This window comes from Heliconius melpomene, chromosome 17 (genome assembly GCF_056956725.1).
Source record: "Heliconius melpomene rosina isolate 202511_hmr_F chromosome 17, ASM5695672v1, whole genome shotgun sequence".
NCBI classification, from domain to species: Eukaryota; Metazoa; Arthropoda; class Insecta; order Lepidoptera; family Nymphalidae; genus Heliconius; species Heliconius melpomene.
This window is the reverse complement of record NC_140405.1, coordinates 10,137,766-10,209,854: the sequence shown is the minus strand read 5'-3', so window position 1 is coordinate 10,209,854 and position 72,089 is coordinate 10,137,766. Positions and strand designations below refer to the sequence as shown.

Below are 72,089 nucleotides of genomic sequence, written 5' to 3'. Positions count from 1 at the left end.
TCATTTCTTCATTCTGGCACCAAGGCAAAAGTTCGGTGTTTAGTTATACCGCACAACACGCAGTGCCTCAGAAAATTTGGCAGGAATTGGGGAATGGAGTGTCTTAGTAGTAGGTTCCTTCTGCCTATCCTGTTATGTGCAGGATACGACGTGAAGCTTGTATGTCTTAATGGTAACGGAATGTTTTGAGGTTTCCAGAGGTTCCCTCTGCCCCTACCATTTACAAGATATTCAATATTACAGTAAAATTTTGCTGAATTAAATAAATTAGCTGAAAGACTTTGATTACTTTTATACATAAATTAGGTAATACTTTTAAGAAAGGTAGGAAATTTGAAGTAACTTTTAAAGGCATTTCCAACTTCAATTATATTAACTTAACACTATTCAGCGCCACAAAAGCTGTCAGGACTTTAAAGTATTTATTGCTAAAATTTCAGCGGAAGTTTCAAACAGTAATTAGGAACTACTTAGTTACTTTTTTCTCATATTTGTAATATTTTCGATATATACCAATATATAAAAATACTTATTAATTTGACATGCAATTTCAGGTCGCTATGCGACCGTTGCTAAGCAACGATTTGCAAGGTTTGTTGTTAGAAAACCTCACCCAAAATGAGCTTGCTTAACGCATCTCTCTATTAAAAACTGAAATTTCATAAATATATTTAATAAATATTCGTATAGTTTAAGCGGGCGTAGCCGCGTTCGGGTCCACTAGTATAATATATATTGAACATAGCTAACACAGTCTATTTCACAAATTATCATAATTGATATAATTATTCCTATTAATGACAATCAAACGTATATCAATTATATAATTGAGAGTCATTAATAAGAATTAATATAGTGGCACACAGTGTAACTGTAAACACAAGTGGTGTCGAGGCAAAGCGCGGGGTTGAGTTCCGCCGATCAACGCGCAATGCCTCAAAATTTGGCGAAAAATGGGAAACGTAGTGTCTTAAAACTACATTCCCTCTGCCTACCCTGCCGTGTGCAAAATACACATACGCGTGACGCTAAAAAGTAAATATATTAACTTATGATTATTTGTCAAAAATTATGTAGTATTTATAGGAATAAACTAAACATAGTAGGAATATCTGTCTTTAGTATACCTATAAATTTAAAGGAATTATAAGCGTAAATATTATTTATATGTATGAAATGAGATTTTTTATTACCAAATGGAAATGAAATATTTATTTAATATTTTTATTTCCTCGCTCTGATAAAGAAATGACTAGAAGTCGTCCGGAAGTGGGGAACGGAAGTGTACACAGGGAACGGAGTATCTTAACACTAGTTATCCATGTTCCCCCTGACTGCCCAGCTACGTTCTCGCACTTGTACTCTAAAATAAACTAAAATAGAAAAACTGAGTGATTGGTCACTACATTTCAGTTCCATTAAAATAGATAAATAAATTCTAGTTCCGTTGTTAAATACTTACTTGTTCCGATTTTGTAACGTTTGGAGAGTTGAAAGCAAGTGCCATTTGACTTTCACTGTTTCATCACGTGTTTGAGTTTCACACTTTTATTTCCTGAATACAATTTTAGGCATTATGACGAATGTAATTAATACTAAAATTGCATGTAAAAATTCAATTCCACTTCGGTTAGCCTACGGCGATGTTTTTATGGTAAAATGTGATAATTTTATAAATTTTTAATATTGTTTGTATAGTTTTATGACTTTTATCGTAGAAATTATGATACCTATATTAATTTATTTTCGTCTAGAATGTCTATTAATAATAACAAAATGTACTGTGATCCAAGGTACTGTTATTTTTTTTAATCTAAGTGAATCTGTAAATCTGAAATCTGACTGTAGCAGGGTAAGTGGAGGGAACCTAGTGTTAAGTCATTCCATCATCCACATGCTGCCCAATTTTCGTGATACTATGTGTTGAGTGCGTTGACAAGAAGATAAATAATTAATTTCCCCGAGTGAGAATCGAAGCTACAACCATTACGTTTACATATAATATGTTCAACAACTTTTCTTTTAAAATTAATTGACCAAGAAATTTATATATATCTTTAAGAAGTATAATATACATTGTTTCCTAAAACAATCGTTGCTTAAATAACCATATATTTTATATAATGTAAATATAGGTAATACAAAGCTTGCTTTCCAGCAAATAGTTATGTTAGCTTAGAAAGAGACACTTCATGTGTACTCAACAACGACTAAATTGGTTAATATGTTTATTTATTCTCATACAAATTTCCTTTTCCTACTTTGAACCAGCAGTTCTACATAGTGCATACTGTAGCTATGTCTGCTTTTCTACTACTTATCTTTAGCCCCGGGTACTCCTGACTTAACTTAATGCACAGTTAGTCCATTGTCTTGCAGGCCAGCGCTTTAGCCAACAAGGTACTTCCTACCAACATACTTTCCTGGCTGGTGCGAAAGGTTGCCATACTACCTGAAGCTTTGGAGTTTATCCTTTAACTTACGGCTCCTAAATATTACGTATGATGTGTGATGATGATGTACGATGTCTTTCGATTTGGCTGAGACATAGCATATTTGGGCTTTAACATCGTGATTGATTTGTACATAATGGACACAAGGAGATTGAACTTTTCTGACTTAATGGGTAGTTCAAGGTTTATATGGATCTCAACGCCAATGTTTGCTGTTCCCAAAGTCATAAAATGAAAATGATTCCATCACCCTAGAGGGATTTGAACCCATCAACCCATCGCGTCTATAGTCAAATCAGTGTCAATGGGCCACGATAACCATTTAAAAGTACATAATATTTTCATATTGTACAACGTTCTGCAAAATAATCCAAACTATTATTTTATTCTAAGAAAAGCGGAAGTTTATCCCGGAAAACATGAAATGGCTCAGCTGGGAACATTGTCTTAATAGCACTTTGCCTTGAAACATATTGTTATATCAAAAACTTTTAAGTGTTTGTAATAAAATACGCTGTATTTCTCACATAGTAAGGCAGGCCAAACGAATATGGTAAGTTAGTGTTAAGACACTACTTTTCCCATTAAAACTCTATGTTCCTCACTTTCCGCGAATTCGTTTTGAATAATGTAATTTAACACCAAATCGATAATTCAACTGCTTCGTGATCAGTGCGAGGAAACGAAAATATTAAAAATTTCATTACCTTAAGAGGGTATCGAACCCACATCTGTGGTGTTTTCAGTCATACTCGTGAGCCCGGTGGCCTTAACTTAAAAGGGCTATAACATTTTTTGTTAAGTTTGTATTTAAGTGTAATCAAAAATTCCACCTGATCGAACTATAACAATTTTCAATATACAAATATATTTAAGGTGTCGAGTTTGGAACGGGGAACCCAGGAACCTTTAAATATTTAACAATGTTGGATTACTTTAAAAATAAAATGCGTAAATAGATTATACGTATATTATATTCTAATAGATTATTTAAAAAAAATCACAGCTATATATATTTTTTGAACATATTTTTTATAATTACAGTTGATGAAGGAGAAAACTTTAACGAAACGTTAACTTGCAAATTGCGGGGAAGTCTTAATGTCTTTAGTGGAATGCAAATTTCCTTTTATTATTTAAACAGTATGAATCACTTAGAGAACAACTGTGACTAAAATATATGGAAAAAATCAATACTCATAGTGTTTATAATTTTGATATTTTTTTAGGTTTCCGTGGCGGAACTCAACGCCGCATTTTGTCTCATTTAAACAGAACTAGAAAAAAAAATGTTTATTATTTCAAATGAAATCCATCTCACGAGCACACAGCCAGATTGCCATCCGCTGTGCCGCTGCGATACAAAGGCCTTCTTAATTTAGATTTACATATATAATATACGATTACTTTTCATTAATTATGACTGAAAAGATAAGGATCATGGGCTTGATGATTTCTAAATACAAAGAATATTTAAATACTAATTATTACCAGTATTTTTTAAATAGGTAGATATCTATTTAAAAAATACTGGTAATAATTTTTACTTAGATGGATGCAGATGTCCACCGTACCACAATAGCATCTATTATTAAACTTATTACTTTCTTTTATTATATACTAGCGGCCCGCCCGCGGCTTCGCCTGCGTGAACTACGTTATTATTAATTTCTATCTCCATGAGTACCTACGTCCTATAAGTGAGGGCCATGCAAAATTTGAGACTCCTAGCATTTGTAGTAACGAAGTTTCATACAAACTTTCAACCCAAAAAACAATCCCTTAAAAGTCGAATATTGAAAATTCCCGTCTTAGCGAGCACCTACGTTCTATAAGTAACTCGTATGCAAAATTTGAGATTCCTAGCACATGTAGTTTCTGAGATTTCGTGATGAGTGAGTGACCTTTCGATTTTATATATATAGATAACTAACTAAGTAACATATAGAAACATATATTCCTAAAATATTTTACTTCACTCTCTCACATTATAATAAACCTTATGTTAACAGTATAAAGTCTAAAATGTATAACACATATTTTATGACAAATGATGGCTATAATCATCATGGCACTGATTTATGTTTCCCAGTAAAACTTTCGGACAACTTTTGTTTTGGAGGATCCGAGGAGTAAAGGTCGGATGTCCAGATAATGATGTGTGATGACACTCTTTTTTTAGGTACACAATGCGGTTTAATGTTTCCTTTTATCTCTGTTAATTATCTAAATTATTTTATTTTATTACAGAGAGAATATAGAGGCTGGCGGATTAAGTGGAGAATTGAAGTGTTTTATTGGGAGTGTCTTAACCCTAGATTAACAGGTTTTCTCTACCTACTCTGCGGAATCTGCTGTCAAAACTGCCAAGTAGATTAAGGGTATATCGAACTGCACATGTCACTCTGATTAAAGACCCAGAGCTCTTATCTTATCTCCAACAAGGTGTGAGACAGAGAGATGTTACTTCTCCGAAACTGTTCTGTGGCGTTGGAATCGAACCCACTACTGTCGTGTCTCCAGTCACAGATGTGTTCCTGCACCATGACGGACTTATGACACATACTAAATTAATTAAGCGAAAGAGAATCATTTTGGTGGCTTGAGTCATAATGGGAAAGCGTTTAACTTGTTATTTATAAATGTGATATTCTTTGTTTTGATAAGGCAACGTACGGCGTTCAGTTCCGCCACGTAGATGTTATCCTAACACTATATTCTCTACCTACACTACGGGATAACGCGAAACTTGAAGCTATAAAGAAATAAACAAAACTTGTTACGCGCCTCTAAAAATAACACTAGACGTTTGTAAATAAACCAAACTCATCCAATATAATCATATTTTTTTATTAAATATTTTTTTAAAGCATGAACGTGACGAATGGGTCTTACATAATTTTGATCTACCTTCAAATAGCTTGGCATTCGCGATTAAAACCTTTCACTTATTGTAAGAGAGATTTTACATTGAATTGATAATTTACTAGTTTTTACTAATGGTTTTGCTCGCGTAGTCAAATGGTAGTAATTAAGAATAGAGTCACTATATTATTTATTAGCCTAACCTATTATATAACAAAAAATATATAAAAAATTGTATGAATATTTCCTGAGATTAGTGTGTTTAACTATACAATTTCTTTAGCATTTCAATATTAGAATAATGGTGGATTAAAAAACTAGTATTATTTTTGTGGCTTCACTCGCGTGGAATACACGATTATGGCTTTACGATTATTACGATTATTACTTTTTACGATTATTACTTTCTATTTTAGAGCATATACCTATATGTACGTTTTTATGGAAGTATCCGTTCCTTTGTTCCTTTGTAAATACAAAACCAGTGAACACCAGTAATGCTAAATGCATGGGAAGACGTTTCCGACATAGTGCTTCCAATTTCTCAGAGTCAGAGTCCCCTCTTCTCTATTTAGCTAACACCATTTGCCTCATTTTCGAAAAAAAACCCTTAAAAATATGCAGAGGAGCCAAAAGGCTAGATAAAACATTTAAAACATATTTGATTTTTAATAATATTTATATAGATACTTATTATGAACGCTCCCTTACAAATTGAATTTTAAACGACAGCTGGTGGCGTTAAAAGTGAAATTAATGGCTTAAACACATCTCAATCGCCCGTCGTTATACAGTAGTAAAGTCATAAAATATTTATTTTAGATTAAAGACATTCAGATTTTTTCAAAATGAAAGTGACTTAACTCAGAAGTCTTGAAGAAGTCAGAATATGGTGCAGGGCCACAAGCGTGACTATAAACGCGACAGATGGTGGGTTCGATTTCCATTCGGCAAAATGAAATATTTACTATTTTCCTTTCTTTGTTCTGCTTTCGGGGCTAAGCGCTACACTGAGATCCGCCATTCAACACGCAATGCTTCCAGAAGTTGGCGGAAAGTGTACTAGCGTGTATACTATATCTTATCGAGAACGGAGAAAGAGGGAGAAATGAACACCGTACAATTTCTTTGGCAGAATGCTTAAGTATATTTGCTATGCAATAGTTAATATATGCGATAGATGCGTGAAACTATGAAAAATTGTTTTATTTTGTTTCTTATATATAATAAAAAAATATTTACACAAAACTTTTATATTTTAATATTATCATTTGTATGGTTGTATTATTCAACTACGTTTATTTAGAGACTCCGCAGTAAATGTAAAAAAGAAACGCCTCTTTGAATATTTTAGTTGTACGTTTTAGTTAAGTTATTGCTAATAAAAATATTAAAGGCGTCGAATGTGTAGCGTCGAAAGAATAGTGCAGAATTTCGTAAGTTTTTAGTAATTCTTAAGGTACATAAAATAAGGTAATAAAAACCAAATTTAGGGTAATTTTTATGAAAACTAAATAGCATTCAAGGACTATGAGGGATGTGTGAAGAGTAGACTTTTACATTGCAGTACAGCAGCACAGCGTCTTCAACTCGAAAATGAATTATTTTTGTTTTCTCTCTCTGATAACAAGAAACTATTATGTATATTCACAAATAATGCTATTTAGATCCTTTTGAACATTGACATATTTATTTCTCTAATCAATTCAAATTATAAATACAAAATATAATAAAAAAAAACGTACAAATTAATTAATACAATTATATAATTAGATTGAAAAGTTAACTGCCACCAAAGAATAAATCAGAATTCTGGTAAGCTTATAAAGCTTTTTGACATATACCAGACAAAATAATACATTCACTAAATTATACAGATTCATTGTCACGTTGAATTTGCGAACTACTAATATAACATATGGATGCTGGATTATATTTAAAAAACCTGGTCAAGAATACAAAACACGATGACCACCTATACTTATCTTCAGATCGCGTGAGGGTATAAAACTGAAATTAATATTAAATATTCAGGCCTCTTGACCCTTCGCACACAGAAAAAAATCTATTCTCTAAGTAGTTTTTGCTACATTTTCTATAAAAATCGTTGCATAATCACAACCTACTTCCCATGGGCCTACAGTAATGAGACTTGGCAATATGTGAGAATTTACAAGGCAAATCAAGGAAAAGGTCCAAAAAGTAAAAATTTATAGGTATTTCATGGAAAAAAGGTTTGCAGTCAGAGGACTTCTGGCAGTAAATAAGTTCCTTACGTTTAATTTTCAACTCAGAATTTAATTCGAAATGAAATATAATAATATTTCAACTTTTAACTTATTCGTTTTTTTTTTCATTTTTCATACTCTCCTTGATTTGGAACACACGACTGTGAAGTCTCCTCGTATTGTCTCCTTATTTAAATAACAAAATAAAACGTAAGCACTCAAATCAAATATACCTACAATAATAGAATGTAAAGAGTAAAATAATGAGGCCAGTCTTGGCGTCAGAACACAAGTGCGTGATTGTACGCGACAGGTTGGGGGTTCGATGCTCACTCGAGAAAATACGTAACCAGAGCAAAGAATTTAAAATATTAAATATTTAATTTCCGTAAGTGAGGATCGAATTCACAACAGTCGTGTTTACAGTCGCACCCTTGTGCCAACGGCCTCAAATGTTATATTGCTTTCGGTATACGTATTCGAAAGAAAAATATAAATAAAATAAAAGTTACTCCATTCGGAATTTGAACTTCATTCTATCTTATAAATGATGTATTATAATAACGACAGTATGCAAGCAACTGGATTTTAAATGTTATTTATAGTTCAAAAATAACAATAAGCACAGTTAAGCAGTCTTCTTGATAGCGTAAAATAAACAATATACAATACTAATCCATACCTATAATATAAATTCGAAAGTAACTCTGTCTGTCTGTCTATCTGTCTGTCTGTCTGTCTGTCTTTTACGCAATCAGGGCGAAACCACTAATTTAATTGTGATAAAATACTCATACAGAGATACTTGAGGGTCTCGGGATGAACATAGGATACTTTTTTTTCTCATATTTGTAATATTTTCGATATCCTATATCTTATAAAACAAAGTCGCTTTTCGTGTCTGTCTGTTGTTTCTAACTCTTCTTCTTCTAAACCACCCAACGGATTTTGATGTGGTCTTCACCATTAAGTCAGGTGTTTTTCGTAGAAGGTTTATATATAGTTTATTATTTGTGCATTCTTATGTAAATTTACATAAATACGATAAATGTGTATAGAGTCCGACCCGTTGAGACACTTTCGCGCATGCGCTGCTTTAATGGTAAGTACTACATGAAAAAAATGTACTGGAGCATTGTTCCTCTTAATAAGATCTACAAAAAAGTCCGCGAGAGCATATTCATATCTTTTAAGAATAACGTGTAGTGATCATTTTTCTGTCTAAAAATAATAATTTCAATATATTTTTTATTGTGAGGGATATTTTTCCATAATGATATTAATCCTTATCCTTTAAAATACTTTATTAATTTTCTACGTTAAACGAAGATAAAATTTGATTTTTACAATATTTCGAAATTGCGAATAGTTTTACAGAAAAACGCATTTAATTGTTGACACATCCCGCCGTTGACACATCAGCTGTATGTTACTCAAGTTTCACTTATCCCTTACTCTCAGCATATAAATAAGTACATTAGTTACGTTGGCCATTTAATGTAGACCAAAACTGTCTTTTGCTGTTTTTCATTTTAATAAGTACTTTAGAAGTTGTTACAATATCAAAAAAATCCTTGCTGCGAAACGACTCGCCACTCGCCATGCGTCCGCCGTGCCCGCTTGCCTTACACGCATCGGTGGTTCAGTGGTAGAATGCTCGCCTGCCACGCGGGCGGCCCGGGTTCGATTCCCGGCGCATGCATTCTATTTAATTTTCCTCACAGGCAGCCACGTCGTGCTTGCTTTTCATCAGGGACAGAATACCCCTTTCAGCATTAACCACAAGCTCGAAAAAAAAAAAACCCCGCCTGTCTCTATAGCAACGAAGATTTAGTTAGATGCGTTTGCACGTATTGGATAATTGGAGTTGAATGTATTATTTAAGCGCGATATATTTGGTTTCACATTTTTTGTAGTAGTTATTAGTAGGTAGGTTTTTGTTTATAATTTCTTCCGTTTAAAAATAGTCATTTAACTATCTAAAAATAGTCATTTAAATATATTTTAATAAGTACTTAAAAAGATTAGTAGCACAGATTTAAAATTACGGTACCTACTAAAAAATCCTTGCTGTGTAAAACAATTGGAAAATCCTTATTGAAACTACAAAAATGCGGGTTGCATTAGGGTTTCATTAATTTTCACATTATCTTAAGTGCTTTGCAAACATATATTACATGAATAATCCAGTAGTTAAAGCGGGCGAAGCCGCAAGAGGGTCGCTAGTATATCAATATATTAAAATACTTATTAATTTCACATGCAATTTATTCCGCCATGTTAATAACAACCACATGCGACCGTTGCTAAGCAACGATTTGGAAAGTTTGTTGTTAAAAAACGTCACCCAAAATGAGTTTGCTTAACGCATCTGTAACTGAAAATAATTTCATAAATATATTTAATAAATATCCATATAGTTCAAGCGGGCGTAGCCGCGTTCGGGTCCACTAGTTAATAAATATAATAGTGAAGGTTCCATCAGGTTAATCAACGGCTTGTGCGTTCGTTTGTACCATAAAAATAAATGTATTCTTGTCAAATTTCATGTTTGTATGTCTACAGGAAATACCCTGTAGATTTTGGTTACGTAGCGAATAAAGATAACTTAAAGAAAACTATTTTTTTCAGATTTTCCCTGGTATTTTTCGATTGCATTGATTTAGAAGAAAGAAGGAAGGATGTTCCAAGGAATCGGGGCCGTATATTTTATGTTAAATTCAGCCTGATACCTTCATTCGATCTTGAGATAAATGGTCTTGTCAGATGAACAGACCGATATCTAAGTGAGCCTAAAAGGGTTCTGTTTTTCCCTATTAAGGTACGGAACCCAAAATTTCGCCACAAACATGTAAATGTAAGCGCGACAGGTTCTGGGTTCGATTCACTTGAGAAAATTAAATTATTTTTCAAATATAAACCTTTTCAATGCGAATTGAACCCACAACTACCATTTATACAGTCAGATTCTATGAACTGAAAGATATATTATTTTGTTGTCATATCTGTTAATACTGTAATCTATCTATCGCTTGTTGTTCCATCAAATATATATCGGACAGATCTTAAAGATAGCCAAATCTAGAAGTGATAAGCTTTAATCAAAATCGTCAAGTGTGTACTCAGAAAACGTAGAATCTGAGGATTTCTTAGAAACATACTTCATTTTTTGTATGTTTATAAATCTCTAGCATCATGCAGAGAAGGCAGTGAAAATTTGTTATAGTTGTGGCAACAAGGCAATACCCGGAGTTGACTTCCGCCACTCAACACGGAATGCCTCGAAAAATTCTGCGAAAAGTGGGAAACGGAGTGTTTTGCCACTAGGTTCCTTCTGCCTACTCTACTGCATGCGGGATACAGCGTGAAGCTAATAGTTGTAGAAAATATATTAAATATCCATAGAACAAATATAACTTTTAAAAAAAAATATTTCACAAAGAAAATAATTATAATGGTCAGCTTTAGTGGAAATATATAGAAGCCTCTTTATAAAGGTCATTACTTATCCGGACGAAATATGAGCTTAGGTACCATTCCACCGCAGGTTCCATTGTTAAAGATTGTACGAGGTGGGATAACGTGACAAATTGGGCGGTTGGCCTTAATCAGACTAGGTCATACGTAGGTAAACAATGTAGGTACAAGTACATATATGTTTGTATGCTTTTATATCTTTTTATAGCATATTTTTTTTATATAGTTTTATTGAAAATAGCTAGGTAGTTAGAGGGAACCTGGAATCCTAAAGTTAGGACATTCTGTTCCCATTAAGACTGCCATTCTCCACTTTTCGCCACATTTTCGTGGCATAGTGTGTTGACTGGTGGAATTCAACGCCGCAAGAAGCTTTTCAACTTTAAAACTTGTTGTTACTACTCTCCTTTTAGATAGAGAGTTCTTGTCAACTATTAAATAAATTAGATTTTTCTTAAAATATTGCTTAAATTAAATCGAATCACGTCCATCGTATGTGTAATATAAAAGACCAATTGCTAAATTTAATAGTTTAAGTATAGCTTATTTTAATATCAATCCTAACTTTATCATTTATAAAATTCACATGTCTTCCGTATTTCATATATTAATCAAAGACCCATATCAAGTAAACGAGATGTGGGGTGACAGATGTACCCACAAGGAGGCTAGTTAGGTTCCTATTTCACTATACTGATAAGTTACTTTTACTAATATTAATATAGAAATGTAATCATAAATAATTAATCAATTGAGTCATATAGAAGTAAAAACAGCAATATCCATTGTTTTTTTTGAAAATCCACGCCTATATTATAAATTCGAAAGTAACTCTGTCTGTCTTTTACGCAATCAGGGCCAAACTGTTTTTTGACAAAATAAATTTATTTGTGATAAAGTACTCATATAGAGATACTTGAGGGTCTCGGGATGAACATAGGATAGTTTTCTTCTCATATTTGTAATATTATCGATATATACCAATATATTAAAATACTTATTAATTTGACATGCAATTTATACTGCCATGGTAATAACAACCGTCGCTAAGCGATCGTTGCTAAGCAACGATTTGCAAAGTTTGTTGTTAGAAAACGTCACCCAAAATGAGCTTAACGCATCTCCCTATTGAAAACTGAAAATAATTTCATAAATATATTTAATAAATATTCGTACAGTTCAAGCGGGCGTAGTCGCGTTCGGGTCCACTAGTGTAACTATAAGTGTGATATGTAGTGTAGCTACACTACAGATTACATTTGCGAGTTATTTCCTTAACCAAATTTCAAAAATAAAAGAACCTTAAGAACTGTAATGAGGGTGAAATAGGAGACAAATTTAACAACAATGAAGATGTAAAACAAATTAAGATTTACAGTATTAAAACTTTTGATGTAAAACGTGGCACTGGGATGCTCCCCAGGATTATCTGATCGATGGAATATTTCGAAGGATCATTTAAAGACGCTTTACGTCTAATACTAAACCAGGATAAGTAAATTATGAAAGTTTGATATATTTACTTAAATATTTTGATTTAAAGACAAAAATAGAAATTAAGGCAAACATACACACACATTAACATATTACAAGTATATTTTATTTAACTCACAGTATTCCCATATAATTGAACTAGCGGACCAAGACGCGGCTACGCCTGCTTGAAATATAAGAATATTTATTAAATATATTTATGAAATTATTTTCACTTTTCAACAGAATTAGTATGAAAATATAAGCTTAAATAATCAAAAAGAATAATAAGTAGAGACATATTATTAGAAAAAATATCAGAGTTATTGAAATTAACCAACAAAAGAAGTAAAAGTAACTAAAGGATATTCTTAATATTAGAAAAAGTACCTAAAGTTTTCCGTCCGTGCGTACATAGATATAGACTCTATGAAATAACTAAACGTTTTTATATATTAAATAGGATAATTTTTGCGAGCAATATCAAATAAAATCCCAGGACCAAACTTTACACTACACCAATAAAAGAAAAGAAGAAAAGAATCAAAGTGTAATTTGAATATAATAAGTAGCAAACAATTTAAAAAACAGTAACAACTGCCATCATAAGGTCAATGCAAGCAATTCTTACAGTTCTGCTGAACGGTACGTATAAGATCTATATAAAAATTCGTATGAAAACTCGGAAAATTCGGAGGAAAGTGGCGAACGTAGCCTCTTAACTCTCCATCTACCCTGCTATATGCAGGATACGGCGTGAAATATATATTTTTTTAGCTTCACGCTGCATCCCGCCCACAACAAGGTATGCAGAGTGTTAAGACACCCCGTTCCCCAATTTCCGCAGAATTCTGAAGGCATTGCGTGTTGAGTGGCGGAACTCAACGCCGTGCTTTGCTCCGACACCAGAGCGAAGAAATGAAAATAAAAATTTGAATAAATATTTCCTTTCCTCGAGTGGGGATTGAACCTACAACCAGTCGATTTTGCAGCACTGGCCTCATATTAAATTATGTAAATTATTTAAAATCTATCAAAATATCCGCACTAATTCTTGATTTTGGGTCAAGGCGGTCCAGCTATCGGAACAGTATCCGAAAGTGTAAATAGGACCAATAAATATTATATTTGGACTGTCGGTGATTACGGCTATATTAGGATAATGACTTAATAGACATAGTCTAGACTGTAAATTGGAGATCTGTGGAGAAATTATAAAAAAAATTCTTGATTCCATTTAATTTTCATAAATAAAAGTACATCTTCAATGGACTTATTTAGTTATTGGGGGTTCTAGGTAAGAGTATAATCTAGTTTTTTTATATAGAAAAGACAAGAAAAAAGATAATTCGGGTCAGCTGTTGGTGATGGTGGTTACCGTCTTCCACACCCCTGTGTCACACCTGAGGTGACCTGTAGGTGCGTCACCAGCCTTTAAGTGAATTCTTACTTTTTTTGAAGGTAACCACGACGTATCAACTAGGATTGACCACCGCAGGCCATTCCACAGCAAGTTCTTTTTCATGTATGTATCTTAAAAACATAATGTATATATAGAATAAATATTTTTATTTTGCTAGAATTAAATACCTTATAACTATACCTATTTTTTCATTTATTGATGCCTATTATATTCAAATTATATCGTCATAAAGTCATCATAAAATCCTTGTTATTTACGCTGCTTTGATTATCTACCTCTTCATAATAGGAGCGGACGTATTTATAAAATACTAGCGGACCTGGGCGGCTTCGCCCGCTTGAACTATACGAATATTTCCTAACTATATTTATAAAATCATTTCATTTTCAATTTAGGGGGTGAATTCTAAAAAACCATGAAACAGGTGTTCTATTAAATATTTTTATGATTCTTAATTTAAATTTTTATAAAAATCGGTGACGTTGAGTTCCGAAACTTATCACGCAATGCTTTGAGAATTGGGCAGAAAGTGGGTAACTTAAATGTTTTTATGGGGACAGAGTTTGCTAACACTCGGTTTCGAGGTTCCCAGGTTCCTTCTGCGTGCTTTGATTTGGCCGGGATACAATGTGAATAATAAAGAAAATATGCTAGAAAAATTGTTTGAAATCTATAAATACTTCGCACTTTTGTAAGAAATTGGAAAGTTATTGCAAAAGCATTAGCGGAACTATGATAATAATGAAAACATTTCTATATACACAATAATATTTATCTTTAGTATTAATGTACAAGGCCGTCTTGGCGGTTGTGGCATCGATTTCAGAGAAATTATTTTTTAAATATTTTCATTTTCTCGCTCTGGTAACGAGATAAAAAGCGGCACAAAATTCCGCCACACTACAAATATCGTGTCGAAACTTGGAGAATAGAGTGTTTTAACACTAACTCCTCTCTCACTAGTCCCATGATAGGCACATCTATTGGATAATATATACTAGCTTTTTTCTACTCCCATATCTACAGGGTAAGCGTGAAAGTAAGAAAAATATTTTTATTATTATTTTTGACGCCGTCATTGCGCAGTGGTAAAGAATCCGACTGTAAATACGTAAGTATTGGGTTTGATATCTACTCGAAAAAATGAATAATGTTCAATTTCTGTTTTTAGTAATGTCTGAGCTTCTAAATCTTAAAGAAAGTCCTCGTTTTGATAATATTGTCTTATCAAAATAAAAAAAAAATCGTAGGCGTATTCCATTCATCTTAATTATGTATTATGCAAGGAGATTTACTTAAATTTTAGTGTCAAGGTGGGTAGCAATGAAGACGCCTTTGCCATCGTTTTATACAATTCTTTAGTTTTTATGGGTTCTTTAAAATACAGATATACAGATATTCGAAGAAAGGTTCTTGCTAGGAAAAAAGCATAAGCGTATTTTCTCTTCTTTGCCTTTTTTAAAATGTCCAATATTATATATATTCTTCACATTTTATATACTTATAATTATTTTGATATATACATACTCTAGAATAAGAGCTACAGAACCCTTAACAAGTGATTTGAGATCGCACTTGATCGATATATTCAGGCTTGCGAAATGTTATTTGAAATCTCTAGCGTATGGCCATTCAAGCCATTCATACAATTCTTTGCCTAAAGCGAATTCAATATTAGCCTAAAGTAAGTTTCAATCGTTATTGAGAGTGTTTGGACATATGTACATATATGGTAGTGGGTACAATTCTCACTTAGAAGAATGTCAAAATGATTAGAATCTCATAATGATCACGTTATATATTTAAAACAAACGAAAACGTCTTAACTAAACCAAATACCAAGCTCAGTAATATCACGAAAGACATTATCAATAGAATTTTTTTTACCTCTTCTTGTTGGGTCCCGCATGCAGCAGGGTAGGCAGAGGGAACCTAGTGCTGAGACATTCGGTTCCCCACTTTCAGCCGAATAGTTGAGTTTAACGTTCTGTCCTGTAAATAACAGTGTAGACAGACACTCCGCTCACCCAAACGCAATAAGCTCAATGCCATGCTTTGGCCTTTTGCCAGAGTGAGAAAAAGTGAATAACTCATTCCTCTAAGTGAGAATCGAACCCACAACCGTTGCGCTTACAAGCAGAAGAATGCCACTTCGCTATACCGGCCAACTTGTTTATTTTATAAATTAGAAGTTTTGACTAAAAAGGAAAATAGTCTTCTCGGACAAAATAAGATAACAAAAACTGCTCAATATTATTGTAGAAAAAAAAATAAAACAAAGAGTTTTCCGTTTCCATAAGTGTCTCAATTCACATTATTAGTGTAAAAATTGTAGTTAATGACAGCAGATAGTCCGCTTAGCCATTTGCATTATGTGCAATTACAACAGCGTGACAAGGTCACTCTGAAGAGTTAACATCTAGTTCAGGTTTTAATTTTTTTGGTAAATATTATCATTTTAGGCCTTCCCCAATTCTCACCACCACACTCGATCCTCAGCTTCCCGCCAACCTCTTTATGTCGTTGGCCCATCTGGCAGGGAGTAACCGGTCGTTTAGGGTCGTTTGGGGAAGGCCTATGTCCAGCAGTGTACAAAAGATGGCTGTTGATGATGATGATGATTTTCATTTTCTTATTTCCGTTTCACGCTTATCTCAGGTGGATAGATCGGAAAAACCTAGAACGGAGAAATGAACCCACCATCACGTTTACAAATGCTGCCACATTGTGCCACAAGGGGCAATCTACTCGCATTGCTCTGGTGTCGAGGCAAAGCGCGGCGTTGAGTTCTGCCACTCAACACGCAATGCTTCCAGAATTTAGCAGGAAGTGGGGAACGGAGTGTCTTAACACAAGGTTCCCTCTGCCTACCCTGCTGTGTGCGGCATACAGCGTTAGGCTGATTTTATTTTACTTGTAATCACGTTTCATCCTGCAATTAACATGGCAAGCATATAGAACCTAGTCAACTTTCAAACACTCGAGAGATTTCTTTTCCTACATTCCGTCCGAATTCAAGGCATTGCGTGTTGAGTGACGAAACTCAACGCAGCGGTTTTTTTTTGATGGACCAAAAATCATGGAACCCATAACCAACGAGTTTACAGCCTACACTTGATGAATGCGCCAGCATGGCCTGAATAATATAAAGAAAAATATAAAATATTATAATTATTTAATTAATTTTAAGTTGCTTCGTTAAAGCTCTTGAACTTTAAATATTATTTGTAAAATAAATTTTACCTGACCATTATTTTACACGAAACTTTATTTACAATCAACCGAGTAAAGGGAGTGCTAGTTAGCCTTCAAAATTCTTATATTAATAAAAAATAAATTGAACCCTATTTTATTGGAATAGAGTCGATATTGCAATACAAAAAATGTGTTGCAATAAATCAACGCGAGCGCATGGCTCTATTTCAATGAAACGGTTAGTTTAGTTACAAGTGTCGCGACATTCGCACAGTTAATATTAAAAATAACAATATAAACAAAAGTGTATTTTTGTATGAAAAGTACGTATTTTTTCTTTATTTTTGTTTTTATTTTTTTTTAATTTTATATAAGTCGTTATATTTAATTTTATCCTAGTGATGCAATTGGGGAACGTTTAAATTAATTAACTAAGTTTAGTTCTGGATTTAATATACATTGTAAGGAATGCTTAATATTTTTATTATTACAAAGTAAAATAAATATTGCCAAAATATCTTTATAAAAAATTTTAAAACCTTAATGCATTCAATATCAGACAAAATATATTTTTTTAAAAATCTTAAAAATCTTACAGAATTTTTCGAAAGATTTCTATTAACATACAGTCGAATTGATAACTTCCTTTTCTTAGAGAATCGATTAAAAAATGTATAAAAATTATGAATATTAAACATCTCACTGTGCTTAATATCTGTGGAAAGTAGAGGGAGGGATAATAAAAAATTAAATTATTCTGGAGAATTGTAAATAATATTTAATTAATTTTATTTAATTTAAAATACAATTAACAATATATATTTATTATAATTACAAACAGTCGTTTAATTTATTTTGTAATGACATTTTTTATGGTTTCAAAGATAATTAGTACAATGCACCAGTAAATTCTCACGGATTTCATATAAACGTCGATTGTCGTTAAGCAATAATGCTTAAGAGTAGAATTATTGGAAATAATGTAACATTTTTTTTTTCTTTTTGCTGCCTTCTCCATATATCATGGTAGGAAGAGAGAAGCTAGAGCTAAGACACTACGTTCTCCACGCACTGTATACAGGACTGAATATTTTTTATTAAGATAGTAGAGATTATATTTTTTTTTTGGATTCGAAACCACAACCATCACCTAAACTGTAAAATTATTTTAACTACGAAATTTTTGCAATACTTATTTAAACATACTTAAAATACAAATTTAATATAAACTAAACGTGAAGTACAAACGATTATATATAGGTTCGATTACCGGTAATTATAATTCGTATCGTATCGAAGGAATGCTTGGGTTACCCAGATCAAGAAAATAAAAACAATATTTTATCGAATGAAATTCGAACTCGCAACCACCGCAGACAGACATTGGCCTACTGTACTATAAGGACAAATTATTCAGTGGTTATTAACAATGTAGGCCTTGCGTTGGCTACATAATTTTATACGTAGGAAAACGATTGCGACGAGTTCAGCACTCTAGGTCACCGGGATGTCAGTTCGAAACCGAAGGTTCAGAAATGAAATGTTTTCCTGGTATTATATATTCTTGTGGCATAATAAAAAATTGCAAAATATGTATAGCCTATAGTAAAATAATATTTGATTATAAACGACGGTTGTGGGATCGATTCTGAGTCATAGGAACAATTGTTTTCGCTTCGCTCGTTACGGTAAGATTATGAGCTTCTTTAAAGTTTTGATAGATTCTTTTAAATCGTCTTTGATTTCTTAAATGTGTGAGAAAGAACCTAGAGGCCAAAATTATTTAGTGTTCAAAGTTACATTTTATTACAAACAAATTATATTTATAGTGCATTTGGTAGTTTGGTTGTTAGAAATATCATTTAAATTAAGTTTTTACAATTCACTTTTCATATAAAAATAGTCAAAAACACGCGAAGGAATGTATCTACTCTAGAATTATATAAATCCATACATTTATAATCTCCATTATCAAGGTAATACAATTTTTGTTTATTTTATAATATAAGTATTACTTTTTTGCAACTTTATATCTAAACCTTGAGAACACTAGTAACGAAGACAGCTTGTATTGAGAGCAAATTTATTTACATTCACTACACTTTAATTATACGCTTTGAAAATTTATAAAATGACATAACGCGGCGTTAGGTTCCGTCGATTAACGCAATAGGGCCTATTTGTACGGCAAACAGAGAATTGAATGTCTTAACTGCAACAAAATATATATTTCATAGCAACTTAAAATATTAAGTCAACATTAAAGTGAGTTGTTTAGTCTCATTAAAGAAAACACACGGCGTTAAGTTCCGCCACTTAACACGCAATATGCTAAAATTAGATGAAACGTAGACAATGGAATGTCTTAATATTACATTATCTTTAAAAAATATCGAAAAAATGCGTGAAATTAAAAACAAATTCAATTGAATTGATCAAATAATAAAATGCTCAAGGTCTTGTAATGCAACAAGAATATTGAAATGTTTTATATTGTATATTTATATTATACTAGTGGGCCCGGACGCGGCTACGTCCGCTTGAACTATACGATTATTTATTAAATATATTTAAAAAAATATTTTCGGTTTTCAATAGAATTTATAAGTAAATATAAGCCTAAATAAATAAAATAAGTTAAAAAAGAATAATAAGTGGAGATTTATTATAAGAAAAAATATCTGAGTAACCGAAATTAACAAAGAAAATAAGTAAAAGTAACTAAAGGAAATTCTTAATATTAGTAAAATTACCTAAAGTTTGCCGTGCGCGCGTACTAAACAATTTTCTATATTAAATAATTAATAATTTTTGCGAACAATATTAAATAAAATCCCAAATTATTAAAATTACGATATTTTAAATGTATAACATCGGTATAGATAACCGAACTGAGACAAATTAATTATAAGCAGCAAATAATTAAATAAAAATTAACAGTAATTCGAAAATATATAAAAATTTACAAAACCATCAAAGTCATCTGCCCGTTCGCATCGGTCGTACTATGCCGCCCGAAGCCTAGATCATTTCGAATCAGTGACATCTCCTTAATTATTTAATTATTTACTACAATGTTATCCAGTAAACTATTATATTTATTTTCATAAGAATGAATATCCAATTATAGAAATCATCTAATTTTTGTTAATGTATACAAATCTATATCTATAGTATATGTCAACGCGGACTTTTTTAAACAATATTTAAGGGACAATATTTTTGTAGAATATTGTTTTTGTGTCTCATAAGGTTGAGTCGGCGCGCCATGTACGCGTCAAGCAAACTCATTTTGGGTGTCGTTTTCTAAAAACAAAGTTTGCAAATCGTTGCTTAGCAACGGCGGTTGTTATAAACATGGCGGAATAAATTGCATGTCAAATTAATAAATATTTTAATATACTAATATAAATCGACAATATTACAAATATAAGAAAAAAAAGTATCCTATGTTCATCCCGGTACCCTCAAGTATCTCTATATGAATATTTTATCACAATTAAATTAGCGGTTTGGGCTTGATTGCGTAAAAGACAGACAGACAGACAGACAGACAGACAGACAGACAGACAGACAGACAGACATACAGACAGACAGACAGAGTTACTTTCGAATTTATAATATAGGTATGGAAGGTATGGATTAATTTTATTTCAGTAAAACACTTGTCGATCATTTATATAAAAAAAGGCTATATTAGTGCACTGGATAGCCTTTGTATCTCAATTTTTACGCTGTAGTAAGATAAAGCGTTAAAAGCGTTGAGTTCCGCTACTCAGACACGTGTCGAATTGGGTTAGTAAACGGAAAGCTTAGTGTTTTGACTCTTGCGTATATGTAAAAAAAATCCTGTAGCTGCTTTTTTCATATAAAAAATAACGATAACCATATTGCTTGCCGTATTTCATCCAAAAAGATAAGAAAGACATTTTATTATAAAAGCCTATATTTTTCATACGGATATTACTTACTCCAAAAGGGATTGAATTCTTTGACCTCTATCCTTTTTCCTCCTATGACCATCATTTATATCTATTGTATGTACGTAGTTCAAGAGGTCATTGTATTCAATGGGACAGTATTTCACTTAAAGTGTGATAAAAAAAAACAGCTTCACGCAGTATCCCGCACACAGCAGGGTAAGCAGAGGGAACATAGTGAACATACACTCCGGAACCCAACGCCGTGCTTTTGCCTCGATTCCAGAGCGAAGAAACGGAAATGTAAATTTAAGTAAATATTTCGTTTCCTCGATTGGGGATCGAACCCTAACATGTAGGATATAGCGTGAAGCTCAAAAAATATATAGACCTAACGTCTTCAATTTGAGCAGAAGACGGAGAGATGAATAAAACATAACATTTTAAGTCTTTATCTTTCTTCGATCTATCTTTTTCAATGGAATCCAATCCAAAATTATTATAAGAAAATTTAAAGTTAACGTGACCTCAGAAGCCCTTCCTAAAGAAAGAAAAACAAATAACTGTCTTCTCCAAATCATGCTAATTAAACCTTAATTACAAGTTTCTTCAAATAATTGGCAAAAAAATCTACGTTATAAAATCCTACCATTCATTCATTCATCTAACCTTGTATCCGTTTCGATTGCGTTTTGACTATTCAATACTAGTACTAGTATATTCTATTACCGACGACGTCTGTCCTCGATGTTGGTATTTTATTTATTGTAAGCGATTTTTATTTATGCTCCAACTTCTTTTTTTCTTTCTCCGCTTATTTTTTAAGATATACTAATACTTATAGAGGATAAATAAGGAGAGGTTGATGAAAGTGGACGAGGTGAAAGATGTATGCGGGAACGGTAGTGTCTGGCACCTTGTTTTCTCTGGATATCCCGCTAGAAATAGAGCAAGTGCTAAAAAAATGTGGTGGAGACAGAAGCAAAGATATATTTTGACAAACGATAAATATTCCGTCATGGCGCAGGCGCCCAAGAGATGAGATGAGAATGAGATGATTGTAGCTCGAGTTTCGCTTCGGAAAGAGGGAAACGGAAATGTCTTAATAGGAACGGACTTCTTAACACTAGGTCCTTAAGTTTCCCAGCATACGTTGCTAAGTGCGGGATACAGCGTGAAGTTAAAAATAAGACAAACGGACATACTCTCGTGTACAAAATATAATTTGGCCCTAATTTTATAACTTGTAGTATTAGATATTTAATAAAGAAATAATAAGAAAAAAGAATAAGGGGCGAATATCCGTAATGGCATATTATTATATTAATAAAAAAGGAAAATAAAAATGAAGTCATTAATTTCTCTATTTATTTTACAAACACAGAAAAATAATATCGAAATAAAATACTCCAAAGGTAAATATTATTTGATTTATTTTATTTTCTCTTCGTTGAAAGTTGAATGAATCCTACATTTTTTAGACGAACTTTGCGCTATGTGAACGTTCTAATACACTATTTTATATCTTCAATATTAGATTGTTTATTGAATAAATATCAAACTAAAATTAACAAGCAAAATATTTTATATTAATATTAATAAGTAAAAGTTAAATTAACTTAACACTGGTTTAACCTTCTCAGGGAGAGGTAATGCAATTGAACTTGAAAACGAAATTGCTACTAGTGCATAATAAACTATATACGAGTACGAGTTTTAAAGGCTTATATTAACTTGTATGAGTGATTATAAAAGCAGAGTCAGAAAAAAAGTTTAATTAAAATATATACCCACACTGATTTTACCAATGGCGACTCCTTGCACGTCTTACTTTATTTAACTTTTGCGTCGGTGGTAGCGGGTTCTTTTGTGACTCGCGGCCGAATATTTATTATAAAACATATGATTGTCAAATGTGTGGCTGTTAACAAGGAAAAGCGCGGCGTTAAATACCGCCACTCAACACACAATGCCCTCAGAAATTGACAAAAAGTGGAAATGAGGGAAAAGGGTCTTAAATAGAGCGTGAAGATAAAAAAATCTAACATGAAAAGATTACATCAATTCTTCTATGCGGGACATTGCTTATAATTTTGACTCTAGTCTGATGTGTTATGCTTGGTGACGTACATTTCTGCATATTGACAGTGTCAATTTTATCTTTCATTTTTATTATATCGATCACAAAATCTGTCTATACTAATATAATAAAGCGGAAGAGTTTGTTTGTTTGTTTGTTTGAACGCTAAGATCTCTGGATCTACTGGTCCGATTTACATTGTTTTTGTTTTGTATGAAAGCTGCATTCTTCAGAAGTGCTATAGGCTATATAACATTACATTACACATACAGTGGGTAAAAAAAGTATTTGCACATCTTAATTTTTTGAAGTTACATCTACAAAAAAACAGAATGATTTTAGTTAGTTATTGTATTTAATAGCTTATTCTATATATATTTCGAATTGGTTAATAAAATTTCTTAGAAAATAGAAATTAAAAAATGAGATGGTAAAAACACATATTTTAAAGTCAAATAAGTATTTGCACACCAACCAGCTTGTACGTATTTTGTAAAAAAATCAATAATAAATGAAAGAAAAGACACTTAATATTTAGTGTACATTCCATTAGCATCAATGATGGCTTGTAATCTCTCTGGCATCGATTCCAAAAATTTGGACGTTGTTTAAATCGAGTTTTTAGCCCATTTCTCCACCAAAGCATTCTTCACATAATTTTTATTTAAAAAAATCATGTTCCTCACATTTTAATCCGGCAGATGCCATAAATTTTCAATTGGGTTGATGTCTGGCCTTTATGGCGGAGTTTTCAGCATTCTACGGGCATTGTACAACGCCCATTCCTTACGATTTCATAGCTGTATGCTTAGGATCATTGTCCTGCTGAAAGTAGTATGTCTCACATACGCCTAATTTCGATGCGCTGCAACATAAAATATCGCGCAACACTTCAACGTCATCTACTGCTTTCATTATTCCTTCGATAAAAGCCAAGTCTCCGACACCATTTGCTGTCATGCAGCCCCAAACCATCACATGACCACCGTCGTGTTTGGCTGTACTATGCACATGTTTCGCCTGCAGTTCAGTATTTGACTTGCGCCACACAAATCTTTATCAGTCCGATCCAAAAAGATAAACTTTGCTTTTGTCAGAAAAACATAAAATTGTTCCAAAATTGTAAAGGCGTATTTACGTATTCTTTCGCGAAAGTTAGTCTTTTTGCTATATTGGCCTCACTTATGAAAGAATTTTTCCTCGCTGCTCTGCTGCGAAGACCACCATTACCCAGTACGTTTCTTACAGTTTGGGCACAGACAACCTTACATGAACTTGACGCGATATCATTTGCTAAGCTTTGAGCGCTTGTAAATGGTTTATTTTGCACCGATTTTAAAATTTGTCGCCTTTCTCTCGTACTGAGCCTCTTCGGAAGACCGGACCTTTCCTTATTTTCAACAATACCCATTTCTTCTCGGTTTTTTATAATTTACTACACAGTTTAGTAGTTTAACTTTAAATTTAACCCGATTTGGCGATAACTTCAACCTTCATTACGGAGTAAAATAACTTCTTCACGCGTCGATAACGACAGTTCAAATTCTTTCGGCATGTAGGCTTCAAGATTTTTTCTGAACACTAAACAAAACTCTCGATATTAGGATACGTTTCCCGATGTTCACGTGTATACAAGCGATGTTAAAATTTTACCTAAAGTGACAAAATGTCGCGAGAATAACATTGTATCAAGAGAATGGTTGGTGTGCAAATACTTATTTGACTTTAAGAAAAGGTGTTTTTATCATCTCATTTTTTTATTTGTATTTTCTAAAAATTTTTAATAATCGATTCCAAATATATATAGATTAAGCTATTAAATACAAAAATTAACTGAAATCATTCTGTGTTTTTATAGGTGTAAATTCAAAAAAATTAGGTGTGCAAATACTTTTTTTACCTACTGTATATACTAATATATTTTAAAGTACTTTCTAATTTGACATGCAATTTATTCTGCCATCTTAATAACAACCGTCGCGTCGCTACGCAACCGTTCCCGCGACATTTTGACATTCATCCTTATGAAAATAAATATAATAGTCACTCTTAACATTTTATCTAGATTGAAATTATAGTTTTCTGTATAACATTCTAATAAATAATTAAGGAGATGTCACTGATTCGAAATGACCTAGCCTTCGGGCGGCATAGTATGAATATGACCGACGCGAAAATATTCTTATAGTTCAAGCAGGCGAAGCCGCGTCCGAGTCCACTAGTAAAATATAAAGAGATATGTGTGACAAATTTCACTCTTAATATTTATTCATTGATAATAATATATTAGAAATTTTTTTGTGTGGTTCTATCAGTACTAAAGAACAGGTCTAAGGCTAAATATATAGGCGTGCTGTCAAAAAGCAGTATAAACTGGTCTAGGTAAAGCATATTATGTTACACTAACACTATATACGAACACTTACAAGTGCAAAGTTCATCTTAGACGTCATGATTATAGAAGTTGAAGCCGCTGACTTCAACTTCTTAACTTTACCTTAGCTTCCAGCTACTCCAGCTTCTAGTTTCTGAAACTTTAAGCAGTATTTTCATACAGAAAAGTAAACTTTATTTTTATATACTTTAATAACAATCTGGGGCCATAATCATAATGTACCTAGTAGTTTTCACCGAGTTTTAAGTAGAAATAATAACAAAAATTGTTGACCTATGAAATAATATGAAATATAGCTTACTCGGTCACTTACCAAGAACTATCTAATATATATATTTTTTCAATTTAAACTAGTAGTTTTCGAGATTAACTCATTCGACCAAACTCTTCTCTTTTATACTATTAGCATAGAAATATATTATACCTACTATACTATACCTTTTTTAGATAAAACTAATGTCAATGTTATAAACATGGCATAAAAAATATACACTGTAAATGCCAAGGTACTGGAGATATTTATGTTGTAAATACAAATATTATAAAAATATAATTGGTAGGGAGAAGGAAATAAGTGTTTGCAAACACTGTTCCCTGATTTCCACCCAATGTAAAATTTCTAGAGAGAGACGTTAATGAATATCAATTATTTGTTGAGTTGGAGAACTCAACCGCGGTTTGTCTTATTACCAGAGCGAGGAAATGAAAATAAATTATTACCCGAATGGAAATCGAACCCACAGCCGTTGCGTTTACAACCAATACGCTGCGCCATACTTGTCTCTTGTAGTAAAAACTAGAAATATAACATTATTATTATTATAACACTAACATTTGCATACATATATATGTATGAAGCTTGGTTTGATCTGCATACATATCATTAAAAAAAATCAAGTTATAATATAAACATAATATATGTACATATTTATAGACATTTATATCTTAGCTTGAGGCATAACGACATATCTAAGTACAAAATTGTAATTCTAAATTGATTTTATGTTTATTTACAGTCAATTATATTGGCTTGTTATTTGTTATGTTATTTGATATGTTGTAATAAAACAATTATTGTACAAGCGTGCGACTGTAAACTTGCACGACAGTTGACAGTTCGATTCCTCGCTCTGGCACGAGGCAAAGCGGTACATTGACTTCCGTGACTCAACATGTAATGTGCCAAGAATTCAGCTAAAATGTGGAATGGAATTTCTCAACAGGAAACGGTGTGTCTAGGTTCCCATGTTCCTTCCGAATACCCTGCTTTAGGCGGGATATGGCTTGAAGCTATAAAAATAAAGAAAATCATAAAGAATATCCGCCATCTAGACTTACCTTCCTGATTTGCAAGGATTGTGAGTCAAACTCCACTTTGGAACATTAATAATAAGGATATTTTTAAAGACAAAGTATAGAGTGCCCGAAAATTACTATGCTTAGCAAAGAAGAAATTTTGCATTTTGATACTCATATCAGGGTAGGCAGAGAAAGAGTCCAGATATTCTTTCTCCGCTTTCAACTCGTATTCAAGACTGCGTGTTGAGTAGCTAAATTTATCGCCACAATGAATAAAAAAAATCTACAGAATCATATAACATAATTTGGTAAATATTTGATTTTAGCTTCACGCTGAATCCCGCTCATAACAGGACAGGCAGAGGGAACTTAGTGTTAAGATACTCTGTTCCCATTAAGACACTTCCGTTCCCCATTTGTTAATAATAATTTTTCAAAATGTTGAATCTCCTATCTATAGAGGAGTTCTGTGGGCAGGTCTTGCTGCCTATTCGATATCTGACAATATATATAATAGGGACAGACAAAGAATAAAATAATTATCTAGCCACGTGAATAAGGCATGCTTATATTATGTTTAAATTTTGAATGAAAATTTGAGGTAGAGGCTTAAAGAGGTCGCTCTTTGGACCGTAAAAACATTAATTTGAAGTGAAAATCTGCTAACTTGGTGTGTTGCCTCGGAACAGTGAATTTGTAGTGTTAAATTGTGAATTTGTTGTAGTGTAAAAAACTTATAAAAAAGGAAATTATTTTCCATTTAGTAATTTATTATTTTATTTTTTAATAATTAGACAAACCGCGGTGTTGAATTCCGCCATTTCTTAAGGTCTTGAAAATCAGGCGCAGAATGGGAAACAAAGTCTCGAACGAATACACTAAAACTAAGAATAAATATTTTTTCGGCACTCGAGATAATGTCAATAATCTCTTTAAAAATATCAATACTGAAGTATTTCGTCATGAAAAACTGTTAAAAATATTTACATAACAAATTTTAATGTTTGTATGTTACATTTGGAAAATTGTTTAGCTACAATACGCCATATATTAATCGAAAATCGAAAAAACCGCATATTTTTTATCACGGCTATTTTCATTCCCTCGATCTGGTAACGAGACAAATAGCTGTGTTAAGTTTCGCTACTCAACACGTAATGTCTCGAGAACCAGTCCAGTCCAATTGTTAATTAAACATAGAATTTAAATTAAAGCACTTTGCACATTGCTAGTAGCTACTCAGAGAACAGTTTATTCCAATTTAAAGGGAAATTTTTGAGTGGACAATGTATGTATGTTATATTCCGCTGTTATCTCGATTTCATTCGTTAAATTTAAAAAGAATATTAACAAATAGCAAACTTATGGTATATTTAGATTTCTGCCTAATGACGCAAGTGTAGCTAAGTTACAAAATATGGTATTGTCTTCATAGTGATTGTGGGTTCGAATCCGATTTAGGAATATTTATAAAATATAAATATATTCGGTTCGTTGGATTTCGGTTATTAATAGACAATATTTCTTAAACACATATAATATAAAAAAAACCTGGTGGAATAATTTCGTTTTAAGTTAATAATTTTAAGTTTAGAAATAAATTAATATTTCTATAAACATTAATTCTACAAGGTAATTTTAAAAACGCGTCTCTTCCGCCATTCTTAAGTATATAAAGTATATTTACTTCATTCCGGGTACATTACAATAAATCCTTTTGTAGTCTTAGTTATAAGTTAGGTACCTACTTGAGTAGAATAAATTTACTCTAATTTATCAAACAAGTGCCGAATCAAGTTTAAAATTTTAGGTAAAAACATTAAAAATATGCACAAAAACTGTATAATATCTTAAGATTGCTCTTTAGGTCTCCGTAAGTGAAACTATTATATTAGATAGATTCAGCGAGCTACTTTAAAGAAGTTATGCCTCTTTATATAGAACATTATCAAAGAAGTGGATTGCTTATTTATAAAAAATCGGACAAGCGCAAGTCCGGCTCACCAACCGATGGTTCCGTACAAAAATTGTAGATATAGAGGATAGTATGTCACAAGGGGAACACAAATTCAAATTCAAAATATTCTTTATTCAAATAGGCAATTATTATAAGCACTTTTGAATCGTCGAATGAACATATGAGCAAAAAGCTACCACCGGTTCGGAAGGCAGTTCTGCTGAGAAGAGCCAGCAAGGAACTCAACAGTTGCTCTTTTCAAAGTCAATGGTATATTTTACTATTACATTAGCTGGCAGCTATCCTACATTACATTCAATAGACATTAATTCCATACATGCTTAAAATATTTCAACACATCTTAAAATATTTCACTAAATATTATTATAATGACGAGAAGCGAGGAAAATTGCGTTAAATCACTTGTATTTTTACCTGAGATTAATATTGGAAATTGTTCAAGATAAAAGAATTACACAATAAACCTACAGTTGTTGAAGTGTTTGCTACTGATCTCGATTTTATTTTTTATCTCAACTTCTATACAAGGTCGGATTGCATTAACTTTTTCTATAAACAAATAGAAGATCATTGAGAAATGTTATTGTCGATACCAATTTGCTGTTTTGTTTTATTTTTTGATTTACTCTATTCTCCTCAGATTACAAGGTTAACAGAGGGAACCTTATATTAAGACACTTAGTAGAGGTTCAATTTTGGAGACATTAGGTGTTCACTGGCAAACGCCGCGCTTTGTCTTGTTAGTAGAGCGAGGAAATGAAAATATTTATTAGTTCCCCTAAATGGGAATTCATATATATTTTCATTTCAAACCATAACCGTCACTTTTACAGTTCGATTTTGTGCCACTGCGCTACAATGTCGTCAAAGTCTAATAGTTTTTTATATATTCTAATATTTTTGTTCATTAGTATCCCAAACATGCTTTAAAAGATTTATATGTATGTAAATGAGAGCTGAGAACGCCAGGGAACCCAGTGTTAAAACACTCCGTCCCCCACTTTCAACCGAATTATCCGAGGAATTGCGAAGGGTGGCGGTACTATTCGCCTCGCTATGTCTTGGTGTCAGAGCGAAGAAATGAAAATATTAAATAAATACTAATTCATTCCCCGAATGGAGATTCAACCCACAACCCTCACGTTACAGTCACACTTTTGGGCACCTGCAAACCCTGCAAAAAACCCTGCACCACGACGGCCTCAAACGGCTTTATATTTATTACAAATAAATTGAAATTATTTTTTAAATACCTACCAGATCAGCTGTAAAGCTTCTGTAAAACATTCGTGTTCAGTCACGCAACTTTCCAATTTTATTTGTATTTTGGGGGATGATTGCATTTATAGTATTCTGTAGCTTATTTCGTTTTATATTTCCCCAGTAGTTTCAATAGGCTTCTCTGATCTAGTTAGATGAAAGCCTCGTTGAAAAAATAATAAAATTAATATGAGTGAGAAATAAATATTTAATTTGACCATAAACTGTATTTAGGTTACTTAAATCATTAATATTACAATTTAAACTACTAATCATATAATACATTTAAAGCTTAATTCTGGTTTCAGATAAATTATACAAAAGATGGCGAGCAAAGAAAAAACGGACAACTTCAATTCGACGTAAGTACACAAAGAGCACTATATTGGCAATTGGAAAAACAGGACGACAGTAAACGCGACAGGGTGTGGGTTCGGTTCTCACTCGGGGAAATGAAATAAATATACATTTTTTTATTTTCTCACTCTATTTACGAGTCAAAACCGCAAAAAAGTAGCAAGATTTCTTAAGTTAATAGTGTCTTACTGACAAGGTCTATAAAAGAAATATTGAGAAAACAATGAATTTAGTAAGCAAATAAAAACGTTAGTGCTTACCTTTAGTAGTTTAACGCTTTATCAGATAATAGATGAATAGAGTGAACCGTTAAATTAAAAAGTTAAGGTATTTTGTTCTTCACTTTCCGCCCAATTTGGAAATACTTCCTGCTGATTGGCGGAACTTAACTCCGTGATTTGTTGTGTTGTCTAGTTTGTACCAGAGATTAAATTGCCTCAGTGGCAATCGAACCCTACGCTATCGTTGTCCCGCCGCGCTATATATCTTATACTTCCTTATGTTCTCTTAAACATATTATATTGAACGCACAAATTTAAAAAATGAGGTAAATTAAAAAATAACCTTTACAGTACCTTAACCTATTAAAATGGAAAAAAATAATTTTTAGAGGACAAAAGCAGGAAAATGTTTCATTATAATTTTATTCCATTGCTGTCGTAGAGACCATTAGAGAGAGGTATCCAGAATTGAAATATTATTTAACTAAATAAAAGGTCTTCGAACGTATTCCGCACCTTTCGTAATTAACGAAAATATTTAAACCGAGTATTTTAATGTAATTTGTAGATTTGTTAAGAGTTACTTTTCGGAGTGTCCCTACAATAATTAATTTCTAACATTGTTAAGATTTTTGTAAATGGTCTGAAATTCTAAATAGATTAAAAATTTGTGGAGCAATCGAAGTTTTTATCGTATTAAAAATTAAAGTAAAACCTGATCGAGTTTCTATGTATTTCTTTTGTATTGTTGCATATCAAGAGGACCTATGATGATTTTAGAGAAATGATTAAGGTAATTAGTGAAGTTAGCGATACTCAACACCGTACGTATTCTAAACAAGCAAGCTCCTAAGAATAAATCTTTGTAAAAGTGCTAATTCCACAGATTACAAGTCAGTTAAAGTTATTAATAAATAATTTAAACTTCGTTTTAGATGAGTACAACATGAGTATTCAGAGAGCTAAGCAATGTAATATTATGAGGCAACGTTGTTTTTGATACACTTAGTTTAATTAGTTATCTTTTCAAGTTTAGTCGTTTTGAGGTCACTTCTAAATTTTGGTTAAAAAAACTAATGATTTAGTAGTTATTTAATAGTAGCTTGAAGCTAAAATTAAAAAATGTTATATGTGTTATAATTTTATATTAATATAAATATTTCTTATATTATATATTAAAAAAACTTTGATAATACAAAATAAATTATACACAGCTAGTAAATACCACGAACCTATAATTGTTTTAATAAAAAAATACATTAAGCAAGGTAATAATAATCAAGGATTGTGTTAATTATAAAAATAGATATATTATAACGAAATAAAATTGAAGTCTAAAATGAGTCTGTCTGTGTGTGTACAACTAAGTAAACATAAAGAACTTTAGAACTTCAAATTAATAAACGCATGAGTTTTTACTTGTTCAATGGCTATAATTGGAAAGAAATACACTACTGATTGACGTCATTACGATCTCGTTCACGACTATTTACTTACACTATTTACATTATTTATTAGTCGTATATATACACTTTTTAATGCTATTTCTAATAAGAAGATGAACACGAGAAAAGTATAAGATATCGCACGTGAAATGCATACGAAAATGAGTTTCTAAATAGTTAAAACTAGCAGAATCCAATGTTTTTGCAATATATAATTTTTAATGGCATTCTTCTCATATTGTTCGTACTTTGATGATAACTCTTTAAGATCAAAGGCACTTCACTTCTTCTTTCAATATTAACATCTTTTAATTTTAGAGGTCAATCTTGGCGCAGAGGCTGTGACTGTAAAAATTCTTTGATATCAATATAAATTGTATATAGTAAAAATCAATTTAAATTGAATCAAGCATTGATAAATAAAAGGAATCGATTTTCTCATTGACAAATCCAAGTAAAATCAAGTTCCGCTTCAGCGGAAACAATCGCATTTAAAGTCAAGGTTGACAGAGGGTCATTCACTATTGGTTGCAAGTAACAATCGATAGAAGGTTGTTAATTTTATTAAAATTGCTGTCCTAAAGATTACTGAAAAATAATCATATTTTTTTTTGTATAAATATATATAAAGGAAGGTGGTTTGGGCATCTTGAGGATCGATTTTATTAACTAAATCGTAACTTTTTCCTACATATATCAGGATATAAAATACACTATTCTCCATTTTCAACTCAATTCATGAAATTGTGCCTTAAGTGGTGAATCTCAACGTTCTTTTTACACCGGAAAGATCTTTGTCTTGGAAAAGTGGCAAAATGAATATATACATATATATATATATATATATATATATATATATATATATATATATGTATATTTCTCCGAGTAAAGGATTACCATAGTATTTACAGATAAAGGCTGTCAACACACAACACAACACAACAACAAACTGACCCACAGACAAAATCTAAGCTATTTAAACAAGTTTAATTTTGTTATTCAGAATAAACAATTTAGAAGGTTCAATAATCTTTTGTTTATTTTACAAAATATGAATCGTAAATGAGATAAAACTGAAATTCAATTGTCTCATTAATGTGATTGTATCTAATTTCCCAGAGGGTTTTATTATTTTTAAAATGAATGACAATTTATCTTATGGTTATATCTTATGGCGGTCGACTTTTTCTTCATTGTTTCGTTTCTCATAATTTTTATAACTTTTATTATTCCTGGATATATTTATGGCGGAAAGTAAAGAACGGAAGTTTCTTAATGGTAACGGAGTGTTTCTACACTAGGTTCCTAAGTTCACTCTGCTATGTGCGGGATACAGCGTGAAGCCTCCCCCGCCTTTAGTTTGACTTTATTGACGGGCAAAGTGAAGCTCGAGAGCTACATGCTCGAAAGGGTGGAAGTGCTCCATGTACGTAATAGCAGGAAAACTCATTATGTTGCTTTGTGGGAGGCAAATCACCATTCACCAACGATTCAATTTGAGATGTTGAAAAGGCGGACGTCCGTTAGTCTCATTCAACAGTCCAAATTCCAATCCTTCCAAACTCGATTCCATAAGCCCGATTTAGTTTTCCATGCTACGAGTACCTTTCCTACGCACTATCTGATGACTATCTCTAGGAAATTATGTGTTTACTCAGAGATGGATCCTAGGGATAATACGTCTCAGTAAAACAAAAATTCATTCTCTAAGCAAAACCAATAAATTCTAAATCTAAAAGGCAAGATGATCGAGGAAATAAATACAAACTTTTAAAGAATAATCACCTTTTCATCCCCTCATCCATCAAGAACTAGAACTCAACGCTACCTTATCTTTTCAATCCCAGTTTTTTTCTACTTGTCCAAGATCCGAGATGTGAAAATAATTCAGTTCCCTGAGTGTGGCGACTCCACACCCTAACCGTTTAGAGTCAAACGCTGTGCTGCTGCGCCATGACCTCCTCAACAATGGGTTTTGTTCTATTTATAGTCACTATATTACGTAAGGTTGGCGGGAAGCGGCTGGGTCCGAAGAGCTGAGGATCGAGTGTGATGGCGAAAATTGGGGAAGGCCTATGTCCAGCAGTGGACAAAAGATGGCTGTTGATGATGATGATGATGATATTACGTACTCTTCTTTTAATATTATAGTGGCATATGTATACTGACAATTTTTTTTGTTTCAGGGCAAATTTGACGACCACTACGGGATTTCAATCTACGTTGAGTATAGATTCAAAGGATGTGGTCAGCGATGAAAAATCCTACAATCCGTTCGAGCATCGTCAAGTTGAGCATCCAAATTCGTATGTTAATATAATATTTTGCTTATTTTGATTAAATAAGAAAATATAAGATTTGATTTTGATTTTTGAAAATTAAAAATAGAGAACGGAGTGACATGTCACTCCATCTATTTTATTTTTGAGATGACTATCGTAAGCCTAAGCAAGGCAAAGTATAAATTTTCACGTTTATAATTTTAATGTATTGCAGAATGTGGACAATAATAAATGAATAATTACGCAAATAAAAAACGTTCCTTACATATTATTATTTTGTCGCACACGTTTTTCTTGATAGCGCGGACTATTGGAATGTATAGTAGTATGTATTTGATGTTGTAATAATTGTAACGTATAGACTATATACGAGTATAATATGTTAAATATTAATTGAACATAGATATTAAATTACTCGAAACAGTTAAGAAATTTAAATTATTTTAAACTCTAAAAAAAAAGAAACTCATTAAGAAAAATTACCGTAGAATCTACGGGCTATTTATTTTTAGGCAAACATTTTTTTATTATAAAAATACTCTTAATGCATATTTATTTATTACATTTACAAAAAACATTATCACAATATGTGCTGTTACATTTTTCAAATGGTCAAACCAGAGAAAGAGAATACCACAAAATTGAGAACTGTAAATGAATGCAACTTATTTGTATACATATCGTATATCTATATCATATAAATGTTTATTTTTCCAGGACCATCGGTTCAATCGTCCATCTCCTAAAAGCTTGCCTGGGTTCCGGTATTCTTGCAATGCCATCAGCATTTAAGAACGCGGGTCTCGCTATAGGCGTGCTAGGAACTTTAATTGCAGGAGCTATATGTACACATACAGTACATCTACTAGTAAGTTGCTTTGATAAACATTTAGATTTTAGAAAGTGCCATCTGATTCTAAATGAGATGATTGTCGGTTCGATATCCGTGCGAGGTATTTTTTCTTTCAGTCTATCTTGTTCATTCTCCATACAAAACTAATCTATAATTATGCAAGACCTTATATAAGTATTTAACCTGGAGGCCACCATTGCCGAAAGATTGTGGGTTCGATTCCCGCTCAACGTAATGAAATATTTAATATTTTAATGTTCTCACCAGTTTGAGTAGGTACCACCACTCAACACGCAATGAAAAAAAGTATCTTAACCCTAGGCTGCCTTGCCTATATTTTTGATGCCTACTTTTCTTCTTTTGTGAAATAAATAAATTTACCATTTAACATTATAATCCAAAAATAACATTTCTTTCTACAGATAAAACCTGTAAAATAGAAAGGATTTCTTAAAAGAACTTTCTTAAAAAAATAGATACACAGAAATCCTAATAAAATATTTAAAAAATACTTTATCTTTCGTTTTTCTTGAAATAAATATTAATACAGACCTGTATAATTTAACTTCTCCCCCACGCTTTATAATTAAAGTGAAAACTAAATATTATCCATTGCCTTCTATGATTATAATGTGAATGAATGAAAAGTGAACGAACGACTCTTTTTAGATAAATTTGTTTCTGATTTTAAGCTTATTGATATTTTATATTAATTAACCCCACGGGGCTTCGCCCATTTAAACTATTCGAATATTTAATTAATATTATTTGAAATATTTATTTAGAAAAAATAGTGATGAGTAATTAATAATAGTGATGAGTAATTAATATTAGTGATTAATAATTATTTTAGTATGGATATCTATACTGTTTGAGGCCCATATGGCACAGGGGCATACCTAAGTGTATGTCTGTACGTGACAGAATGTAAGTTCGATTCCATCTCGAGGTTTCGATTTTCGATTTCTATTTCTTCGCAAACTGCGATTTATAGGAATTTATTTGATTTTGCTTTGCAGTAAATATCATATTCCAAATATCAAATTTATTATTAATTATTCCATATACAGGTAGGCGGTTGAGACAATCTTAAACCTTCCTATTAAGACAATTTCGTTCCCCACTTTCATTGCGGAAATCATTGGCGGAACTTATAAGAATATGTCATTCTAAGTTTTCAAGAAACTTTGACCCATATAAAGTGGGTTAAATCGAAACACGCGTGATTGTCCATTATCACGTTAATTATTTCGATATTAAATTAAAGTTAAATCAGCTTCACGCTGTATCTCGTACTAGCAGAGTAGGCAGAGGGAACCTAGTGTGAATACACTCCGTTCTCCATTTTCCATCAAATTCTGGAGACATTGCGTGTAGAATGCCGTGATTTGCTTTAAATAAATTTTTCACTTCATCAAGTGGGAATTGAACCTATAACCAGTCGCGTTTACAGTCATATATTTGCGCCCCTGCCCCACGCCTGACCTCTGTTTCGATTTTATTTTTAATAAACCACGGGGGTGTAAAAGCTTATTTAAAATATAGTTTATGCCGCTATAGATATATATAGGTAGCATAGTTAGAGAACCTTTGCTATTTAATACCTTATTATAAAATTCCAGTGACAAAACGTTATAAACATCATTTTCCGGAATAGTCGTTATCCAAAGGAGTATCAAATCCCGGTCTATGTGAAGCTTTATGCAATTTTAGTTTATTTCTACATAATTCCAGTGACAAAACGTTATAAACATCATTTTCCGGAATAGTCGTTATCCAAAGGAGTATCAAATCCCGGTCTATGTGAAGCTTTATGCAATTTTAGTTTATTTCTACAAAATTCCAGTGACAAAACGTTATAAACATCATTTTCCGGAATAGTCGTTATCCAAAGGAGTATCAAATCCCGGTCTATGTGAAGCTTTATGCAATTTTAGTTTATTTCTACACTCTTAATAATGATAGAAGCCTTTGAAATATTATGCATTTTACTTAGATTTCTACGCCTTATATTGAGTCACCCAGTTCTTATTAAGACTCTTCCGTTATTTTTGTCACATAATTTTTTTTTTAAATAGAATTTATTCTGAAATAATTGGATATTAACGTAATTACTACCTCTATAACCCAGTTCAAATAAAATATTTAATTTTTCTAAAAAATATATTATATATGTCTAATCTATTTCTATAATATCTATAATAACTCCTTGGGTTTTTTACGTCATGCATTTAAATAACACTTATCTTAAATTTCCTTATCACGAGTCCATCCTCTAGCGCCGATAACAGAAAAATACTTAACGTGTTAAATTTAAAAATAAATTGAAGTATATTCAAGGATATAGCTAAAATGTAGCATTTTATATATACGAATCAAATAATATTATATTCGTATATTTTCCATTTAACTTCAAAGACAATAGAAAAATATGTTGGTAGCGATGCAGTGATAGAAGTAGCCAAATGTGGATATTACAGAAGATGGATGAAATAATGTCAGTTTTGCTGATTGATGATAATGTTGAATAAATAACGTAGGCATAAGATTTGGGCACGACGAACGAATGGATGATGTAAGAGTGGCAAAAAAGATTAACTAAAGTAAAATGAGTGGCCAGAGAGGTAGAGGGAGACCTCGGTTGACCTTCGAAAACACAATATCGATCGATCGATCGATCAAACAAAACTGAATCACGTAAATCAGTTCAGAAATCTAGGCGAAATCAGTGTACATACATAAAAAAATTAAAATTATACCAACTAAATTGAGAACCTCCTCCTTTATAGTCGGTTAAAAACAATACTTATTTTAAACATAATATTATGTAATGAAACATTTTCCAGGTAAAAACATCACAAGAAGTATGCGTGGAAGCCAAAAAGCCGTCTATGGGTTTTGCGGAGACATGCGGCGCGGCGTTCGCGTACGGCCCCAAAAGATTGCGTTCCTGGAGTAGCTTTGTAAAGTAAGTGTTGTGTTAACTTTGTTAAAAAGCTTTTTGATATTATAGTCAAAGTCAACATAAAATTGTGTAGTTTTGGACCTTTTTTGACTTTAGATGCATATATAATGTGTCACTAATTTTAAATTGCGGCTTCATCTGTGAAGTCTGGTGCCCAACCCAGAATATAATTTAACAAAAAATACAAGAAAATATATAACTCTAGAAATCGACGTCCATGGCGATACCTATGGTATACCTATGGTATACCTTGTCTATTATACATTCTATGAGTTCGAGGTAACGCATATCGTACATGGCATGGAGTTTTTTGAAATAAGGTTCCCTCTGCCTACTTTGCTATGCTATGCCAGTGCGTATTTTAATAAGAATGTTTAAGAAGTATTTACTTTAGTACATGCAGAGTGTTGAATGACTGCGCTCTTGCAACAATATAATGTTAGGCGCTTATTAAAGTCTAGCCAGAGCCAGAGAAAACATAGTGTAAAGAAATTCTGTTCCAATTAAGATACTTCCATAGCCTACTTCCCGCCGCATATAAGAGGCATTGCCTCTTATATGCGGCCTAGGGCAGACCCTGGCAATAGCCGGGATTAATGCCAGGAGGAAGAAGATAAGAGGCATTGCCTTTTGAGTGGCGGAACTGAACGCCGCGCCTCATTACCAGAGGGAAGAAATGAAAATATAAAATATTTTATTCCTTCAAGTTGTTTTTCTTATAAAGTAAAAAAATATAAAAATTTTTCTTATATTTAATTTTATATATTTTTAGGACATTAATAGACTATTCGATGGCGATGACATACTTGAGCGTACTTTGCGTATACGTTGTCTTTATTGGTTCATCTGTTAAAGAGGTAAGGCATTTTTTTTTCTGTCATTATTACTCATGAATAATAGTAAAAAAAATTAATGTTAGAAATTATTTTATATTAAATGGAATTATAATATGGTATAGTAGTACTAATGTATTACCTTGGTTTATTTTTTTAAATAATTACGTTACTGGGATCTGTATTATATAAGAAATCATAATAAAAAAAATATATAAATAATAATAAATAAAATATATAAATTTAAGAAAAAAAATATCACATTAATATGTAAAACTTGAAAATAATTTATATATATTCGCAAATATAGTTGCTTATAGCTATTTTATTCTATGTAAAATATCTTCAAAAAGATATACCTAAACAGTTAGGCAGATAGTAAACCTAGAGTTAAGACACTATTTATTATTTTCTGCCCCCAATTTTCCAGACATTGCGTGTAACTCAATACCGCTTTTTATTTTGCTACTAGAACCGAATATGGTCAAAATTGAAACCAAAACCACCAAGCCTCAAATCAGAAATTATACTGCTTATTAGAATTTCGCTATGATGGCCTCAAATTTTATTTATTCTTTTAATTTTCCAGGTCATCGACGTATACTATCCAGAATCGAACATATCAATTCAAATCTACTGCGTCCTAACATTAGTACCGCTAGTGCTAATATGTCAGATAAGAAATCTGAAATATTTAGTGCCGTTTTCAGCAATTGCAAACTTTTTAATAGTAATTGTGTTTGCTGTGACAATGTACTACATGTTTGTGGACCTGCCTCCGTTGAGTGAGAGGGAAATGGTGGCTGATGTGGCACAGTGGCCTTTGTTTTTAAGGTAAGTTTATAGCTTCTAAAGTAAAGAAAGAGAAAGGAAACATATGTACATGTTCTCTTTCCGGGTCTCTCATCCTATCATTGGAATCTTTTAGAAGTTGTTTCTTGGTTGTGTTGAAGTTCCAAATGAAGTCGGTTGAGTTGCCTTGACTTCTATTAGTTTCATTCAAGTGTTCAATAATCTCCTTTAGATCTTCAGACATTTGACGTAACTGTGTGTCTAATGTTTCTGCTGTACATAGAACTTCTCTTTTAAAGATTCTAAATGTTATGTATAATATTGTAAACTTAATTTTGAGCTATTGATATTCTCTTATTCTACACTTATCACTTATTATTTATTTATGTAAAAACAGTATTTAAAAAAGGAGTTTCCGCTTTCCACTTTTCCGCTTTATCACATTAAGCTCCTTAAGCTCCTTAAGGTTAACTAAATTAATATTTCCAAGAATATATCCTTGTTTTATTTATGCAACGAGATTTCATATTTATTACTCACTCGCGGATGTACTTTTAACTGCTATATTATATTCATAGGCGCTTGTAGTTACGCTTTACGGCTTTTACGGCTTTGAATGTAAGCCATTCCAATTCATTTTTTTTTTTACTTTTCACATTCTCTTACATTTTTATATCATTTGAAAGTATAGAAAAAGAAAAGATATTTTATTTCATGTCGCAGAAACTAGAAATTAATTTTCGAAATTGTAAAACCTTGTATTATGCTGATAATACACGTATACTCATATATTTTTTTTAAAACTTTTTTGTCCACTCAATACCGAGTTTTATTTAAATTAATAGTTTTTCCACCGCTATTGCATAAAGAGATGAAAAGAAATTCCTTACTATTCCATTGATTTACAGTGTGATGCCTGAGGCACAAGTGTAGGTTTAAGAATCCCTTTTAAAATAGGTATTTCCTGTCATCTCTTCTTTCTACAATCACAAACAAAAAAAAAATATTATACTTGACTCTCATATAAATGAATAAGGATATATTCTTGGAAATATTAATTAGCCCAACCTTAACAAGGCTAAGGAGTTTTACGTGGTAATACAACGTAATCAGCTTTCATGCTGATTAATTACATTTAAATTAAATTTCAGTTTAAATATTGATTTTCATATCTTGACTTCAATATTTAATGAAATATTGTTACTGACCTAAATAAGAACCAAATTAAATATTCAAGACTACTAATGCCGACTTTGAAATACTTTTTTCTAATAATATACTAATAGTACTCATATATTATTTGAAATCTTCATGTATTTTTTTTTACATATTTTTTTTTATTTTCAGCACCGTTATATTCGCGATGGAAGGTATCGGTGTCATAATGCCGGTAGAGAACGAGATGGCTAAACCTCAACAGTTCCTGGGTTGTCCGGGAGTGCTGAACGTGTCTATGGTGATCGTCATCTGTTTGTACGGTGTCGTTGGATTCTTCGGCTACGTACAATATGGTGACGCCGTGAAAGGAAGTGTTACTTTGAATTTGCCGCAGGATCAATGGTAATATATATTATTTTTTTATATGATAACTAATAACTTATAGGTGCGACTAAAAGACGTTACTTTAGGGCTAAAAACGGATTTTTGAAATAGTCATATTTTATTGGCCACTGAAAAAAATATTTGGTAGCTTTCTACCAAAAATTTGTTCTTCAAATAATTTTCAATCATTGCTGATTTAAATTGAAAAAGTATATTTTGTATTGTATAGTCCGTTTATGATACTTACGGGGATGATTATAATAAAAGCCTGTTATGGCGCAGATGCATAATGGGTGCATTCAAGGACACGAAACATTTAATATTTTGATTTCCTCCCTCTGGTAATGAGACACAGCACGGCGTTGCATTCCGCCATTCAACCCGCAATGCCTCCAGAATTTTACGATTTGCGAAACGGAAATATCTTAATGGGAACGAAGTGTTTTAATAATAGGTTCCCAGGTTCCCTCTGCCTATCCTAATATGTGCGGGGAACAGCGTGATCTTAAAAAAATCTATAATAGATTTTACTAATTGTTTCCATGTAATTCAACCTGGGGCACTTGGAATGTGCCATTATCATACACAACTCTTAATTTTTCCATTTAACACTGCGAGTGAAACCACAGGTTAAACTTAGTTAATTCACATAAAGAAAGTCATAAATGTATAATAATATGTTTCAGGGTCGCTCAAAGTGCTAAACTTTTAATGGCGCTAGTCATTTATCTTTCGTTCGCCCTTCAATTTTACGTTCCCATGGAAATGATCCAACGCCGTCTACAGAAGAGAGGGTCGACTAAATATGAAAATGTTATTCAAGTTAGCATTAGGACTGTTATTGTCATAATAACTGGTATGTATTTAAATTTTGTAAGAAAAATATTTTAAATGGAGATTAAATCAGAAAAACAAAATTTCGATATCAGAATAAGAAGCTTAAATAAGCTAATTCCTATAAGAAATTAAATATAATTAACTTATTTATAATGATACTTGTATAATATTAGGAGTTCAAGTATACCGATAATTAAGCTATACGTTTACAAATTTGTATTTTCTTAAAATAACATTTAGATTTAGATTTACGGTATATAAATTGAGGATATGGTTACCAATATCAGTCACTAAGATGAAAATAGAATAAACTGTCAATATTACAATTTCTTTATAAGCAGCTTATATAAAACATAATGTCTGTTTTATATAAGTATCGTAAAGTCAAGTCAGTTCATTTTTTGTTAGAAACTACCCAATATATGCAAATTTAAGATGTAATCATGATGGGTTCAATCCCCACTCGAGAGAATAAATTTAATTTCCTTGTCCTGGCGCGCTGGTGGATACAATAAACGGCGTTAAGAATCACCACTAAATTCAAGTCTCGCCAATTTAGCGGAGAGCGGAGGAACGGAGTGTTTTGACACTTTTAAAACTATTTTAAATTGTTAAATATTTAATTAACTTTACAGTGGCCGTAGCAGTAGCGTTCCCCAATTTAGAACTCGTAATAAGCTTGGTGGGAGCCATTTTCTTCTCAACACTAGGTCTTCTCATCCCAGCCGTGGTCGACACTGTGTACCATTGGGACAAAGACTTGGGAAGATTCAACTATGTGTTAATAAAAAATAGCATAATTAGTATAATTTCTATAATAGCACTTGTATCAGGATCGTATGTGTCCATATTGGGAATGATGGAAGACTTTTCCCATAAGCCGGATGTTCCGGTACTTAATTCTACCATGACATAAAAATATGACTCTTTTATGTTTAGCATATAATAATTAATGTTATAATAATTTTAGAAATAATTATTATAATAATAACTTTTGAGACTTTTCGTCAATGTATTTTTTGTTAGTACAAATTTACTTAATCATGTATATCGAAAAAGATATTAAATTCTATTAACTGTTCCTCCAGAGGCCTTTTAACTTACTTGACAATGTGAAGAAATATTTTTCATGTATAAAAAAGTTTTAGGCGATATATGAGTGTTTACAATACATACATACATATTATGATGGCACAGTAGTTTATTTACATAACTATATTAATATTAATGATGAAAATTCATTAACTTACTTATAGTCAAAAAAGTGGTTGAATAATTTACAATTTTCCCGTAATTTTATAACTTAACTTTCGCAATAATTTTAATTTTTAAACATATATTTCTGTATATATGATGTTTTATAAATAGGGCTTAATGAACAAAATACTAATATAATAGTGTATTATAACTTATATCTAAATCATATTTAAATAAATGGCCCACGAGCCTGTCGGCAGCCAGATCTTCCTTATTTTATAAAATTTAAAAATTTATATGGTTAATAATTATATGGATAACACAATTTAATATATTTATAACCCTTCCTTAGCAGTGGGGAAAAAATGAGCTTTAACTCAGTTTATACTTTAAGGAAAGTTATATATTATTTTAGGCACTTTATTTACCTATGAGCGGCCACAGCAAAAAACGTCCAGGTTTCTATTTCTTTATCGTACTTACTTGTGATGGGTATATAGGGAGAGAAACTACCAGATTTTACAAAATGACAAAGGTCTGGCTGCCACAGACTCTTTATAAGATTTAAATTTACGTTAAGTTACGTAAGTTACACGTTTTCCGATACGATAGGTGTGTATAATTTATTGATTGTTTAGTTGGTTAGTGGGTGGTTCCGTCTCTTAACATGTAATGTCTCAAAATTCAGCGGAAATTGAAAAACGGAATGTCTTAACACTCGGTTCTTTTTCCGTTCCACTATTGTGTACCTATGTAATGCGTCAGAGTAAAAATATTTTTACTGTAGTACCTACCTATTGCAGTTGAAAAATACTTAAAAGCTAATGGTGTTTGTGACTAGTTACCCATAGCAGAAATGAAACATATTTAAATGTTCTCCAAAATTATCTAATTCTAAGTTTTATAATTTTGTGTCAATTAATATTAATTAATTGAATTCTCCAACTCTGCTTAGAAAAACATGGTGTTGGTGGTTTTCTATGCAAACATAAGAGGAATACAAATGCGAAAAATTTATATCACATAAATACTGTGTATAGTTAGTAACTAAGTACAATTAATTATAATAATTTTAGTGTTATTGTACATTTATTTATAAATGATTTAGTATATATGTGAAATTAAATTATTTTAAGTATTTAAATTATTTAAAAAAATAGTCTATACATTTGTGATTTATTTGTAAAATAAAACTGCGTATTGATTATATGCTCAATATAATATACTCTTCTTCTTTTTTTATCCTCACAATCCAATAGGTCTCCATGATGTTATAATAACTGCAAATTTAACAGCTTATCACTCTCACTACTATAACAGTAGTGTAATAAAACCAATTGAAATTTAAGCGTATCTATTTTCAACCTTAACGCCGCAACGCACGTGTAACTCCTCTGGTGGTAAAAGAGGTCGTGGGCGGCAATCATTACTTGCTATCAGGTGACCAGCAGGCTCATTAACACGGCGGGAGTGTGGAAATAAGTGGTGTATATTATATAAGCTATATATTTACGTGTAAAAAAATGAAATATATAGTAAATTATATTTATTTTTATTAATTCACATAATGAGGGTCTTGGGGTGTATCACACCCCGCCACACTCCGGCCGGGTTAATCTTTATTTTTTTTTATTTTCAGGCCGTATCTGGTACATAGCAATGTAGGTGGAGGGAACCCAGTGTTAAGATACTTCGTTCCCATTTAAACACTTCCGTTCCTCACAATTCGTCGAATTCTGGAGGCATTGCTGGTTGAGTGGTGGAACTCAACGCCTTGCTTTGCATCGATACTAACGCGATGAAATAAAAACGCGAAATATTTCATTCTCTCGAGTGTAAACGTAGGTCTGCTATTGTAAATGCGACATTTATTTTATAATTAGTTTAACTCACTTCATCATCATTATCATCATCATCAGCATGTCCTCGTCTACTGCTGGACATAGGCCTCTCCAATGGCACGCTACTGAACTCGATCTTCAGCTCTTCGCATCCAGCCGTAAACTCACTTAATTGATTGCAAATATTTTTAATTAAAATCTACAATGTCTATTATACTCTAGTAAAAATTTTAACTAGTGCGCAGCGCTTTTGACAAAATATACTTTGTAATAAGATTTTATATGAAACACCTATTGTATTAAAAGTCACTTCAGCTTTTGAATAACTTTGAAGGCTAGGTAGGTCCTTTAGTAATTGAATACGAAGTCGAATGAATTTTCAGCACGTTAAAGGACAGTCTTTTAGTTTTGTACTTAACAAATTTAAAGATATTAAGACGTAATTGTTTGGTGGTACATGACGTGATAGTTGTAGATTCGATTCCTAACATAGAATGTCTCTAGTAAGGCTAATGTTAATAATATATTTTTAATTTGATAAAATATATTTGGTTCGTTGTATCTGGCACATAGCAGGGTAGGCTAAGATCGGTTTTCCATTAAAACATTTACGTTTCCCACTTTCCGCCCACTGTGTGTTGAGTGGCGGAACTTAATCACGCGCTTTGCATAGCATTACCAGAGCGAAGAAATGAAAATATTAAATATTTCCCCCAAAAGTCCCCAAAAGATAATCAAACCCACAATCGCGTTCAGTCGTAATATTATTATTACTAACTACCACTCTAAAAAATTAGAGAAAAAAGGTTCCATTCGGGTTCAACCTTCCCAAAAAAGCAGGAACCTGTTTTTTTGTATCTATGTATTATTTATTAAACAACTACATACAGGTGTACTATAGATAACATAAAAAATACACAATATACACTAATAACATTTAAGCATTAAAATTTTATAAGATTTCATTTTTAATTTAGATGTTATAACCTACATAATATTAAAATGTAAACAAAAACACAATTTTCGTCGCCCTTTAATTCTTTATTACAAATGAACAGAACATTTTTGCTATCTTTCAATATTCCAGTAAATATTCTGAAATTAAATTTCATTGGTATTAGAAGAAAACAACGCACCATTCTTGGAAGGACAAATTTTGATAGCCTTTTCGTTTATGACGTGATACAATTCTGTTAATGTTTATTTTGTAATTTTTAACATTTATTCAAAAATACTAAAATATTTTGTTCCTTTCTTCTATATTTTTAAGTTCTGATTCTCAACCGATTCTCAACTGACAGTACACTATTAATTTGATTCTCTTTATAGCGTCGAGAAACACCTTTTGTGATATAAGCTACCATATCTTTTTTTAAGTAAATGTAGAAATACGATTTTTTCAGGAAATCTTGTGTGATCTGAGTATATAGTTTAAATTTTAACTCAATATATATAAAGGATATAAAGGCTCTTAACCGAGAACAACAAAGTTCACATCTTATAAGGGTTCTTCTTTCCTTAAAAGGTAACCCTAAAAAGACTAATTAAAGTCGGTCCAAAAGTGACAAACTTTTCGACGGACAAATATAAATATAATAGTTAACGAATTTAAAATCTTCTCTTTTTTGAATAAAGATTCTGGGATGAGGATTCTGGAATCAAACGGAATATATATTTTTCGTATGTATTTTTAAAGTAATTGTAATTCTACATTTTCAAGTACAAAGTGCGGCGTTGAAATGCGCCATTTCACAGTCTTAATAATTTGCAATTATTTATTATTATAATATTATAAGTTCTTTTAATACATAAATAATTTAAATTATCCCTTCTATTTGAAATAAAGTAAATCATACTCAAATTAAGTGCTGATCGTGTTTTGAAAGTAAGAACTTTCCCATTTACTGCTTAAACAATTTAGCACATCTACCCGTTAATTGTATTGCTACGAAGAATATTCCTAAAACTTCGAAATCCATTAAAGTATTTTGTTATATATAGAGAAACGCTACTTATTAAGAATTTATTAATCAAAAGTTTTTATAAAATGTACATTAATGGGTTGAAAATATTTGTCAGTTTTCTATTGTAAAAAATATAGTATATATAGTGTATATAGTTTTATATTGTTTTTTTTTATGGAAATAAGAAAGAAAATATGTTTGTTATTTATCGTAAATAAATGTTAATATTGCATTCTAAAATATATTTGAGGGCTGAGAAAATGAAAAACATAATATTTTGAGTCCAGACTGTAAAATAAATAATCCGGACTGCCGGAATGATAGGGAATGATTTCTTAATAAAGCGGGGAAATAAAAAATATTCTTGTTGGACTTAAACTTATAACAATTGCGTTTACTGTCAGACGGAGTGCCGCTACACTACGATAGATTCATTTATTTTTTAAATAGCAAAAATGTAAAAAGATATTTAAGAAAGAAATAAAATTAATGAAACCCTTCAATTTAATGCTTAATCATTTATTTTTCAACTTCATTAATTTTGTGTTAACCTTTTTATAAATAGTGTAATTTTAAAAACCTAATAAAATACTTAATCAGTGTGTGATTATTTCCTTATTGTGTTTCAACAAGTCATGCAAGCTGTTGCTTTTAACTGTATTACTCGTAAATATTTTGCCAAACTTTCCTCGCCCACGCGCACTTGTAGATTACCGTCGGGGAAAAATCTGCTTGAAAAAGTGACTTCACCGTCTCCACCAAATAATTCTACGGAACTTGCATCGACATAAATTCTTAATTTGAGGTTTTTCTTTGGTTGCCAATCTGTGGTTCGGATACCGTCGGGTCCACCTCGATCAAGAGTAAGAGTGGTCGAATTTGCATCGTATGAAATTTTAACGACTGTGAGATTTTTTCCATCACTAAGTGAATTTTGAGGTTCGATGATTAATTCTAAGTTTTGTTGTCTTTTAGCGATAAGGCTTATTTCTGCAGCATTGTCTTCTAACAATACTAAAGTTCCACCAGGCGCTTCCCCTTCGTGCAAAACATTACCTCGAGCTAATTTCATTTGAGGTAAAGGCGTTTGAATTAAATGCCCATCTTTTGTTAAGGATAATTGCCGCACTAATGTCATTTGACCTGTAAAACCATCTTGTCCTTCAGGGTAGTTTTGATCCCACATATCAAGCCAGGCTACAACAACTCTTCGCCCTTTCTTATCCAAAGTAGTCTGCGTTGCATAAAAATCATGTCCATGGTCTAATTCTTGGAATTTTGTAATAGGCTTAAATTTCTTACTGGAATAATCAAAATCGCCTACAATGTAACCGGTTTGGTATAGATTTCTATACCTAAAACCTTCTGCTTTCATACCTTGGGGAGAGAAAGAAGAATAAAGCGACCATCTAGTTCAAAGAAATCTGGACACTCCCACATGTAGCCCAAAAATCCATCTGATTCGCCCAAGATAGACACTTGTTTCCACGTTACTTTGTCTTCTGAAGCATAAAGAAGAACCCTACCCAGGGTGTCGTTATTAAAGGAATTACCTAGTACCATGTAATAAGTACCATTGTTTTCCCAAACTTTCGGATCTCTCAAATTAGGTTGATGTTTCTTAGCAATTATTATTGGATTGTCTTCATACTTGAAAAAAGTAATGCCATCAGTGCTTATAGCTAAAGCTTGTCGCTGTATATGATCAGGTGTTTTTCCTGGATGATTCACATTTCCTGTATAATAAAGAAACAATTCATCATCTACAACTAAAGCACTACCAGAAAATACTCCAGTTTTGTCATATTGTTCGTCTGGATATAAAGCAATAGGAAGGTGCTGCCAGTGAACTAAGTCACGGCTTTTTGCGTGGCCCCAATGAGCAATGCCTGGCACTAAACTGCTTCCAGGATTGTACTGATAAAATAAATGGTACTCTTTTTTAAAATAACAAAATCCATTGGGATCGTTCATCCACCCAGACGGCGGCGCTAAATGGTATCTCGGATAATATCGTTGGTTCACTTGCGCGTCACATCTGTAAAACGATAAGAATATTATTAAAATGATATCCAACGCTGCCATCTCTGCAGATTGTGGTGGAATTGTTGATATCTTAATAATGTATCTTTATTTCCGTTTCACTAAGACGTTATATAGTAATGGCGTCGTGTCTAGTAATTGTTACGTGTCGTGTCGTGTAATTGTGTTTTTGTTATTTTAATTCGCTACGCTTGTGGCTTCGAATAAAAATGATACTATAGGTTATTTCATATGACTTGCACACAGTTGTTAATTTATTTTTAGCAATTATATATAGTAGTAGAATATTAATTGAAATGCTTTAATATTAACAACAGAAAAAAGCTTGTAAATAATAACAAGACACATATTGGTACTATTAATAAATATAACTATTTTTCATCTTAGGGTTCCCTACCTCAAAAGGTAAAATGGAACCCTTATAGGACCATTAATGGGCGTCTGTCTGTCTGTCAAGACTATTTATCTCGGGATCGCGTGGGAGTATCAAACTGAAATTAATACCATATTAATTTTAAGATCCCTTGAAACACAAAAAAATTAAGGTTCTAAGTCAACGCAATCAAAAGGTATGAGCATTTATGTTTCGATTTTGCATGAAATTCACGTTTTTTAGTTAAAAGACTAGTTTTAATTGTTCTAGAGAGTAACTCGTTGATTTAAAATTCGTTGCTATTTGTATTAACAACTGTAATCCATTGTATTAGCTCATTCGAACACGTGATTCTATTGAATTTAACACATGGAGTGTGCTTAGGAAAATATTTGCCTAGTGAAATATTACGCACTTATTGTTAAAATATTTATTTTTATAGTTATTGTAAAATATTTTTTATATGGATTTGACAACTCAAAAAATCGTGTTTAAAACATTCTTGTAATGTTTATCTTATTTATAACTATATAATCGTATGTGGACGAACGTCTGTTAGTTTTCTTAAAACATCACGCTATGCTTTGAATTTATAATTCTTCGCACTATAGTAACTACACTACCGTATCGTATCCTTCTAGTTGTTTGTGCAAAAAAATAAGCATTGATACTAATATCTGAAAAGCTATTGCAAGCTTACAATTGGAGTTAATTTCAATCAAATGTGTGCATACGCCCGCAAAATTAAATTTGTCAACTTTTATAGATCTGTTGACCTACAATTCTCAAATTGTTGCGGAACCTTCGTTGGTCGAGATCGTGAGTGACAAGTAAGGTGACTCGGATTTTAATGTAATTTATCATCGAGCTCGTATAGAAATTTAAACCAATTCATAATATATAAAAACAAAATGAGGGTAGGAGTGCAAAGGTTTTGAAACAAAAATGGCAAGCACCTATTACACTCATTAACTAGAGATAATTTTTTTAAATTACACTCTAGTGTCTAGGTTCTCTCCGCGTACCCTTAAGCAAAATTACTTACTGTAGTACAACCTTTAATGAACATGTATTGTTTAAAAAAACACTTTCGTTTTTGTTATCTAATTACTTAATAAATTAATGTTAATTACATTGCATTTGCCACCTTACAAAGCACTATAGAACACGACATTGAAATCCTAATTCCTAGAATTTCCAGGCTAATAAATTTGTATATAAAGTGTGTTTTTGACATTGAAGTTAAAGCGTATTTAGAATTACCTAACAACGTTTAAGGTATTATGTCTTCATAAGTTGTAGTTTCACTTTGTATGGTTATTTAAGTTGTTATTTTTGTTGGCCTTGTTGTGGTCATCTATATGAAATTAATTCCTGTCTGATTTCAATTTGGGAAAAATAATTATTTTAAAGGTAACAAGACAATAGCGCAGCGTTGAGTCTCGTCACTAAACACACTGCCTTCAAAAGAAAAACAGTTGAAAATGATGAACCAGGTGACCTAATCTAAGTGAAGCTAAGGTGAAGGAAATAATATATAGTAATTGTCGTCGTAACTTTAATTCAAAAAGAATAACTGTTGCTGATAAGGACTTAAATTCTAGTAAAAATTAAATTATAATACATACACATAAACATACAAATAAAAAATATTCTGTTACATATCTTAAGAAAACAGTTTTATTATAATATATAGAACTATAATTTATCATCTTTGTGTGCAACAATAATAATCGTGTATATTATTCAGCCTTTGCATATGTAAATACTTTTCTCAACTATACAATATTTTCGCAATTATTAGGTCTAGTTCACAGCAAAGTTTTACAGTTTCTTTTCTACTTTACTTTTTATATAGGTATAGGAAAAAAGAGAGCGTCAAGAAACTCAGTTGTCTCCTCTTTTTTAGAATACCTTCTTCAAAAAAACAAACGGAACCCTTATACGATTTGTTGTCCGTTTGTTCGTCTAGCAAGGTCACTTATCTTAGCATGACATAGAGGTGTATAGTTGATATTATTCAATATCAAATATTTAGGTTTACAGTATATACTTTGGAGCACGAAATAGGAATTTTACTGTTTTCGCTACTTTTTGTATGAAATTAGCCGTATAATCAAAACAAAGGGTATAGAATATTTCCTGTCGACTGATTATTTCGTTTTAGTTTCAAGTTGTATGCAAGATAAGCAGCGAACTTGGTAACTTTGTGTCAAGAGACTGGGTTTCTATTAAAACATTTCCGTTACCCACTTTCCACCGAATTCTTGGAATATTGTATATTCAGTGGCGGAACTTAACGCCGCGCTTTACTTCGTTAACAAAGCGTTCAAGTGGAAGTCAAACTCACAATCGTCGCGCCTACACTCTTACGCCGCTACGCCACGAAAGCCTTGATTTTGTTTAGTTTTTATTTTTATAATCATATTTTTTCAATAAGGAGATATAATGAACCTTATAAAAATTTCCTGGTTTTTACCATAGTTCGTATATAAACAGTAATATCTAAATATATTACGAAAAACCACATGTTTTACGCCAAATAAAAGTATAATTTAACATCTATTATGAAAAATCGATTTTAAGTGTGACGGTCATATTTATTAACTAGCGGCCCACACGCAGCTTCACTTGCTTCAACTACATGATTATTCATGGATACGGCATGGAGGTACTCCTAGCTTATGTTATTTTAAATTATTAAGTCATATTAACTACTCTAAAATTGCCTGGTTTTTACCACCAGGTAGAACTTCTATTCTTAAGCCATTATATTCATATCTCTTAAGGTTTAGCTGGGCTTTGGGGTTCTATATCAGCTGCTCCAGATCTTCTATTTTATAATGTGGACAGAAAATGGTTGTTATGTTGATCAACTTTTACTAAGACGCTATATTTATATATCTTAGAGGATAGATGGGCTGCTAGGGTTCCACGTCAGGTACTCCAGACCTTCATTTTTGTTATGTTGGTCGAAATCGTTTGTCATATTGTTCAATTTTCCCTAAGGCAATATATCTATATCTCTTATAGTTTAGACAGACCGTTAAGGTACTACATCAGGTATCAAGATTTTCAAAATAAGCTCTAGCCTATATGTTGCCCAGGCTTAACAGCTATATAACAAAAAAGTTTCTTTCAAATCACACCAGTAGTTCCGGAGTCCAGTACAAACAGACGAATAAACAGACAGACAATTTTTTTTGGGGATTTGGGTTCTATTACTGTTCCTAAAGCCGCCATTTTTACTGTTTTATTATATGTACAGATGTAATATTAAAGTATAACAATGACAAATAAAGGTCATCTACATGTTATTGGGAAGTGGAAGTGAGAAATGGTAGACAAACTATTCTATGTTGTTTATGAAACAATTAATTATTGTGGGTTCTGATCTTTGTGAGCTGTATTGATGACAATATTTTAATATACGAGTATAGGTGGTTGAGATTATAAGCTGAGGTATTTGTACACGGACATTTATTGTTATTTTTTATTTTTAATTTATTTAAATCTTATCTATACTAATATAATAAATCGGAAGAGTTTGTTTGTTTGTTTGTTTAAACGCTAAGATCTCTGGATCTACTGGTCCTATTTACTATGTTTTTTTTTTGTATGAATGCTGCATTCTCAGAAATGCTATATAATAACAATAATAAGGAAGGCCATCAAATTGCCTTTAAATTTCTATAAGCGCGTGCGCCGCACATCTATATGTACACATGTGACATACAATGTACTGACATACAATTAACTATTTAATTGTATGTCATCGTATGTCATCGATATAATAGTATTATCATACATTATATGACAAACATATTCATTTTTATTAGATCTAAAAAAAAGTCCACGACACCATATATCTATCTCTTATAAATAAGTAACAATAAGGCATTTTCTGACAAAAAATAATTGAAAATTGTAAGGTGATATTTCATTGATTTTTATTTCACATGTATATACAGGGTGAAATTGTCAGCACCGCTTTAAATGAAACCACAGTTTTAACTATTCTATAAAAGCCTAATATAATTCAGAAAAAAAATAATTCTCAAAAATGAAAAAGCTTTTTTTTTCAAACAAAATAAATAATAAAATTATCGTTTTAAAATAAAAAGCCATTTGTAAAGTATAACATAAACACACACACACACTTACCTGTCAAAGCGGCAACGTCGCATGCGTATGTGTGCGTCACACGAAATAGAGGTATGGATAAAAATTGTCAATTGAAAAAAAATCCTGCGTTGAGGTAAAAACTGTGGAGGTACCTTGCCTACTATTTATTTCTTTAGTTCTGGATTTGAAATATTTTAACTTATATGCAGTTTCAGTAAAAGGAGCGCTGCCTCTTCCACCCTGTATATTGAAAACTTACGAGTTTATTTCATCATCAAGGAAATTTAATGAAGATAATCTTCAGCTTTTACAGCCTGTAATTAGGTAAAATAATAATAATTAATGAAACCCTTTTGTTTTATACTTAATCATTTATTTTTCAATTTAATTAATTTTCTATTAACCTTTCTTATAAATAGTGTAATTTTAAAACCTATTAGAATATTTAATTAGTGTGTGGTTATTCCCGACTGCTAAGAAAGGGGTTATGTTTTTCGCGCGTATCTTGTATGTATGTACGTATGTAATATTCTTTTTTACCTCATATCTCCAGAACCGCTGAACGGATTTAAATAATTAAGGTATCGTTAGCTTCGTTTTAGCAGCCCAAGTGTTCTTACATAGGTGACATTAAAAAATAATAATCATGGCGGCTGTTTGACGCCATTGGACTTGGTGAAAAAAAATCTCTTAGTTTAAAAAAATCTGTTACTTAGTTTATTAGGATAAAAGGACTGTTAATGCAATAAACTATTTTGCTTGTGATTTTTTTTTCGATTTATGCAGTCGGGGTTTTTGTTTTTTTAAATATTTTTTTTTATTTCCTTATTGTGTTTCAACAAGTCATGCAAGTTGTTGGTTTTAACTGTATTACTCGTAAATATTTTGCCAAACTTCGCACGCCCAAGAGCACTTGTAGATTACCGTCGGGGAAAAATCTGCTTGAAAAAGTGACCTCACCGTCTCCACCAAATAATTCTACCGAACTGGCATCGACGTAAATTCTCATTTGGAGGTTTTTCTTTGGCTGCCAGTCTGCGGTGCGGATACCGCCAGGTCCACCTCGATCAAGGGTAAGAGTGCTGGATTTCGCAATGTACGAAATTTTAACGAATGTGTGATTTCGTCCATCACTGAGTGAATATTGTGGTTCGATGGTTAGTTCTAAGTTTTGTTTTCTATTAGCAATAAGGCTTATTTCTGCAGCATTATCTTTTAAAAATACTACAGTTCCCCCCGGCGCTTCCCCTTCGTACAATACATTACCTCGAGCTGATTTCATTTCAGGTAAAGGCGTTTGAATTAAATGCCCATCTTTTGTTAAGGATAATTGCCGCACTAATGTCATTTGACCTGTAAAACCATCTTGTCCTTCAGGGTAATTTTGATCCCACATGTCAAGCCAGGCTACAACAACTCTTCGCCCTTTCTTATCCAAAATAGTCTGCGTTGCATAAAAATCATGTCCATGGTCTAATTCTTGGAATTTTGTAATAGGCTTAAATTTCTTACTGGAATAATCAAAATCACCTACAATGTAACCGGTTTGGTATAGATTTCTATACTTAAGACCTCTAGGTTTCATACCTTGGGGTGAGAAAAGAAGAATAAAGCGGCCATTCAGTTCAAAGAAATCTGGACACTCCCACATGAAGCCCAAAAATCCATCCGATTCACCCAAGACAGATACTTGTTTCCACGTTATTTTGTTTTCTGAAGCATAAAGAAGAACCCTACCCAGGGTGTCGTTATTAAAGGAATTACCTAGTACCATGTAATAAGTACCATTTTTTTCCCAAACTTTTGGATCTCTCAAATTAGGTTGATGTTTTTTAGCAATTATTAATGGATTGTATTCATACTTGGTAAAAGTAATGCCATCAGTGCTTAAAGCTAGAGCTTGTTGTTGTATATGATCAGGTGTTTTTCCTGGAAGATTCATATTTCCTGTATAATAAAGTAATAATGCATCATCTTCAACTAAAGCACTGCCAGAAAATACTCCAGATTTGTCATAGAGTCGGTCTGGATATAAAGCAATAGGAAGGTGCTGCCAGTGGACTAAGTCACGGCTTTTTGCGTGGCCCCAATGAGCAATGCCTGGCACTAAACTGCTTTTAGGATTGTATTGATAGAATAAATGGTACTCATTTTTAAAATAACAAAATCCATTAGGATCGTTCATCCATCCAGACGGCGGCGCTAAATGGTATCGCGGATAATATCGTTGGTTCACTTGCGCGTCACATCTGTAAAACGATAAGAATATTATTAAAATGATATCCAACGCTGCCATCTCTGCAGATTGTGGTGGAATTGTTGATATCTTAATAATGAATCTTTATTTCCGTTTCACTAAGATGTTATATAGTAACGGCGTCGTGTCTAGTAATTATTACGTGTCGTGTCGTGTAATTTTGTTTTTGTTATTTTAATTCGCTACGCTTGTGGCTTCGAACAAAAATGACACTATAGGTTATTTCATACGACTTGCACTCAGTTGTTAATTTACTTTTAGCTATTATATATGGTAGTTGATTGAATATTAAATGAAATGCTTTAATATTAACAACAGAAAAAAGCTTGTAAATATTAACAAGACACATATTGGTACTATTAATAAATATAACTATTTTTCATCTTAGGGTTCCCTACCTCAAAAGGTAAAACGGAACCCTTATAGAAACCATATAGGACCATTAATGGGCGTCTGTCTGTCAAGACTATTTATCTCGGGATCGCGTGGGGGTATCAAACAGAAATTAATAGCATAATTATATTAATTTTAAGATCCCTTGAAGCACAAAAAAATTAAGGTTCTAAGTCAACGCAATCAAAATATACGAGTATTTATGTTTTGAAAATCAAAGCATGAAATCAAAGTATGAAATCCGCCTCGTAATTAAATCGTATGGAGTTATCTCACTTCCCGTGAATCTGGAGTTATAAATTTGTCCAAGTCGTTCTTAACTAGTTTTTCAGTTAAAAGACTAGTTTTAATTGTTCTAGAGAGTAACACCTTGTTTTAAAATTCGTTGCTATATGTATTAACAAATGTAATCCATTGTATTAGCTTATTCGAACTAACGTGATGCTATTGAATTTAACACATGGAGTATGCTTAGGAAAATATTTGCTTAGTGAAATATTACGCACTTATTGACAAAGTATTTGTTTTTATAGTTATTGTAAAATATTTTTAAAATTCGTTATACGATCACTTTGTTGTCCGTCTGTCCGTCTAGTAAGGTCACTTATCTTAGCATGGCATAGATGTGTATAGTTGATATTATTCAATATCAAATATTTAGGCTTACAGTAGATTATTCGTTATTCGTATAATCAAAACAAAGGGTATAGAGTATTTCCCGTCGACTGATTTTTGCGTTTTAGTTTCAAGCTATATGAAAGATAAGCAGATGGAACTTGGTAACCTTGTGTTAAGAGACTGGGTTTCCGTTAAAACGCTTCCGTTGCCAACTTTCCGCCGAATTCTTGGAACGTTGTATATTCAGTGGCGGAACTCAACACCGCGCTTAACTTAATTACCAGAGCGAATACATGAAAATATGAATAATTTGTGAGACCTTACTATCCTAATGGCTGAGATTTGGCAGAATAGTAGTAGAGGGATTGGGGGCCATGTAGGGCCTTGTGCTTGTGCTAAGGAACAGCCAACAAAGTAAGATGACGGTACAGCATCCACTGCAGCCACAAAAGTAATACATCTTCTGGATCCATTATCCTCCATAGCATATATATTACCATCTTTGGTACAGCATTTATTTTACCATAACGTTGGCGAGCAAACACAATTGCTTTATGCGTATCATTGGTTAAAACTCTGACATAGTGATGCGAGTTTTCTTAAGGCCAGTTTTTAGCAAATCAAATCTTATTTTTGGATGTAGCATCTTTAAATTTAATCAGCACAGGCCTAGGTTTATTGTTATTGCTGCGACCCATACGATGACAGCGACTAAAATAATTTGCATTCATGTTATGGAATTATAAGGAATGATTTCGTAATAAAGCCGGGAAATAAAAAATATTCTTTTCCCTGAGTGGTACTCACTCACTCACTCAAACTCATATCAAGTTTTTCGTTTACAGACAGACGGCGTGTCGCTGCACCAAACTTTTTTTTTAAATATCAAAAAGGTAAAAAGATATTTAAGAAACGAATAAAATTAATAAAATACTTTTATTTTATGCTTAATAATTTATTTTTCAACTTAATTAATTTTGTGTTAACCTTTTTATAAATAGTGTAATTTTAAAAACCTACTAGAATACTTAATTAGTGTGTGATTATTTCTTTATTGTGTTTCAAAAAGTCATGCAAAGGATACTGTTGGTTTTAACTGTGTTACTCGTAAATACTTTGGCAAACTTTGCTCACCCACGCGCACTTGTAGATTACCGTCGGGGAAAAATCTGCTTGAAAAAGTAACCTCACCGTCTCCACCAAATAATTCTACCGAACTTGCATCGACATAAATTCTCATTTTGAGTTTTTTCTTTGGGTGCCAGACTGCGGTGCGGATACCGTCCGGTCCACCTCGATCAAGAGAAAGAGTGCGCGATTTTGCATTGTACGAAATTTTAACGAAAGTCCGATTTCGTCCATCACCGAGTGAATTTTCAGGTTCAATGATTAAATCTAAGTTTTGTTTTCTCTTAGCGATAAGGCTTATTTCTGCAGCAGTGTCTTCTAAAAATACTACAGTTCCCCCAGGCGCTTTCCCTTCGTGCAATACATTACCTCGAACTGATTTCATTTCTGGTAAAGGCGTTTGAATTAGATGGCCATTTTTTGTTAAGGATAATTTCCGCACTATTGACATTTGACCTGTAAAACCATCTTGTCCTTCAGGGTAATTTTGATCCCACATGTCAAGCCAGGCTACAACAACTCTTCGCCCTTTCTTATCCAAAATAGTCTGCGTTGCATAAAAATCATGTCCATGGTCTAATTCTTGGAATTTTGTAATAGGCTTAAATTTCTTACTACAATAATCAAAATCACCTACAATGTAACCGGTTTGGTACAAATTTCTATACTTAAAACCTTCAGCTCTCATACCTTGGGGAGAGAAAAGAAGAATAAAGCGACCATTCAGTTCAAAGAAATCTGGACACTCCCACATGGAGCCCAAAAATCCATCCGATTCGTCCAAGATAGACACTTGTTTCCAAGTTATTTTGTCTTCTGAATCATAAAGAAGAGCCCTTCCCAGGGTATCGTTATCAAAGGAATTACCTAATACCATGTAATAAGTATCATCTTTTTGCCAAACTTTTGGATCTCTCAAATTAGGTTGATGTTCATTAGCAATTATTATTGGATTGTATTCATACTTGGTAAAAGTAACGCCATCAGTACTTGTAGCTAGAGCTTGTCGTTGTATATGATCAGGTGTTTTTCCTGGATGATTCACGTTTCCTGTATAATAAAGATACATTGTATCATCTTCAACTAAAGCACTGCCAGAAAATACTCCAGTTTTGTCAAAGCTTTGGTCTGGATATAAAGCAATAGGAAGGTGCTCCCAATGGACTAAGTCACTGCTTTTTGCGTGGCCCCAATGAGCAATGTCTGGCACTAAGCTGCTTTTAGGATTGTATTGATAGAATAAATGGTACTCATTTTTAAAATAACAAAATCCATTGGGATCGTTCATCCATCCGTACGGCGGCGCTAAATGGTATCGCGGATAATATCGTTGGTTCACTTGCGCGTTACATCTGTAAAACGATAAGAATATTATTAAAATTATATCCAACGCTGCCATCTCTGCAGATTGTGGTGGAATTATTGATTCCGTTTCAGTAAGGTGTTATATAGTTATGGCGTCGTGTCTGGTAATTGTTCAGGTCGCGTTCGTGTAATTGTGTTTTTGTTATTTTAATTCGCTACGCTTGTGGCTTCGAACAAAAATGATACTATAGGTTATTTCATATGACTTGCACTCAGTTGTTAATAACTAAAGATAATTAAAAATTAATAAGTGAAATTATTAATACTTATATATAATTAGTTACTATTAAAAATCCGTTATTTTAGAGTCGGTGCTAACATTCGGATTTTTTTAATAATTATTTTTAAGTTATGTTGTTTTCCTACACCTGAAACCCTAAAAGAAAAAAAGCCTGAAACTACCTTTGTTGCAATAGAAAAGTACATGACTTGTTTTTAATATTTTTTAAATTTTGCCATAAGAAGTGAATCAGGAAAGCAATAAAATAAAGTAGGATCGAGCTACTTAGATACCACAAGGTTTTGAACACTGCTATAAAGTTAAAAGAGAACGGTAAAAGCGGAAACTTTATTCAGCTGAGCTAAGAAAATAGTTACTATAAGTTTATGTTTATAAATATTTTATTGGAACTTAAGCGGGGGAAAATCTTTTTAAATATTTATATATTTAATATTTTAACGAGATTTCAGTTACAAATTTTATTCAACTTTTAGATTTTCTCTCAAAGTGTAGACATTAACTTTACTTAATCTCAATTATTTATATTTATAATTCAAGTATCAATTTGTGGTTAAATAACCAGATTCTATTAAAATGAAGACAAAACAAAGACAACATTCAAATGAAGGTATCATAGTAGCTGAAAATGGGAAGTAAGAATAATTTATTACTAAGTTCTTTATAGCCCAATAAAGTATAAACCAGAGTAACACCTGTGGATTGGGGTGCCTAAGCAGTTTTTATACTTCGATTCCTTATAAATGAATTATAGATATCATTTTTTATGATTGAGACCGTTGAGGCCCAACTTTTTCTGCTTGCCTATGGACTAGGTTCTAAGTGTTGGGGGAATGTAGTTAATCGCATATGTCACATTCAGTAGGCATATTTAGATAGGATATCTAAGTTTGTATGACAAATACACACAATATACCTTATAAGTATTTATCTTGTTGTTATAAATACTAAGGCTTAAAATATATTGCGTGTATACTGACAGAAACCAATCACTCACTTTGAGCTCAATATATTTTAGAATTTTGCAACTAATCGCTGTAATATTCATGGCGCAGGGGTACAGTGTGAACAAGAGAGATTCTCAGTTCTATTTCCGCTAGAGGACATTAAATATTTAATATTTTCGTTTTCACGCTCTGATAACGAGATATTGAGTTCTACCACGCAATGCCATGAATTTGGCAGAAGTGTTTTAATGGGAACGGAGTCTCTTAACACTACGTACCCAGGTTCCCTCTACTTACCCTGCTATGTATGGAATATAGCGGCAAATTTTTACTGCATGACCGTAAAATATTTATTTACTAGATCACCATTATGTCAATTATTTTAAGATGTTTCTTGAATTATTATTACACATTTAAGCGACCAGATGTCCCAGCTTTTATTGGTAAGAATAAAAACTACCACGTTGGGGCAGAGACACAAAAGTGTCACTGTAAACACGACGATTGTGAATTTAATTTCCAAACTAAGGGCAACTTCCACAATATCTAATATTGAAACCTGAGAACTTACCACACGCCGTTTCTTCTCACTAAGACACTCTGTTCTCTATTTTTTGCTGATTTTTAAGGTGTGTTGAGTGGCAGAATTCACTTACTTTTCCTCGTTACCAGAGCGAAGAAATGAAAATTTTAAATATTTCATTTCCTCGAACAGAAACACTTGTGCCCCTACGCCACACCTAGCTTGTTTTATTTTATTTTGATATTTGAAGGTAGTATACAAATTATCAAAATATATATCTTACTTTATATTTTGATAATTTGTACTATATACATACAAAATTTATCAACGAAAAGTATTTAAACACAATGAATGGCCCACGCATGCGTATATCACTAACAACAATATTTCCCTGGAACCAGCAGTACGGACTAGGCTCTCGATACCTGCGCTCTGAAACAATTGTTGAACGTAGTTCAGAGCTTATCGTGAACTTTATATATTACGTGCTTACTAAAAAGCTCCTTTTTTCATATAAAGTTAATATTAAATAAATGTACATTTTTTTCTATAACAAGTGTTTCTCATGGTTTAGTTAAGTTTGATTTTAACGAAAACTCGTAACTTTTAAAATATTGTATAAAAATTAAGACAGTTTTTGTGTTAATTGTGATAAAAATAAGAAATGTGTTATTACCTAAAATTAATGAATTATAAATTGTAAGTGTAACTGCAAAATTTTGGTAAAAGTTATTTGAATGTGGTGCGTGATGTGTATTTTTAAATGACTTATTATTTTCGTAGGTAAGTTTTGTAAGCTTTATTATTAAGGTTAACACTAGAAGTGCCGAAGATTGAGACCCCCCTTGAACCGCCGTCGTGACAAATTTGTCCCATTCTACTTATTATGTTGATTTTTGGTATAATACAAAAAAATATTACTAAAATAATTTGTAAAATATGTAGATCATCTTTAATGATCAATTTTTGTTCTTTAACACACATAAAAGTACCAAAAAATCAAACACAAAGAAAGAATCAAATATTTCAAATACGTTCTAAGGTCGTGACAACTAACTGAATAACTCTTACAAAATTATAAGTTATTGAAATTAGTTAATATTATTATTAGGCCAAGTAATGCATTAATATATTCTTCATCGGTGATACATCACAGATGATTTATAACATTGCATAGTAATGGCTCCAGAATTCGGCGGAAAATGCCAGCGGAGTGCATAGCACTAGGTTCCCAGGTTCCCTCCACCTAGCCTAAAATTGCCCACTTTTGGTATCGAGTGTTTTTCTAAAATTCAAGCCTAGCTTAGTCATCCTTTCATCTGATACCTCACTTGAACTAGCGGCAAAATTTAGTATTGACACCAATTTTACCCCACTTTTCAGGCTATTATTTTTTAAGATTTATGCATAAATGTATAGTTTTCAGATTTTTTCCTGTACTAGTACTACATGTAGATGCTAACTGCCAAATTTCATTATTCTAAGTTAACTGAAAGTACCTTATTAATTTGATTCCCTTTATAGTGTCGAAATACACGTTTTTTACTATGTAAATGGTCATATCTTTTTTTAAGCGTGCTTTTTCAGGAAATCAAGGGACTGTAGATATTCATATACTCATATGAATATTAACTCGATTTCTCCAAGCGTTCCTGAGATAAAGGCAAAGACAGCCGGATGGATAGAAAATGATCTTATAAGGGTTTTTTTTTCCCTTAAAAGCTACAGAATCCTAAAAACTTATGTATTGACTGCTAAACTTACTATTCAATTTTTTTTCGCCCCCGCATCGTCCTTTCACCTCCACCTCGTCCCCGAGGGATGAAAATATGTCAAATTATGCCCTCAAATAATAAAATAATAATGGCGGGACAAAAATGACCCAGCGGCAGTTCTAGGTAAATCTATTTTTTTTTCAAAAAGTATGACTGCTATAAAATTATTTATATTTTTAATTAAATAAAGGTGTAAAATTGGTAATAGTCAAAAAGTTTCATCTACATAAATTAACAAATAAAAAAGTTATATACAATCAACCTTGCGTTTGGGTCAAAAATGGGACGGCGGCGCTTCTAGTGTTAAGCTGAAATTGAAACGCTTAAATGCTGTGATTATAAGATTAAGATGTTTATGTAAGATTTATTTTTTTACATAAGATTAATAAATGTGTTTTTATACTTTTATAATTTTGATAAATATTGTATTGACATAGCTAAAACTTTTCGATATTTTTTGCCTTTATATAAGGTAAGGCAGAAAGGATCTAGTGTATACCTACGCTGAATGGCGGAGTTTTCAATAATAATTAATGATATTAACAGTATTGGTAGTAAATGATTGCTTTTAAAATACATAGCTATAAGCATGAATAATAAACGAATGCAAATATTTTTAAAAATATATTTACATTTTCAGTATATATATCAAAACCCATCACAAATATAAATGGGAAATGAGAGCCAAGTTCATTTAGCTTGGCTCTCATTTCACATTTATATTTTATTTAAGTAACGCGTCCATCTCGACCAGTGTTATCAACCTTACTGTTTTAACAGTAGATTGACTGTTTTTGTCTTGATATCCCTGTTTTCTGTTTAAGTCCTCCTATCGACTATTTCTTGAAATGTGTAAAAATTATTATACTTGTAGGTCAACAGGAACTTTGCTTATTAAAGTTGACAAATATATATAAGTTTGCACTCATTTCATATCTTCGTTTGTATTGTAAGTTCTCTTCTCACTTTTAGTCAAATTTCATAATTGTAGGTCCATAGGAAGTACTCTAAAAGATTTGCACGCGGTAAAGTATTTAAACAAAATGTCGGAACAAGATCTGAGCATATTGCCAAAACCGGTGTGAAGCTTGAAGGCTACCTGCCCGGAACTCATCAGTTTTGGGCTCTCTTAAAATTTTAGGCCCACATTCCACCCCATCCCGAATAAATTCGATAGTTGCGATCCTTCTAACACAGGTCTATTGCTTTCACCGTCCTGCTCTGAAAGTGACGGGGAGCACAATAAATAGCCAGCTCTTGGTTTATCTGGAGGATCATATATTGATCAATGACAGTTAACATATATACAGGCCAAGGCAGTTACTTTGGACATGGCGAAGACCTTCGATAGAGCGCGACACGGAGAGTTCCAAATTCCATCTTACGGGTTTCCCAAGAATTTATGCAGGTTGATCGCCAGATTTCTCAATGGGCGAAGCGTCAAGGTCGCTGTTAACAGCTTCTGCTGTATGCTGTTTCCTACGAAATTTATTTTATATATCAATGAACTACTAAATTGAATCTTATTCCTCAGCAATATTTTTTTATGGAGTGACAGGAACCTAGTTCAGTCCAAACCCCAAAAGACAAAAGTTTGCGTGTTAAATACTAAGAAAAACCCATTTGTCGTGTTACGTGTTCTACCACAATACTAGTAGTAATAGTCCAATAAGTAATTTTAAACATAAGCTTGCCATTACCGTAGCTGATATTGAGCTTTTTTCCTGTAATTTAAATGGTCATAAATATTTTTTTTACCTTGGCGATAAAAACTCAGACGTTTCTATAAAGTATATTCGACGCTTGAACTTTGAAATTACCTTTCTACTATAATTACAGAGTATAAGCTTGAACTTTGAACTCTTAATGCGTAATAGTCATGAAATTTACTATTGAGGCCAGTCGCAGAGCGCAGAGGCATAACTGACAACAACATTCGAAAAACTCGACAGGTTGTGGGTTAAATTCCCACTCTGATAACAAGGTAATGAGCGGCGTTTAGTTCCGCCATTCAACATGCATTCCTTCAGAATAAGGTCAAAAGTGGGGAATGGAGTGTCTTAGCGCTAGGTTCCCAGATTCCCCCAGCCTACCCTTCTGCATGTGACAGCGTGAAGAAATACTATAGATATATCAAGTAAAAAGTCCTTACAGTTAGGAAAACTTGGAAAACATATATTTTTGATTTAACATATCGGTCATTGTGGGGCAGCATCTCACTCTAAACGGAAACAGAGAACATAGGGAATTAATTATTTTCATGTCCTTGCACTCATAAAATACAGTAGCGGCATTGAGTATCTCGAAATTGCGTTGAAAGTGGAGAACAGAATGTATTGACACTACTTAGTGTCATTCCAATCTAAACATACCATCTAAAGCGGCCTAAGAGTAAGTACAGTAAGACTTCACCTTCGAGATAAATGTATCTGCTATAAAACAACAAGAGTAAAGTAAAAACAGAAAGTTATTTTATTTTCACTTTCATACATAAATATACTACATCAATTTGAATTCATAACTAACTAATATAACAACTACCACGTGCATTGCGCAATCCTCGCTAGGCACATCTTTTTTCCGGAACTAAAACATTGTAAAAGGAAAATCGATAGTCAAAATTATAGAAAAAATATTTATAGCTCTCACTTTTGTGAATGTAATACAATATTCTATTGTGGTATAGAAATCATGATTCGTGAATGTAAAATTTGAAATTGGATTATAGTTTTTAATGTCTATTTTTGTCTTTTATTTTACCTCTCAGTTGTCCTTTATTTAAATCAAAGTCAAGTAGTCAAATCCTGGATTATAAAAGTTTGTAGAGCTAACTAACATTTACTTACTTAATTCATTTGTCCATTAAGATAAAAAGAAATAGTCGTAGTTGCCTCAGGATATCATATTATATTTATTTCTTTTGTGTAGCTTATTTTGGTCTTTCCATTCAACAGATGAGTAGGTAATTGAAATATAATACAAGGTGAAAATTAAAAATATAGGATGTGTAGGAAATGATTAGCTCATACTATATTTACAATCTGAGATATTACATCGAAGACGACATCATATTATTAGTTAAATAATCAAATCCAGCTTCACTGCTCTGTTTCCCACTATCCACTTAATTCTAGAGGCATTGTGTGTTGAGTGGCGGAACTCAACGCCGCGTTTTGCCTCGACACCAGAGCGAAGAAATAAAAATATCAATTTAAATTAATATTTAATTTCCTCGAATGGGAATTGAACCTAAAACCAGTCGCGTTTACGGTCACAGTTGGTGCCCCTGCGCCGGCCCCATACTCGTTTACACTAAGTAGATCCTCAATATATCAAAGTAGAAGAACAATTATTCTGAGAAACATAATAATAAGCCTGTAACGTTAAGATATTAAGCAGGTGTTGTAAGATCTAGTTATCCAGCTTCCATCAGGAGATTACATCTAATCGCTTGTGTATAATTTCTAATTGCTTTATTAGACATCATCTTCTTTATAAGTATTAGTCCATTAAATTTGTAGTAATGGTGTTTATAAAATTATAAATAATAAGCGTTGGTTTTTATGGGAAAACGTCATGGCATAGGGGCACAATGGGGTGACTGTAATTCGACGTCTGTGGATTCGATCCCGACTCGTTGGAATGCATTAATATTTATAAATATTTTCATTTGTTCGCTTTGGTACCGAGGCAGAGCTCAGTCAAAACGAAATGTCTCGAAGAATTCGAAAGAAAGTGGGGGAGTGTCTTAACACAAGGTTCCCTCTGCCTACCTTGCTGTATGCAGGATATTTTATGTCATACAACTATATAATAAGCTTTGTGAAAAGTCATTTTGCCTATTTTAAAAAAAAACAGTGTTTATCTTAACTAGAAAACTAAAGAAAAAATAATCCATTGCCATACGTGGAATTTAAATGCATGTACGTCGTGAGCACGACAGGCCTGGCTGCCCTGTATAAAATATTTTTCTCATTTATCATCATACTCATAAGGTTAAGTATTATTTTTTTATTTTTTTTTTAACTTCATGCTATATCCCACACGTAGCAGGGTAGGAAGAGAAAACCTGTGACCCTAATATTAGCTCGGTTTTCATTAAGACACTTCCGTTTCCCAAAAAAAAAATGAAATATTTAATTTCCTCGATTGAATATCGAATCTATAACTTAATAACTTATTGCATTCACTGTGAATCTGAATGAACTCAGGCTTTTGCTACTAAATTGATAAACGAATTGTATAATTGAGCCCTGGCCATGCCCATGGCAATTATACATTTCGTTTATCAATTTTGTCTAATTAAGAAACATACATACATATATAACATTTTAAGTTAACAGTTTTACTATAGGCCATCGTGGCGCAGCCAAATAACTGTTAACATGATACTGGATTCGATATACACTTTGGGGTAATAAATCATTTTTATTTATATTTTCTGGTATATAAAAATAAACGGCAAGGTTATGTTTCGCTAATTTACCCTAACATTCGCTAACTTAGACACTTGATTCTTTTTGCCTATTCTGTTATACGGAGTAAAGTAAATAAAAAAATAGCTAGTCCACGTTCATAATAGGCCACCTTTAAGCGTTCTCCTTATATACGTTTCAAACGGTAACTATGTGTTGACATCATCTATTTTAGACCAAGGCAGGATGTGGGCTATCGATATTTGCGTATATTAGGAATGATTGCGTAAACTATCGCTTTAAGAAATTTTACTTTTTATTTTTTTTTTTGCTTTACGCACATAGGTATCCTACATATAAGTGATGGTACCTAGTGTTAAGACACTCAGTTCCTATTAGGACACTTCCATTTCTCACTTTTCGCCAAATTCTAGAGGCGTTGTTTTTTTAAGTGGCGGGACACAACGCCACGCTGTGCTTCATTACCAGGACAAGAGAAGTTTTTTAAAGATTTCTATTCCTTGAGTGGGTTCTAATAGTTACTTCATTACAAGCTTAGTGTAAGTCAGTTGTTAGAAACTGCTAGGTGTATGTATGTGTCATTACTTTTAACATAGTATTAAGATACATCTGTCCCCACTTTTCGTCGAACTTTCGAGATATTGAGTGTTGCGGAACTCAACAAATAAAATGAAAATGATTCCTTCCCTTGTGTGGGAATTAAACCTGTAATTGTAGAGTTTTCTCAGATACGATTCTTATAAATATATGAAGAAAAATTATTTTGCTTAAGATAAATGCTACAACAAGAATTTTTCTTCTAAAAACAAACAAAACGAGAAAGGGCTTTTTCTAATTAGGTCCTTGCGTCCCAAAAATGAGTGTGGAAAAATAAGGTTCATTAATAAATGTCTGAACAAATGACGTAGCTTACAAAACATTTATCACACTCGCTTAATGATATCCAGTGAAAATGTGGAAAATTTTCTAGTAGGTATAAATAAAAACAACAGAATATATTTAATTGGAAAAAAATGTAAGAAAAATAATTAATTTATTCATCATACAGACTAATTATGAAAATTTTTGAAATAAAAAAAATGCATGAAAATGTTGACGATCGAATGTTTAGAGTTATATTAGATTTTGCATGTATGGAGTATATCGAGGTACCGGAGGTGGACCCCACCTCCGGTACCTCGATATACTCCATACATGCTAATTTGCGTATGTAGCCACCCGGCTACATACGCAAATTAGCTGTGGTCGGTTGCATGTGAACAGCTGAATATCCAGCTCAGTGTTGTGCTATTGTAGAGGTCTATGTCCAGAAGTTATCGAATACAGTTTGATTATAGTAGGTTGTTTGGAAATTTTAATAATGTAACCATATTCAAAGTGTGTAATATAAGAAAAATTGCACTTTATATCACTATAATATGCAAGTTGTAAATATATATTAGAACACGCACCCTAACGCTGTTTCAAAAATTTAATAAATTTTATAAAGTATAGATTAAGGCTGCGGACGTGTCGTTATTAATAATGAATAAAAACTATTTCAAAAAACGAAAAAACGCCTGTCGACTAGCGTACCGTTATTATATTTTTTCTCTCTCCAGAAATGCGTGGATTCTTATATTATATCATCTTAGAGAAATATTTAACTAATATTGTTTATATGAATTTTACTTTTCCAAGAAAATGTGCAAATACATGCACAATCCACTACTTAGACCAATCGTTGCGTAGTGACACAAATGTACTTTGTGGGTTCGATCCTCACTCGAGGAAATAGAATATTTATTTAAATTTATTGTTTCATTTCTTAGCTTTAGTGTCGAGACGAGGTGAGTTCCACCACTCAACACACTATGCCTTCAGAATTTGGCGGAAAATGGAGAACGGAGTTTCTTAATACTAGGTTCCCTCAGAATATAAAATTCATTCAATCCCTTCCAAAAATATAACACTCTTTCATCCTGATAACTTTTTTTGAAGTCGGGTAGAAAAATAACTAAATTATTTGAAAAACAATTTGTACAGAGAATAAAAAGATTTATGTCAAGCTGGTGCTTTATTCTTACTTAAAAAGAAAGCTCACGAGTGTCGATTTCAGAGTCTTAGATATAAACGAAGTTGTAAGCTTTTATTAAGAATTTGATGAAAGTAAATATACACTGTATTATGAATTTTCTTTTCTTGTTGTTACATTTTCTTTTAGCTTCACCTTTTTTTACCGCATAGTTAAGTAGAAAGTGATGGTCGCGTCTGCCTTGACAGCATTGTTATGACACAAATTCTCCATTTTCTCCATTTTCTCCATTTTCCACAGTTTCAGCCTTAGCTGGAGCAGAACTTTCGTTACGAATCAACTCATCAGGGTAGTCGTGCCCTTTGGGTAGTCTCGCGAGGTTTAGGCGCATGTAACTAAAATTACGATCTTATATAAACATCTCTAAGATATTCTATGGGTAGTAGAATATAAAATTTATGTTGTTACTTATGCTATAGCATATAAAATATGCTAACATGAAAATAATAAATTGGATTGTTTTTTCGTGTAATAATTTATTTTTTTCTGTTCAAAGTAATCTTTTTTGACTTTATAGTGCATAATAACAAATGTCAACATTAATTTCAATATCATTTCTTATTTCCTTTTCTATGATCTACTGTCAATTTGTTCGGGTGAAATAGGAGAGCACTCAAAAAATAAAGTGACGCCAATCTAAATCCAACATGGTGGAAATCTCAAGCTGCCGGATTAAGTTTCTTCAATGTATTCCTAAAAGATGGGTGTCAAATGTAAGGGTTTGCTGAGGCTAATCTAATACTTTTTTCTTCTCTGCGGACTAATAAAATAAAATTAGAAGATTTTAGAAGGTCTCTTTATTAAAAATCTTTGGCTTTTCAAACCAGTTGTGGCGCAGGAGTAAATGTGTGAATGTAAATGCGACTGGTGGTGGGTTCAATCCTAATTCTAATTCTATTTATATATCTCTATTTATATTTTCGTTTTGTCACCACGCAACAAGCAATGCATCTACAATTCAGTGGAAATAGGGAACAGAGTGTCTTCAGTTCAGTTCTTAATAATAGAGTGTCTTAACACTACATTTCCTCTGCCTAGCCTGTAGTGTGTAGCCTATCAGAAAATTGGAAAAACTTTTTTTATACATGGAAATAAAATGATAAGAATTGTCTCTAGAATAGTGAAAAAATAATGTATTCTACTTTATAAGACGATCGAGTGCTGAAGATCTTATATTTTAAGGCACAAACGATGAGTATAACTCTCTAGATAAGTACTTGTCTTTTTCACTGTGTTATCATGTAGAAAGCTAACATTTTAGTCGAGTAATATCTAATCTTACACAATAGTTGTGGATGGAACCCTCCCGAGGGAATTATATTGAATTTCGTTTTGCTAATCCTATTCGTTAATGTATGGCGTTGATCCTAATAATAAATTAATAAAAATTGCAAAAAACAGAGAAATAATGAAAAGTAATAATTTAATAGAAATATATTCATCTAAAAATGTCAAAGCCGCCTCAAATCTTAACAGAAACATCTTAGACGAAATATATTCTTATGTTACAAAAGCTGTATATTTCAATTATATCATTTAGAATACGCTTAATTAAATAACAACACATGCGTTAACTCCACTCATACGATAGTACGAAGTAATAAACGACGAAATATCATATTTTACTTCTCAAATTTCTCTACTTGCTTCACCAATATGTCAAATTCATTACATTATTCCACATTATTACGAATTTGAGATTTTATACAGCCAATATTAGTATTAAAATCTGTTTCTTTCTTGTTTCAGACAACGAAAATGGAAAATATAACGGTGTATAACGCGTCTTCTCTCCTTCTAATGCGAGAAGCTACAACGTCCACAGTGTTAATAAGAAACGCGAGTGTTATAAGTAATGCTTATGAATGGCGTTTCATACTGCCGCCATACTTCATCATATTTATGTTATCGATATCAGGAAATTGTCTTGTGATAGCAACTCTAGCTAGCAACAGACGTATGAGGACAGTGACGAACGTTTATTTACTCAATTTGGTAAGTTTTATAATGAAATATTGAATATTTGAGTAATTTATTACGTTTGTTCTAATATGGCACGTCGTGGTGCACGAGGATAAGCGTGCGGCTGTAAAAGCTATGGTTTTGGGGTCGATTACCAATGAATGATATGTTTAATATTTTCATTAACTCGCTTCTGTAACTAAGTAAAGCGTGGCATCGCATTCTACCTTTTAACTGGCAATGCCTGAGAATTAACTGTAAAGAGTTTTACACCCTATTGATTAATTTGGACTACTAATGTGGACGGAAAATAACGCTACATACTTATTCCAAATTAATAAGGAAATTTTGACTGTAATGTGACGGTTGTGGACTCGATTCCCTCTCGAGGGAATGAATTATTATTTGTTATTCTCACATTCAACGCACAATGCCTAAAAATTGGAAAAGTCGGAAAGTGGTGTATGGAATGTCTCAACACTAGGTTCCCTCTGCCTACGCTGCTGTATGCGGGATACAACGTGAAATGTTTTTTCCGATGCAGCCAGCTTTTATATGTAGCATTGAAAAAAAACTCTGCTACATTTTTAGGTTTTTTACGTTTTGAAATAAATATAGGAACGGGAAAAGAGGTAACTTTTGCATTTTCCATTATAA

At 32.3% G+C, this 72,089-nt stretch overlaps 2 protein-coding genes across 3 annotated transcripts in view; both read left to right on the top strand.

The window, feature by feature from the left end:
* The first annotated feature begins 17,423 nt into the window (after positions 1-17,423).
* On the top strand, positions 17,424-44,591 carry LOC146530225 (proton-coupled amino acid transporter-like protein pathetic). The gene is made up of 10 exons (XM_085200739.1): positions 17,424-17,437; positions 30,355-30,408; positions 34,256-34,375; positions 35,069-35,219; positions 38,051-38,172; positions 38,942-39,026; positions 39,592-39,836; positions 41,142-41,354; positions 42,023-42,192; positions 42,809-44,591. Exons 2-10 carry the CDS (start codon positions 30,371-30,373, stop codon positions 43,087-43,089), a joined length of 1,425 nt encoding a protein of 474 aa, XP_085056865.1. The 5' UTR covers positions 17,424-17,437; positions 30,355-30,370; the 3' UTR covers positions 43,090-44,591.
* Positions 44,592-71,223: 26,632 nt separating this feature from the next.
* Positions 71,224-72,089, top strand: part of CCKLR-17D3 (Cholecystokinin-like receptor at 17D3) — a 51,744-nt gene continuing 50,878 nt past the window's right edge. For both annotated transcript variants that reach the window (XM_085200588.1, XM_085200589.1), the window contains exon 1: positions 71,224-71,465. In XM_085200588.1, coding sequence (XP_085056714.1) covers positions 71,229-71,465 — 237 coding nt within the window. In that variant the 5' untranslated portion in view covers positions 71,224-71,228. The remainder of the gene's footprint in view (positions 71,466-72,089) is intronic.

Coding starts and splice junctions, on each gene's coding strand:
- LOC146530225 (XM_085200739.1), top strand. CDS start 30,371: ATGGCGAGCAAAGAAAAAACGGACAACTTCAATTCGAC. Junction 30,409..34,255: donor ACGGACAACTTCAATTCGAC/GTAAGTACACAA, acceptor TTTTTGTTTCAG/GGCAAATTTGACGACCACTA. Junction 42,193..42,808: donor TGTTATTGTCATAATAACTG/GTATGTATTTAA, acceptor TTAACTTTACAG/TGGCCGTAGCAGTAGCGTTC.